Consider the following 72089-nt stretch of genomic DNA (forward strand, 5'->3'; position numbering starts at 1 on the left):
CTTAATAAAACCTGGGTGATTTAGCTGTTTCCCCAATTACCTTTCCATCCTTCTCTGCTCTCTTTTCTGAGGGGAAAAAAATTGAGATTGTAATAATGTTAGTTGGTTGGTTTAAAAAGTTTCCACTTGGCAAATTAAAAGGGAGATTTAAAAATCATAAGGCATTATTAACACCGCGGTCACTCATTCGCTGAGCTTTGGGGGAAAATCAAGAAACATAAAGTTGCCACAATGACTAAGTTCAAATAATAGGCTGCTAACTGTAAAGAGTCATCGACCAGGCCTTCAAGGGCTCATTCACTGACCAGTCCATTGTGCTAAATGAGAACTGGGTAAGAGATTTCCCGAGAGGAGAGATATCTGGCCAGGAGCAGAACCAGGGAGAATGAAAAGGCACTACAGCAGAATGGAGCCGCAAGGAGGCATCTCTGGCTGCGGGAATCAACCCTCCTTCAAGGCCACACTCTGCTGAAGAGGCCAGGTTCCACCAATCACCAGGCTTCCTATATTTCTGGGCCCCGTTTCTAATCTGTAAAATGGGTATCATTGTATATTGTGTTTATTTCACAGAATCTTTTAACTAGATACTATAAGGGGGAATAATTTTCCCTCTAGCCTTCTAGGTTCTTGGCTGAGACCTCCCCTGATAACAAAAAGACACATTAATAGGAGAAAAAAAATACTTACGTATGCACATAGGTACAGGAGCCCCAAAAAGATGTGAGACCCAAAGGCAGCCAGATGACTGAGGCAAAGGGCTAGGGACCCAGGCTTCAAAGGTGGAGGAGGGAGGAGGTGGCCATTCATGGGGAGAGAGAAGAGGGAATGTTTGGTACACAACAGCCACGAGAACAGGCTCTCGGGTGAAAAAGTGCTCCCTGGTCATCAGCACTCTCCCCCTGGTATGGGTCCTCTTTCCTAAGTACGTTTCCTTTACAAAATGGTAGCTTCTGTTTTTGTAGCTTCTCCTGTATCAGCAGTTTCTCAAAATAATCATCCCTGTACAATCCTTGAACCAAAAAGACATCTTTTGGGGTGGCAAATTCTGCTACCCTACAATACAAATGAGATAGTGACAGAAAAACACTTTGTATAACAGCATAAGGTCCTGTGCAGGGGCAAGATGGTGGTGGTGGTGATGACATGAAAGAAGCCTGGATGGACGGAGATGGTTGTATCGTCTCCAGAAACCGTAGTCATTATTACTCTGGAAATTGTTTTCACTTTTCTTGCCCTAGCACACCCCATAGCTCCATCACTTTTCAAAAGAAAGTGTTGTCAGCTTTTCACTCCCCCTCCACCTCTAGCCCTTGAACCACACATACAATGAATCAATAGATGGGTTTCTTTTTTCCTGTTGGCCAATGGGATATTTTTTTTCCCCTTTCCTGTTTTCAGAAATACTTCCTTCTGTGGATCTGTTCTTCAGATCCTCATCTTCCACACCATAGTGGTGAATGGTTTTGGACTCAGTGACTCCTATTATCTCTAGTTGCAAAGCAGAGAAATGACACCCTGGAAATTAGCAATAAGGCAGATCTATATACTGAACCATACCATTTTATCTCCTCTGTGTTCACTGTAGCAGGCTCTCAATATTGCCAGCATTCAAAAGAAAACCTAACCTAGGGAAGTCTGTTTCTACAGGCTGAATAGTTGTGTCCTCCCCAGATTTGTGTGTTGAAACCCAACCCCCAGTATGAAGGTATTTGTAGGCAGGAACTTCAGATGGTGATTAGGTTATATGGGTGTTGCCCTCATAAATAGAATTAGTGCCCTTATGAAAGAGACTGCAGAAAGTTCCCTAGCCTCTTCTGCCAAGTGAGGACACAGCAAAAATAGTTGTCTATAAACCAGGAAGAAGGTTTTCACTGGACACCAAATCTGCCAGTGCCTTGAACTGTGAGAAATGCATTTCTGTTGTTTATAAGCCACCCAGTCTATAATATTTTTTGTTATAGCAACCTGAAAGGACTAAGACACTAGTGAGTGCAGTCCTTTATCTGCACATGTTCCCAGATTCTTGCCCGTATGCCTGGCTGTGCTCTGGGTACTCAGGGGAAAGGAGGGAGGTGCAGACTGTTACTGGCCAGAATGCTGTTTTTTCCCAGGATTGTTTCTTGGAGGTGACAAAGAGTGAAACCAGCAGACAAGAGTACAGAGCAACCAGCTTTAATGGGAGAAAGAGAAAGCAAGAATGCCTTCTAGGCAGGAGGGGCTCCAAGAGAGGATGCCGTCAGAGCTGTGGTGTCTGGGCTTTATGTTGCCTCCTGAGAGGAGAAAGTCCCACCTCCTAATGACATCACGACTCACTCCTGATTGGCTGAAAGTACAATGCTGCATTTGCCTAGGGCACAACTAGTCAGAGCAGCTGAGGTCTATCTAAGTGGCTGAGTTGGCATGGAGATTTTTGAGACTTACAAGGGCTCTGTCCCACTATCACCTGCCTCAAGATTACAAGATCAGGTGACATAAGCTTTCATGGGGAAGTGGGATCTATATGATATAACTTCAGTTTGGGGCTCAAAATATGAGAAAGACAGGGACCCTGAGGAGGGAGAGAGATCTTTCTGCTGAGATTGGGGAAGTCCTCATGGGAAGTGTGAGTTGTTAGAACTACTCAAGGTGTGAGTTTGGGGAACATTTAGACTTGGTGAGGGTAGGTGAGGAAGTACACCTGGGGTGAGAAACGGACACAAACTTCAGGTCCTGCCTGGGATATAGGGAGCCAGAGGTCATAATAAACACATACTTCTGACTAGTGCCAATCACTACTCTAAATACTTAATGTACATTTACTGTAATCCTCATAAGAGCTCTACAAAATAGACATCATTATTATTTCAACTTAAGATTATGGAGAAATCAAGATCATATAGCTATTTAAGTATAAAAGAAGACTATTTGACTATTTCTGCCCTTTGGACTTATATGCAAACATAAACATACTGAGATGCAGTTCAATTAAAAGAGTGATGCGCACAATGGTACAGGAGCACCAGGGACACCCTCCCTATTCTACAGGAAGAGGACCTGCCCAGAAGGCAGGTGTTCACCAAAAAAAGAGTGAGGAAGTACAGACTGTAGAGAGGGAGAATTCTAGGTAGAAGGAACTGGCATGTGCAAGGGTTGTCATGAACATGAGATTTAAGGTGAAAAGTAGGACTTCAGAATAGCAAGTCTGAGGGTAGGTGGTGCATGGCAAAGTATGAGATGGGGCAGTAGAGCTATACCAGCTCTGCCACAAAGTGCTTCATATGCCAGGTTACAGAGTTCAGCCTTTAAAAGGCTTAAAATGAAGGAGGGCCTAGAGTGTTTTCCTGTCCCAAAGATCACAATAGCTACAGTGTAAAAACTGGATGACAGGTGAGACAGGTATCAGGAGACAATTAGGAGACCCACAGAAGTTCTGTGAGAGGTGCGCAGGGTCAGTGGAATGGAGATGAGGGAATAGATTCCAGAGACATTTAGAAAGATAAATGGCCAGGATTGAGGGAATGCTTAGATGGGCAGGGTAGAAGAAGGGATTAAGTTAAGGATGACTCATGACTCTAAGGCATCTCGCCCTGAAGACTAATGAGGTAAAGGTACCAATATCCATGTTAGGAAATTCCAAAGATAATGGTGATAATCAGAACCTCTTAATGAGTCTCATTGTCTCTAGTCTTTTTCTACTTCAGTTCATTCTTTATAATGTCTAGTTTAGCAGATTATTTTTGATGATGCTACAATTGTCACACAATCAACATCCACTGTTTTCTTTAAAATTTGTTCCTGGTGACACAGGCAGAGAAACAGACAGACACAGAGAGACAAAGAGAGGGAAAGAGGAAGGAGGGAAAAGAAAACAAAAAAGAAAGGAATGCTCAACTCCAATTTAAAGCAAAAGATTGAGGCTTCTTATTTCAACCTATTTTGCTGCTACTTGAAAGTAATAATAAAAATAATACCAGTGCATAGTTATTGCATCCTGACTAATAGCCAGGAATATTATTAGACACTTTCCTCAAATTATTTCATTTAACCCTCATAATAATCTTCTTGACAACCCATGCATTATGTAACCATCTCCATTTTTCAGATGAGGAAACTAAGGCTAAGAGAAGTTAAGTAATTTTATTAAAGACACATACCTAGTGAGTGATAATTCTAGAACCAGAACAAGACATTTTGACTCCCAAAACCATACTTCGTCCGCTGTGTCATGACAAGTGTGTTATATAAACACACTCAAAGGAGGAAAAGTTTATTTAAGTCTAAGTGTGGAACTGATTTACAGAGGAACTAGAGAGAAAATGTACCCTAGTATTCTCTTCATAATTCATGGCCCAACTCTGACAAGGTATGAGGAGTGATTGATTTTCACATGTTAACTGCGCACTCTCCAGCTGTGCAAATACAATTTCTGGAACCCTACGAGTGGCCCAAAATAGGCTCCATTTTTCATTTTGTAAAACAAGAACATGATGACAGCTGAATGGTTAATGTTGACAGTGGGGCAGCAGAGTCTTGGGGTGGCTGCCCAGGAAAGCAAATTGGTGTTCACAGAATGGCACTGGACCAAAGAGACCCTACCCAGTCCGAGGCAATTCTGGACAGTGAGGTCATTTTGAGGATAACTTTATAAAATGCCCATTCTCCTTACTTTGTTTCTTCTCCCTTGTCACTCACGTAAAACCCTATCCTCTAGCTTGGTCTTTATACTGTCCTTTCTCCACTTGGCTTACAGCAACTCCCCGGGGGACAGCCCTGAATACACCCTCCTCTTGAATCACTGATGCTGTCCACTACCCAGTTACTGCTTCTCTGTCACTGACATCTGGTGTGCATTTCTCATTCAATCCTGTGCAAATGGTGCAATAAAATATGACCTTTTTTCTCCCAGTGTATACTGGAAGAAAATGTGGTGGGGACTTTCCAAAAACTAGTCATTGAATTTGCATGCAAAGTTACATATATATTATAAAACATTCTATGTGTACATTTGTATGTATAAAACAGATAGATAAATAATGTCAATGAAATAGAGGTCCACATGAACTTATTTGTGATGCATTAGAAAAGTCCCAGCATTGAGCCATTAGAATCCTCAATTTCAGGCCTTCCTTTTCTTTCTTTAAAGTCCAATAGCGATACTGCCTTCTCCATGACAATGTACATGAGTGTCCTAATCCAGTATGAAGGTGCACAGGATAGAAACTCCACTTATTCAGTTACTAAAATATTTGTGGAATCTTGAGCCAAGCCTTGTGCTGTAATGCACGGTCACAGAAATAAAAAAGGCACATTTCTTTACTCCAAGGAAGTCTCAGTTAGTAGGAGATGGACAAACGAAAAAAAGTAGCCAAGGGTGTAGTTTGGGGTAAGGATGAATAGGCAGAACTCAGGATTTTTAAGACAGTGAGACTATTCTGTATGATACTATGATGATAGATACATGACATTATAAATTTTATACTATACCCATAAACTGTATGACACCAAGCGTGAGCCCTCACATAAACTGGATTTGGGAGGATTGTGATGTGTCAGTGTACGTTCATCAGTTGTAACAGATGAACCACTGTGGGGGGGGATGTTGCTGTTAGGTGAGGGTATGCATTTGTCAGGGGTGTTGGTAATAGGGATGCATAAGGAATTGGTACCTTCCACTCAGCTTTCCTATGAACCTGAAACTGTTCTAAAAATAAAGTCTAAAAGAAACATACTAACCAAGATAAATAAATACCCGAGACTCCATGGTTAGTTAGGATATAGGTAGAAACTGGATGCCCTCACCACTCAGACACAAGTTTAATGGCTTTGTAGCCCCTTTGCTACCCCTCCTCCAGACACTAAGCATGTTCTTCCCCATATAGTCAGGTGGAGAGTGCACAGGAACTGTGGGCAGGGACCGCAATATGAGTCAGCTTCCACAGCTGACCAGCTACAGGACTGTGGGAAAGTCGCTCAGCATTCCAAGGTTCAGTAAGTTGGGGTAGTAGCAGCAAACTCAGAGGATTATTGCGATCTATTTAGAAAAAGCTTGCCAAACAATTAGAAAAAGGAAAAGGACTTTGAGAACAATGGTACAGAGCTGGGCTCTGACATCAGACTGCTGCATGACAAGTGGTAGGATCCCAGATACCATACTTAAGCTCTTTCGTCTCAGTTTTTTCTCATCTTCAAAATTTAGATAACAATAGCCGCCTGAGACAATATGGGAAAAACACTTAGGATGGTGTCTGGTGCAAGATAGATATTCACAGATGTATGGTGTTATTATTGTTAGTGGAGTGGTTTGAATTACAATTATTTATTATTATTATTATTATTATTATTATTATTAGTGTTACTATTATTATGTTATTTGCTGAACACCACTGGATTTAGGCATCACTTTCTAATGTCTTCAGCCTTCGTGTTCTGCATCCTTCTGGCCTCTCTTCTCTTCTTGTTTTGGCTTTTTGATTTGTTTTTCCTTTTTTTTGTCTGTCTCCTCCTTCTTTCCATCCCCCTCTCTCTTCTTCCCTTCCTTTCTTCCTTCCTTCCATAAATATTCCCTGGTGTTATACTATATACACACCCACATTCTAAATATGATGAGAGAGAAATAGATGAGCCAAACCCCATCCTCAAGGAAAATACAGTTTTTATAGAAAGTAACAGAGAAGAAGAAATATATTATAAACCAGACAGAAAATGCTGAGTATCAGAAGGGAAGTCCAGCTATATTTCTTTAGAATGCCAGAGATGGGAGTGCTCACTTCTACTGAAAAAGATGAAAGAGTCTCCAAGGGGAGGTGGAACTGAAGCCAAAAATAATATTAATAATAATAACAACAACTACTATGACTATTTAAATAATGATAGCAATAACCACTACTGGTGACCTTTCTGAAGGCTGCAGTGTCCAGACACTTTACTACATTATCTTATTTAATCCTCCAGCTTCTCTCTGATTATCTGACCCAAGAGCCTGGTCTCTTACCTGTTCAAGATAGACTGCTTCCAGTATCCCTCTGGACTTGGGCAGGATGAAGCATAATGCACACATCTGGGGAGAAAGAAAAGGGCAGTTCAGTGTCGTGAACAATGAGGATTAAGGCCCAAAAGAGAAAAAGCTTGTAGCATATCAGGAAATCCTAACCTATTTCATTAGGATAACTTGAAAAATAAATCAGAGAGTGCAAGTATATAGCACACATGCCTAGGCTCTCTTCTGTGGTCTGTAATTTCTTCAGGTTTAATTAATCTGGTTTAAGTTTTGAATCTCCAGGTCAGATAGACCTCATTTTCATTCTCAACTTTGCCACTCCCTGGTTGAGGGTCTTCCTGCAGTTCTTCAAAGTCTCCAAACCTTAATTTTCTCAACTACACAAAGTGCATATTATGTCTTCTCCCAGAAATGCTGTGATGATTGAGGTGAAGTGTAAGACATCCCTGTTGGAGGCTTTGGCACGTAACAGAAACTCAACAAATGTAAAATGTCAGAAATGCTACGTACTGTAAAGTTTGCTGTGAAGCTTGTACATCAGGTAAGAGTGGGACTGACAGGTGTTGGGACTCAGTAAATGTGGACTCCCTTTCTCCCCTGGGGAGACAACGTCAAGGAGAGAGGTAAGGGCTCTTGGAATATATGAGTCTCCCTGAAGAATCAGATGCCACCAAACATGCTCTGGCGTCACCCAGGTGCCCTCTTGCCCGCAGACTGCAACAGAAGAAGATGAACAATGAGTGACACAAATTAAGCTGAATATTTGTGGGATGAGTGTGTCCATGATAGCTTATGTGGGGAAGTCTAATGGTCTCTGTTGTCTAGGTCAAATGTTAGGTAATGAAAGTGAAGGGGGAGAAGTAGGTTTGAAGAGGGCAAAAATGTAAAATATCCATCTGGAGAGCGGGAAGACAGATGCATGAAGGAAGGATATTTGGATAACCAGGAATTCTGAAATACCCATTAGGATCTATGGTCATACTCATAAAATGAGACCAGCAACAAAGCTTTGTATATCTTAGAATGCTTAGTTGTTCAGCTGTAGAGACAGAGTTGTTGGGTAATTAGATTTAACTAGAGTTACGGTTATGCCAGGACAGCAGGATAGAGGGAAAGGCAATAAATGTTGTTGCAATGAGTGGTTACAGCATTAAGAAGGGAAGTAAGAAAAAGAAGGAATGACATGAACAGAAAACAAAAGGGCAAAGATAGAAGATCTTAGTGAGGATGAAAGAGGCTGAAATGTGGTAAAAATGTAAGTGAATTGGACATGGAGGAAGTGGTGACAGAGTTGCAGGATATGGTCGAGTCACTGGTGGTAACAAGGTTAATGGTATGAGAGCCCAGGGTGTCTGAGGTGGGGTGGTGGAAAGATCATTACAGCTCATGTTAAAGGACAGAGAGGACTAAGTGTTAACTGGATCATCCAAATGGACCTTGAAATCATGAAGAATGATGGCCCAGGGATCGAGATGCAGAGAAACAGCAAACCAGGTGTTAAAATCATCAGTGAATGCAAGGGATTGATGAAGAGGCAGGTAATTGGCAGCAGAAGGGAAGAGGAATCGAGGATAGCGTTTAACAGTATGCATTTCAAAGGAGTTAGGTGTCTTGAAGAAGGAGGAAAAAGAAAATGTTTGGAAGAATGAAGAGAGAGGACAGCCAACATCCAGTTCTGACATGGGAGTAAGAGCAAATAGGCCCACGCTAAAGAAAGCTGCACGGAAAGCAGTTGTAGTTGCTGGATGGGTAGGACAAGAGGTGAACAGAATGGGAACTTAATGAAGAATCAGAAGAGCATGTTGCTGGCCAACTCTAGGTTTTCTAGAATGCACAACGAAAGAATTAAGTGATCATAGACCACCAGACGATGGAGTAGGGAAGGGGGTTTTGGAAAAAGCAGGTCTAAAGAAGGATGAAGGGTAGATAGATGCTACCAGTGGCCCTGACAGTATACTAGAAGGTAGACAGTTGTTTAATATGGAGGGTATGGGGCAAGTCTTCCTTCCAGCAGCTCTTGGAGGTGTGATGGCCCAGAGGATGAGAGAATAGCCTACCTTCTTAGGAAGTCGGAAGCATTAGACATTTGGGGGCTCTTCTCTCTTCTAGCCAACACAAAGGTGTGTTAGCTCTGTGGATGCGAGGACAGGATCTTGGGGTGGGGTGGAGGCTGTGTATAGGCAGGACATGGGAATGATCTGTTCTCTCCTGTGGTGAGTGGTGGTTTGAGGGAAAGAATCACATCCATCCTTACCAGGCTGTGACCTCAGATTGTGTACGGAATATTTAGCAAATTTAATTACATCTATAATTTAGACCCAGATACAGACTGACAAACATCCTTCTAGTTTTATGTAATCCTACCCTTTCCATAGACATATGATATTTTGCACTATAATAGAGTCACTGTACACTTTGGAGCCAGACAATCCTGGATTTGAATTCCTGTTCTAGTCTTTACGAGTGTCTCTATGTAACAGATGTTGTTGGTCCCTCCTTCCTGTATATTAGGCCCTAACACTTAAGTGGGTAGCCACTAACTCCAGATGCCTGTGTGTGGCTTTCTTTGAATAAGGGTTTTCTCTGAAGCAGAGTAAGGACCTCTCTGCCCAGCCTCTTGACAGACTACTACCATGGGCAGGAAACTACTGTGCCTGGGAGAGCAGCCGTTAAGCAGTAACTGACAGAAGTGTGAATGCCACCCCAGCTTCCTCCTCTCTCGGTTGGAGCAACCCAGTAAAATCCAAGTTTCATGTTTGGATTGAGTTCCAGCAGGTCCTAGTGGACCATGGTGTTACCTCTCCATTTCTACAAGTGGAGAAGGTCTTCCTGCTTCTTCGGAATGCAAGCTAAGACAGTGGCTTTTTAAGTCAACCAAAATCCTCTGAGCCTCAGTTTTCTCCTATGAAAGTCAGGTCTCGTGATACACATTTTCATGAGGTCATTTCAGATTTCAAGGGAAGTCTACGAATAAAGCACTGAGCGTCTTTGCTGGCACAGCGGCATACTAGGTCAGTATGAGATGGCCTTCCCCATCTTCCTCACCACCTGTGCACGCCCCATAGCAGAGGGGGGCAGGAGGAGAGGCAGGAAGGGTCACCTAATCAGCAGGCACCTCAAAGATAACCTCACTCGTCTCAGAAAAGCCGTGAGCTGCTCTGGATTTTAGTAATGGGGAATTCTTCAGGGGTAGACTTAAGATACAAGCCAAGCTTATGGTGACTTAAAGTTGTTTTATAATAATAAATAATGAAATAGTTTAACTTAATAATATTTTAATCAGTATTACTTTAATCATCATCATCATCGTATTTGGGGTGTTTGATGCTGCACCAGACACAAGAAGTAAAAGAAATGCTATCTGCCTACAGCAACCACAGGGACAACGGGAAAAGAAAATTTTCACACAGGGAGAGTAGCTCCTGGTACTTGTCATTGAAAACATGTAGTCTTAGGTGCTAGGCTGAGGAGTTTGGTTTCTGGAAGGCAGATTTTTTTTTTTTTAATGAGAGTGTTGCTTAAGGCCCATTCTGCCAATCAAAATATCAGAAATGAGCCATAAACACAGGCAAGAGAGTTGTGTTACTGATATGTTTATAGGGCCCGCAACCATGATATAATGAGCAGTTTTATCTAAATCTCTTCTAAATGTGGAGCTGGACATTTTCAAAGGTCAGTGTCACCTCTCAGGAATGCAGGAATGAGTCTCTACTCCCACATTTCTTTGTCACTGATGCAATTTGCATGAAAATGGGATTCCTATTACTTCTCTGCTTCTTGGGCTTATTTCTCTGGAGCTGAAAGTTATACTGTGGCAGGCCAGCCTCCGGCATTCATAATTAAAAATAAGCAGGGACTTAAAAGAACTCACTGCAATTAAAAGAGTAACCTCGGCATTCTGGGAACTGAGGCGTCAACCTGAGCTGTAATTACGTTATATAAAGTGTGACCAGGAGCTCAAAGGAGGAGACAAGAGCAGGGGAGCTTTGGAGGAAGAAAGACTGGGCCACTGAGATAGGTCATTAACTCGTGGAGCTGGGACACACATAGTGATGTGGAATGAACAAGCTTTGCCCTTTGGCTAGGCAGAGGGCAGGGGTGGGGACCCACGAGCCACAGAGCTCCTGGAGGAGGGTGCCCTTGGGGCAGTCTCTTTTCCTGAGCTCTATTATTTGTGTGAAGAGGCATGCTCTCTCCCTCTCTCCTGTCTCCCTCTCTCTTCCTCCCCTTCTGCCTGTCCGATTTTGCTTCATCCTCTCTCACCCAACTGTGGATCTTAAGGGTAAAGGCAACCAGACCAAGGACCTCTGGCCCTTCCTCACTGGCCCAATTGAGCTAATATTTACTGAGCATCTACTAAGTGCCAAGTACTGTGAACACAGAGATGAATAAACAGGACTGTCCATGAGGAGTTCATATTTCAGAATGCAGCAGAAGGGTAGAGCAGAATAAGCATAAAATATTGGGATAAATGCAACAACCGACTTATCTGTAGTGGTCATGGAGCCCGGCTTTGTGTCAGATCTTTCTGAGTGTCATCTCTATTCCTTGTAATATCCCCATTAAATTAAATGCAGCCATTCTGAAAACATTTATTTAATGATTAGTAGGTATTATGTACATGGTATTATTTTTAAATGCTATTGCTTAGCCATCTGAACTGCCTTGCCGAGGATATACAATTAAAATGTCAGGTCCAGTATCCTTCTGGTTGTAAGCCCATGCCAAGCCCAGAATCACATATAAAATGGGGTGTTTGTTTCTCATAAGGGTAAGCATGGGTTGGAAAGGAAAAGAAGGAAGGAAAGTCGGGTAAATCAAGGTCTCACAATGGAGGTGATAACAGAGCCTGGTTTTGAAGGGTTTTCCCGAAAGTCCAGAGCTGTATAAAGTGACATAAGGATTCTCTCTGTCATTCTATTTTATTCTACTCACTTATGCTCTAAGATGCTTCATCTGATCCAGGACAGAAGAAATGCTCCATTTATTTCTGTTAAATACCTATCCTCTGGATACTCTAGATGAAAAGGTTGATCATAGATATACCCAGAAAATTGTGAATTTAGATACTGCATTCATTTGTGAGCATACCATGTTTGTTACAGAAGATGAAGGTCTTATTTTCCAAAATACATTGTTTTTTTAACATTAATTCAGTCATTCATGCATCACAACTTTTAGGCATCCTCATTTGCCTCAGGCACTGAGCTTCCTAGAGTTCAAAACTATAATCTGCAACTGCCCACTGGACAGCTCTACTTGAATTTCAAGAACCTTTGTGGCCACACATCCAAATCTGGCTTCATCACAACCTTCCATGTTCCCTCTTCTCTCCTGTTTCCATCTTGGTTGGACACATTTCCATTTACAGTCTAACTGAGCTAGCATCCAAGGAATCATGTGTGTATCATCTGTATCCTCTGATGCCCACTCCAGATATCACAATGGGAACCAGCTGTCTTTCTCACATTATTTGAACTCAGACTATCTTTCATTTTGTTCCAATTTTCTCAAGAGACTTCTTACAAGTGTCCCTGATTCCAGGCTTTCCCTACTCTAATATTCCCTTCCTAGGACAGTGTACTATGGAATTTGTGTGAATGGCTGTTTCTGTAGATAGACTCCCAAGTCACATGAGGACCAGGATGTTGTCTTCCTGCTCATCACATACTCCAAGGCGTGGTTGCTAGTGTACAGTAGGTGCCCAGTAAGTGTGCATTGCTTGTTGGACCTAGGGTGGGGCAAATAGAAAAGAAGGTGGCAAAAAACTTCATGCAAACCATACAGCTTCTATGAAATTATCTGTAATTATGGGGGGAAAAGGTGGGGGCTCTGAGAAGGATGAAAACATGCCTTGATACCACAGGAGAAATGCATGTTTGTGTGTGTTTGTGTGTGTGTGTGTGTGTGTGTGTGTGTGTGTGTGTGTGTGTGTGTGTGTGTATCTCACAGGAATTTTCTGCATCAAACAACTGGGAAAGTTGTGAGGGAATGCATGAGAGAGAGATAGGGAGGGAAAGAGATTGAGAAAAGAATCAAGAGTGAAGATGTGTTTGAACACCTTATATTGTATCAAGCTTTCTGCTTAGAAATATATATATGCATATTCCTGATTTTAACCTACAACAATCATAGTGAGGTTGGCACTATTTTGAGGAAATTTGTCCCAGAGGGCTTCAGTAAGTCATCTAACCAGGACATGGTAGACCCAGGATCAGACCCCTGGTCCACCTGATTTGAAACCTAAGCTCTTATCCCCAAGAGAAGGTTTTATGATGCTGGGCTGGTGCAGTCAAACAGTTAGGGTTCGACAAAAAGAGTTCAGGTGTGACAGTCTTCCCTGAGTTGGTCATTTTATGTAAGAACATCATTCAGAGGCCTGGCTGGGAGAGAAAAGAAGACTGGCTTTTGTGATCTGAATGCATTTGACATCTCCATCCAAAATACCTGTTATGCTCTGAAAGTCACAGAGTTACTATTTGCCGTGGCAGGATTTCACAGAAATGGCAGGCACATCTCAGGATCGGAAGAGGAAATAGAAAAGAGAGTGCTCTGAAAATAAAAGTAGAAATGATAGAAAAAACAAACCCGACTAGCAGCTAGAGAAAACAGAATACAGGTTCCAGGCAAAGAGCTAAAGAAATGTAAACCCTAAAGTATGGAGTGCCTGCCCAGATGAAATGTGCTCGTATTAAATGAGTTAGAAACAGAAAAGTTTACATTTGTGCTGTAGTTTTAATACATATATATTATATCTGCCTTTCTCAGCACAGGATGGCTCAGAGGAGCCAAGCACAGGGCTGACGCCCAGGGTGGGGTGCAGATACGGTGGGCGTGGTCCCGGCTACATCCACAAATACGATGAGGACTGACATGGGAAGGGCAGGGGCTCTGGAGCCATGACTAACCCTTTCCAAAGGAAAAGGAGAAAGGGATGAGAAAGACGACTGTGGTGGCAGTGTGGGCTGGGGAGGGTACCACAGCTCTGAGGGGCCAGAGGTTTCTGTAGTTGAGCAGTGGAACTTGGGCAGTGGTGAGAACTGAGACTGGATAGGTGATTTCCATTTCACGAATGGAGGGAAAAGAAGTGCAGAACAGGTTAAGCTGAATTTTTGATCATTCATTGTCCAGCCATGCAAGGGTCCTGAAATCAGTATAACGTATTTCCTGTGACATTTTTACAGAAGAGCTGATTCCTTCTATGTAGCTACCACAAATGACCTTCAGAGTGCAGAGGGTAGAATAATCATTTCTGAGAAGAAAATGAAATACGAACAAGTGTATAGCCCATAGGCCATTTTGATGGAAACAGCGGAATTTGTTATCCGCTGCTCTGGACTCCAATCCTGGCCTTAACGTTGTCATTGAAAGTCGCTGAATTTTAGTTTTCTTATCTGTCAGATCTGACAATACAACACACACACACACACACACACACACACACACACACACACACACACACACATACACACACATTCACATAATGTTAACATTAGGAAAGAGGATAATGTGGAAAGTAGATGCTGATAGACAAGTAGTGTAAATAACTGTGCATTTCCATGAGCAAGAATATCTATGAGTTACCTATTCCTATTCATCTTATCCTTCTTGGGATATACACTCCCAAGCTCCAGACTGGAAGCAGTAATGTTCCCTAAGTGTCCACATCACCATACCCAAGCTTAGCATGTGCCATATTCTCTCTCCAGGTCATCCTGTATGACTGCATTCGTCTTCTTGAAGGAAAGCATTTTGTTTAGTTGGCCTGTGTAATCCCACAGCCCTAGTCCAGGGTGTAGATTTAGCATTTGGTCATTTGGTTATGGATTCTGTTGAACTCTACATTCATCAAGGAATTCTTTGAAAACTCAGACTGGAAGTGAGAAGGGGGTGAAATGCCAGTCCATCCAGTACTTTCCCTGGATAGACAGGGTATAATTGAAGCAATGGAGAATAAAGAGGTCAGCACATGGTGTCTGTTTGAGATGGTGAGTGGGAGAGCAGGGCCTGTGGGAATAACCAGGCACATTTCAGATCATTAATCACATGGGAGGGCTGGTTTTGTTTGTCATCTCTTTATCTACAGGGTTTTCAGTGTGTCAGAGATAACCTGCCATTATTCCAGATGGATGGTCATTGACTTTGGAGAGTTTTATGATGTTGATTTTTTTTTTTTTCACAAGAGTGGTTTGGGTGATTATCATATTCTCTCAAAAATAGTTTCATCTCTTCTCCTGTATTCAGTTTACTGAAGTAACTACTTCTCTTCTCAGGAAAGTGGCCTCTCTGCCAGCTTTTACTTGGCTTTCCAAAGACACTGAAATGTTACAAGCTATCAGTCACATATGGTTGGACAATTTGTGCTCCTCTCCGTTCTCACTTTGCGTTTCCATTTTTATTTCTCTAGTATAGTCTTTGCCATAATGGAGAAGCTGGTGATTGACGGGGCAGCGAGGCAGGAGTCTTGTACATCAGTTGAATCAGAGCTGCTTGGTGCTTGGCATGTACCAGGCAAGTCACACTAAGTATTCCTCGGGCCCTGCCATCCTAGAGACAAAGGGCTTAGTGGGAGCAGACAGGGACAGCAGGGCCTGAGGGATGAGCCTCTCCATAGCACATGGAATTCAGAGACATATTGCTTTCCAGGTGACTTTTAGTTTTTTTTACAGTATTTTTTTGTGTGTGTGCATATATAGCTGGGATTAGACTTAGTGAGGGGATACTTGAAATGCAGAATCTCAAGACTCAAAGGGAGATTTGGGGTTTAAAGGACAAAAGCCCAGGTTGTTTTGGCTCTCCTCAACAGCATCCCTTTCAAAAACTGTCCCAGTCTCTCCCTACATGTACCCAAACAGGGAACTCATCACGGAGCAATGTACCCAAGATCATCTCTGGGCATTTTCGACCAACAGAAAATTTTCCACCTCTTTCCCTTACTTCAACCTACCACATATATAGCTTTTCTGATAAATTAAGATAGAGATCTGATCCCCCCATGTATTTTTTTATAAGCTGAACAGTCCTTAAGTGACATTTTTTTGGTTTTCTTCAAGGCCCAGTTGATCCCCTCTGAGTATTTTCCAACTGGTCTTGAAGGTCACTTTCTCAACATTATGAAGTGTTTTGACATCTCATTGTCTTTATCTGTCTCACTAGGAGTCAGGTAATAACCCACTAGAACTGGTGTGGCTCATGCCAAGGAACCCTGTGTTTCAATCAATTATAGCATCTCTCTGTCCTCTGGGGCTGTTCTTAGTTTGTTCCTTCGGGATGCCTTTGACCTTGGACTGTAGGTCATGTGACAATGATGGTTTTATTGGTTTTAATTATAATAAGTTTCATCACAGGATTCTGTTCACTGTTATTGCTGTTCCACTACTACAGCTTTACAGAACAAACAGGGCTGAGAGCATGGTTAGATCTTGGGGGTGGGGTGAGAAGGAAGGCAACCATTCGGTCAGGCAGGTGGACCAGGCAGAGGAGGTCCATGGCATCATCTCTATCTCAGGGAACAGGAAGAAATTTGTATTGTTTATTTTTCATTTGCTTTTTTTAAAAAAAGTAGAAACCACTAAGGATGGAAATTTAGATTCCACCAAGCCATCTGAGACAAAATGATCCTCCTATAGATCCAAAGAGATAAGATCTAGACAGACCCCAGGAGGAAGATCAGCCGGATGAGTAATTCAAGTAGGACAAAGGTTATGCTACATAAACTGTGAAGTGCTGGACAAATTTAAGCTGATTGTTTTTGGGGGTTTTTTCCCTAAGGCTAAAGACCCAGAAAAGGTATCTGGGAAATCTAATGACCTAGAGTCACTAATTGCCATTGTCAGGATGTTATTTGTTATTCCCAACGCTTTGCCCATTTCCTGGTTTATAATAGTTTTTAATAAGCAATATGTACTGCATCCTTTAAAGAATTCCTAGTCTTTTTTTTTTTCAAGTTGGAGACATGGATATGCCCAGAATGAGTCAAAAAATAATCATGAGCTAGAAATGCTTCTGATTAAAAAAAACTAATATATAGTGAAACTAATATATCACTCTAGGGCTGCTGACACATAATAAAAATTACATATTTGCTCTTTGTCCCTGTCTCCTAGTACAAAGATACTAAAGCTTTTGGAATTCTCTGAGTGTTCTTGAATTTTATCCTTTATTATAGACCAGTAAACATAACTATGATGTTTTTTTAAGTTCGGTGAGTCATTCTTACAAATTATAACCTGAGTGAGCTTTGTGAGAACCCCCAAATTTGTAGCCAACTTGGACAGAACTGCTGATAGCTTGGGGGACTTCAAATCTGAACTGGACTCTGAAGTGAGGACAGTCTTGTGGAACTGAACCCTTGAACTTGTGGCATCTGATACTAACATCTAGTAGGACTGATTTGTTGGACACCTTGCTGGGGCCAGAGAATCAGAAAGCTGCAATAAAGTGCAAAAGAAAGAGAAATTCCTTAGGAGTCAGAGGTCAAGTTTGACCCCTAGCTTTGCCACTAACCTCAATTGTGACACTTGTCACCCACCCTAACAAAAGCTAAAACATAGTGAGTATTAGGAAGATAAGGCATTAACCGTAAAATGATTTTTTTCTGGAAAATGGAGACCTTATTCAATATTTAGCCACCAGTTACATAAGCTTAGTTATTTCACTCACTTGCTTAGAAATCTTTCATGACTTCCTCCAGAATTAATACCAAATACCTCAATTTGGCTTTCAAAACCCCCTACTTTTTCAGCAGAGTCCTATCAAGCATCTGTGATTTTGAAACTGCAGGATCTACTGATGCGATGGGAAGTACGACTTCAAACCCTAGTTCTCTCATGTACAAAAACAATGACCTATGTACAGCTAATACTTAGTGTGTGTCCCTCACACGTGTTGCATATTCGGAGTCTCAGCTTTCATGTATGTAAACAGTAAATGGGATACTCTTATGGGTTGCATTGTGCCCCCTTCCCCCCAAATTCATATATTGGAGTCCTAATCCCCAGTACCTCAGAATGGGGCCTTATTTGGAAACAGGGTCATTGTGAGTGTAACTAGTAACTAGTAAAGATGAGGCCACAATGGAATAGGATGGGCCCCAAATCCAGTATGATGACCTTATAAAAGGGAGAAATTTGGACACAGATGAAAGCAGAGAGAGAACACATTTGAAGATGAAAGTAGATATCAGGATGATACTTCAACAAGCCAAGGAACACCGAAGATTCCCAGCCAACCACCAAAAGCTAGGGGAGAGGCGTGGGACAGGTTCTCAGCTACAGCCTTCAAAAGCCAAAAACCCTGTTGACACCTTGATCTCAGACTTCCAACCTCCAGAACTGTGATACAACAAATTTCTGCATTTTAGACCACTCAGTTTGTGATACTTTTTACAGCAACCTCTAGGACACTAATACAGATACTAGCATTACATTCATAGGCTTGATTTTTAAATTAGGTCTAAAAGAGATAAGTATGAAAATAAAGAACTTGGAATAGAGCCTGATGCAAAGTATAAGTGCTCAGTATAAATATATTGAACACATAATAAATTTAAAAATGAATTAAAAAATGTTCCCATTGCATATCCACAATTGCTGGGGAGAGCAGAGGTGTTGACCTCGAGGAGAAACACAGCAATTATTGTAAAGGTCAGAGCCTATCCTTGGAGGCTCAGAGGGTTTGGTGTCTGCTTTTCTATGCTGTTCTGAACTGTCCACACTCCAAGATCAATTCCTGTGCTGCTGTCTTTTGTTGCTCTCGAATTTTGAGGATGTCATGCAAGAAAAGGCAGCTTTGATTTGGAAAGAGAGAGAGACTGAGTTCTATTATCTAACCTAATTGTGTTTATGATTTTCATCCAACTTGTCTGTTCTACCTGAGGAATCCTATATGAGACACTCATAGTTGGCAGGGGAATAAGGAATTTGCAAAAAGTGCTGGATCTCTGCAATGTGGCCCTTGTTAAATACATCTTCCTTGAGGGTCTGTACTGGTCATGTTATAAAAATCAAAGTGTTTGAAGCAAACCATGAATGCTGATACCTAAGAACAATCAAAGACCACATTTTGCACATAAAATTGACAATGACTGAAGAAGAGAATTGGTTGGTGAGAGTGTAGGAACATATACTTGTAGGGGTTAAAATGGATCAGATGTTAAGTAGAGCAAATAGGGAATATGTATCCACACCCTAGAAAAGTATATTTTCTATAAAACTGAGCAATTCCATTTTTAATAGTTGATCCTAAACACACAACATCGAATGTGAACATAAATACTGTATAAGGATGTTTATTGCAATGTTGTTTATAACAAGAAAAATTGAAATTAATTTAAATGGCTAAGAACTGAGTTTAGATTAAATTAAACAAACCAAACTAAAATTAAGCAATTTGGATTAGTTAAGCTAATTGTTAGATGAATTATAAAGAATAATGGTTTTATATGCAGACATGGAAAATGACCTGGTAAAAAAAGATAACTACTATATCCTGTATATCTCTAGGTAAAAGGAACCACACTACAACATCTACCTACACAACTGGTGCTACATCCATTCTCAGACATTAGTGTTGGCATCCATGGAATGCTATAGGAATCTTAGGTTTATGTACTGCTGTATAATCTGGGGGACACATTGGTTTCTTACACCATTTTAGAGATGCTTACAGTTCAAGCCAATTTCTTCTTTTCAAAGCTGGTGGCCCCACACACTAAACTTGAGGATATTTTGCTGCAGTTCTTTAAATCAAGTTCTTACTGTGAACTTCTTCCCATGTCCACACACCACTGTCTGCGATGTCTGAGCACCGCCCCAGGAAGCTTTCTAAGGACAGTATGCAAACCCTTGGCATTTAGGCTCCCCCTCAGCCTGAGGGCATCTCACTCCCCAGGGCTGGCATCTCGTGGCATGGTCTCCACTCCAACTACTAGCTCCATGCCCGCAGTTTTGAGACTGCACAATACAGTCTTCCTTTTTGAGTCTGAACATCCTAAAACCACAAAACAAAATCCCTATTCCTTGGGGGCCATGGGGTGGATAAAGTGGGAGAAGGTAGGAAGGAGAAGCTCAAACCTGAAGAGACACAATTCTGCTTTTCCTTTCTTGGGTAGACAGATTCCAAAATCAGTTCTTTTCCTAAGAACTGGCTCATGTTAATCAGCTTGTTACAGTAGGAATCTCAACAGTCAGATCACCTAGGAATCCTCTTCACCCCTCTTCATCAGGACCAAGGGCAACTGAAAGGAAAGGAGTGACACACAGCAGCAATTCACTGGAGAAATCCGCTTTACTGGGGAAAGGTGCTGGGTTATATAGGAAGGGCATGGGGTGATTGTGGTGTTACTTCTACGGGGCTGGTGGCTATTGGCTAGGTGCTGGGAGTGGGAGTGGGGAGAGAGGTGATTGGTCTTCAGGTGGCACCGTCGGGAACTGAGAACCCAGAAGAGAAGCTGGAAGTTCGCCATCTTACTGGTGGGGGGTCCTTCATTCCCCCCTTTCTCCTCTATGGGTTTGTGGACGTTGCTTTCTCTCTGGCTGCTTCCTGCTGAACGGGGGCGGAGAAGGGAGTGAGGGCTTGAGGATTGGGAGGAAAGGGTTGCTAGGACTCCCCACAGTAAGGACGAGTAGATGTGGACTTCTTCAGGTTGGAAATCAATGAAGGTTCCCTGTAACCATAGGTCGAGGACTTGTTGATTCCAATGGTGCCAAGAGGATACAGGTGCCAGGAGCCAGGCGTCTGCGGCCATTGTTTCCAGGAACAGTTTCCAGCGGAGAGAGGGGTCCATCTCAGCATGTGGTGAGGAGGTTACATGAGGGTGAGGGATCTTCTGTGGCCAGAAGCTGATAGTTCCTGAGTAAAAGCTGGTTGAAAGTTTGATAAGAGATTTTTCCGACTTGAGATTTGATGAACTTTATTATACAGGGTAAGAAGAGACAGGCAAGAAGAAAGATTATTATGGGGCCTGCAATGGGCCAGAGCCAGGTAAGGAGGGGGTTTGTTAGTATTGAAGAGAATGGGTTGGAATTGGAAGCAAAGTGGAGGCTGGAGGCAAGGTTGGTGAGTTTGGTAATGTCAGTTTCTACAATGCCGGATTCGTTGATATAATAGCAATACTCCTCTTGAAGGAAGATGCAGGTGCCGCCCTTTTTGGCTGTAAGCAGATCTAAGGCCCGCCGGTTTTGAAGGGTGATCTTAGCTAGCGAAATGACCTGTCTTTGGAGAGAGGCTAGGGAATCGGCAGTGGATGTCAGGGCTCCCTCAAGTTTGGCGTTGAGATCTCTAACTGCCCATAGAGAGTGATCCAAGGCTCCTCCCGAAAACCCTGCCCCAATGGCTGAGGTGGTCAAAGAGATACCGACCATGGTGGGAAGGAAAGCAGCCTTTTTTGTGCATGAGGGCAAGGGAGGTTGGAGCTCAAGAAATTCTGCCATGCTGTAAAGTGTAAGCTGTGGGATTAGGGTGACGAGAATGCAGGATATATTGAAGTTGGGAGGCAGTGAGTTGAAAAGACTGCCATTACACCAAAAGAAGTGTCCCGGTTGCGTGAAAGTCTTAGAGCCGGAGGTAGGGGTGTAGATAGAGAGGCAGTGAAGTGCGCTGGAGGGGGGTGGAGTGGGGCCTACACAGTGGTGGATGGTGAGATTATCTGCGTATTTGGTTCCCATAGGGGTATGTCTGCCAGGGGGCAGAGGGGTTGTCCTTCTGCATGGAAGGAGTAGTTGGAAATATTAAGGGGCACGGCGGCCAGCAGTGGGCGCTCTAGTGATGCGCACAAGAAACAATTGGCGGTGTTGAGGGTGTGGTTGAGAAAGATGGTGGTGTCTTGAATGAGCTGTAACCAAGAGTAGGAGGAATAAGAAGATGAAGAGGCGCCATCAAGAGTTTGGATAATGACTTTTTCGGAATGTCCGATATCTGATGCAACATGAGAGATCTGGGAGTGAGAGGGAACATACTCTTAAGAGATATGAAGGGTACCGTGCGGGGTCGAGGACCCCCCCATAGTAAACTGAAGCTGTGACTCCGGTGGCCCATCGAGAGTCCCAGGGATCTGGGATTGATAAGGAGAATGAGCCGTTGGGATATTTCATGAAGCGGTTGGAGGAGTAATACTGTGGGTACCGGGAGTTACCCATGTAGTGAATGGCGCAAGACCAGTAGGGACATCCCCCGTAGGTGTCTTGCCATCGCCTGCAATAGGCTTGTCTTTGGTCATAGAGGAAGCAGAGGTAGGGAGAATAAGGGTAGCTGTTAGTGAACACTTCGGTGGAAGGAGGCAAGTGGAGGTATAAAGGCTCAGAGCAGCCTTCCAGAGGGCAGTCTGATGTGGCAATGAGGGCAGTAACTTTTGTTTTATTCTGTGTGTAAGTTTGTCTGACTTTGAATCACCATACAAAGGAGGCTGGGGTGGTGGGGAAGACAATAGGAATGAGGACAAAAAGCGAGAGAGCAGTAAAGGAGGAAAAAGTCATGATTCAGATGTGGATGGCAAAGGGGGTGAACAGGAGATGTGGAGATTCAAGGGATCAGAGGGATGAGGCGTGGTAGAGTAGACAGTGTCTTGGGCTGTATCCGAAGGACTCTGGATTGTGACTGATGGGTCTTGGGTGTCCAGAGAAGGTGGGTCCTGGGTATTTGGTTTCAACCTGAAGATATGAATCCAAGGGGTGACAGAGTTATCAGGCAGTAAGAGCTTGGCGGCCGAGGGGGTGCAGAGAATAACTGGGTGTGGATCTTCCCATTTTGGGGTGAGAGAGGGCCAATCCTCTGGTGGCTTATAAAACACTAGTTGGCCGGGCTGTAAGACAGGAGGATTTTGGGAGACGGATGGATCAGGAAGGAGCCAATCCTGATATTTCCACAATTCAGTGCGGAGGAGAGAGAGTAGTGGAAGGGCCATATTGGGAGGAATTGGTCCTTTGTGGGAAGGGAGCCCTGGGGGTAGAATCAGGCGGCCGTACATGATCTCAAAGGGGGACAAGAAGGAAGGTTTCTTTGGGAGGGCCCGAATGCAGAGTAGAGCTAAGGGAAGTAAGTGAACCCAGTCAAGGTGTAGTTCTAGAGATAGTTTGGTCAGGATGTCCTTTAGAGTACTACTGGCTCTTTCTACTTTTCCCAAAGCCTGTGGTTGATAAGGACAATGTAAATACCAGGGGAGCGAGAGCGACTTGGAGAGGTTCTGGATAATTTGGGCAGTGAACTCAGGGCCGTTATCTGATTGGAGGGAAGTGGGCATCCTAAACCTAGGAAAGATCTGGGTGAGGAGGATAGAGGCAACTGTGGACACTCGTTTGTTAGTGGTGGGGAAAGCTTTGACCCATCCTGAAAATGTATCTACTAACACGAGTAGGTATCTGGTATGCCGTAGAGGGAGCATGTTAGTGAAGTCTATTTGCCAATCTGCGGCGGGGACATTACCCCTTGCTTGATGAGCCGGGAACCGTCAGGCCTTGAGGGGGGTATTAGGGTTAGTGCGTTGGCAGATGGTGTACTTGCTGGTGATTTGGTCAAGTAGGGTTTTATCTTCAGGAGAGAAAGAAAAAAAGGATTGTAAAAAATGGATCAAGGATTGGGGGCTGGGATGGAACAGATTGTGTAAGAAGTGGAAGAGAGACTCTTTGTCCTGGGAAAGGAGGGTGTCTTGTGATAAGGCTAAAACTGCAAGGGCAGACGGATTGTTGTCTGGTGTGTCTTCTGATAGGGCAACTGACTGGGCTACTCTGTCGGTTTTGTTGTTACCTCTTGCAATGGGGGAGTCATCCTTTTGATGTGATTTGCAGTGGACTATGCCTAGTCGGTGTGGGAGTTGTGACGCCTCTAGAAGTTTAGTAATTAAGGCTGAATTAGTTATGGAATTTCCTTTTGTGGTGAGGAGGCCTCATTCTTTCCATATTGCCGCATGAGACAAGAGAATGTGGAATACGTATTTGGAGTCAGTGTACAGTGTGAGAGACATGTCCCGGGCCAGAGTGCAAGCCCTGATGGCTGCAATGAGTTCGGCCTGTTGATTGGTTGTACCGGGGGGTAGGGCTCGTGCCTCAATGACGTCTTCGAGGGAGACTACTGCATATCCTGTGTAGTGGGTGCCCTCATGTTTAAAGGAGGACCCATCAGTAAACCAGATGAGGTCGGAGTGTGAGAGGGCTCCTTCGGAGATCGTGGAGTGGCACGGAAGGAAGTTGTGAAGGGCTTCCAGGCAATCATGCGAGGGAGTATGAGGAGAGTAGGGTAGAGGAAGAAGAGTGGCCGGATTCAGGGGCTGGCGGGGAGGAAAGAAATGTCTGGATTTTGGAGGAAAGAGGACAGTAAGGTCAGGAGTCTGGAGGGAGGGAGAGTCTGTAAACTTTTGTAGGTTAAGAGATCTTTCAGGTGATGTGGGGACAGAATGGTAAGGGGTGCCCCAAATGTTAGTTTATGAGCTTCTTTCTGCAAGAGCTGCCCAGCGGCTAATGCCCGTAGGCAGGGGGCCCATCCCCGAACTGTGGGGTCTAATTGCTTGGAAAGATAAGCTACTGGGGCAAAGGATGGGCCATAATATTGGCCTAGGACTCCTAGAGCTTGACTGGACCTCTCATGAATGTATGAGAAGGGCTTCGACAAATCAGGAAGATGGAGAGCTGGGGCTTCCACAAGGGCTTGACGGAGCTTAATGAAGGAGTGTTGGGGTGAGGATGATAATGGTTCTTCAGGGGAGCCCTTGCTGAGGTTGTATAGGGGTTTTGCCAACAGGGAGAAGTTAGGGATCCATGCTCTAAAATACCCAGCCAAGCCTAGAAAGGAAAGGATTTCTGTCTTGGTTTTGGGAATGGGCAGGTCACAGAGGAGTCGTTTTCTGTCTAAGGTAATGGACTTTCTTTGTTGAGACAGAAGGAATCCGAGGTAAGTGACAGAAGGGGAAGAGATTTGAGCTTTGACGGGGGATACTCAGTAACCTCTAGAAGCTAGAAGGTTAAGTAGGGAGGCAGTGTCAAGTTGAGACTGTTCCCACGAGGGACTGCAGAGTAGAAGATCGTCCACATATTGTAATAAGGTGGACTCAGAGTGATCATGATGAAACTGTTTGAGGTCTTGAGCTAGGACCTGTCCAAAAATATGGGGACTATCTCAGAAGCCTTGTGGCAAAACTGTCCAGGTGAGTTGTTCAGAATGTCTTGTGTATGGGTCTGTCCAGATGAAGGCGAAAAAATCTTGGGAGGAGGGGTCCAGAGGGATAGAAAAAAATGCGTCCTTGAGATCTAGGACTGAGAAGTGGGATGCCGAGGCAGGGATCTGTGATAAAAGGGTGTATGGATTTGGAACTAAGGGATGGATAGGGATAACAGCCATGTTGATGAGATGAAGGTCTTGGACAAGGCAGAAAGATCCGTTGGCTTTTTTAACAGCTAATATGGGAGTATTAAATGGGGAGTGAGTGGGTCTGAGGTAATGTTTGTTTAAGAGATCTTGAATGATGGGTTGGAGGCCTATGAGGGATGAAGTGGTTAGGGGGTATTGGGCCTGACAGATATACTGAGAGGGGTCACATGATTTGATAGAGGCAGGAGGACATAGAGCCACGGAGGGGCTTGAAATGTCCCAAACTTTGGGATTTACAGGGTGTATGAGGGCGGAACTGGAGCTTTCATTGGGTAGAGGGGGGTCGTCGGCTATGAGGGCCATCAGAAAGGGAGTACTGGGGGCTGTGGGAGTGGATATAGTTATGGAAATGTGGAGGAGAGAAAGGATGTTCCGTCCTAGTAAAGGGATGGGACTCTGGGGCATAACCAGGAAGGAGTGGGAGAAAGGTATGGGATTGTCTTGGATTGTGCATAAAGGGGGGGGGGCGGTTTAATGGGAAAATCTGTTTACCTCGTACTCCAACTATAGGAGTAATGGCAGGTGTGGTAGGGCCCCGGTATTCTTGCAAGACCGAGAAGGTGGCTCCTGTATCTAGGAGGAAGGAGGTGGGGTGACCGTCTACTATTAAAGTAACCCTGGGCTCCTGTTTGGTGATGGAAATGGTCAGGCGAGAAGCCCCTGGGCCCCATCAATCTTCCTCTACCATCCCCACTACGGCGGGCTTAGGATGGGGGTTGTTCGTCCAGCCTCCCCTTCGGGTAGTTGGGCAATCAGACCTCCAGTGGCCCTTTTTGTGGCATCTGGGGCATGGGTGGTAGGAAATCTGGGGAAGGGGCACGCCCTTGACCAATGTCCCTCTTTTCCGCACTTGTAACAAGCTCCTGGGGGGGGGCTTGTTTGTAGAGGGGCGCCCAGGTTGTGGTTTTTATCAGCTGGGCCAACATTTGGAAATTGGCCTGATCAGCCTTTTGTTTACAGCGCTCTTTCTCCTCCTCCCAGTTATGGAAGACTTTAAAGGCCACTGTTAGGATCTCAGTCTGTGGGATAGCGGGGCTCTGTTCTAACTTTTTGAGTTTAGCTTTAATATCGGGGTAGCTTTGAGCTAGGAAGTATGTCATAAGGACATGTCTTCCATCAGGCGTTTCTGGGTCTAGGCTGGTATACTGTAATAGGGCTTGAGTGAGTCTGTCTAAGACCTCGGAGGGGGTTTCGCCCCTCTTTTGAATTATGTCTTGAAGCTTTTGAAAATTGACTACTTTACGAGCTACCTTTTTCAGACCTGCTATTGAGCAGGAGGCAAAAATATCTCGAGCGGAGACCCATGGTGGTGTTATAATCCCAGAGTGGGTCTTGTTTGGGGACAGCAGTGGGGCCAGGGGGGTAGTGGGGTCAGTCCTGTGGCTTTCAGTAGCGTGCATTTGGGCAAAGTCCCAAACTCGTCTACGCTCTTCAGGGAGGAGAGTATTGGCCAGGAGCATGAAAATGTCATGATGTGTGAGGCTGTAAGACTGGAGGGTCCATTGAAACTCTTCGATGTATGTTGTGGGATCAGTGGAAAAGGAACCTAGGCGTTTCTCAAGTTGGGCTAAATCTCCTAAAGAGAAAGGGACGTGAATGCGCACAATGCCTTCGGATCCTGCTACTTTCCAGAGTGGGGCAATAATTTTGGGAGGCCCTCGGGACTGAGTCTGAGGGGGACTGAAGGGTTCTGGCTCAGTCTGTGGGGGAGAAACAGGTGATGGGGGCAAAGACGCGATAATTTTGGGAGGCCCTCGGGACCGAGTCTGAGGGGGCAAAGACGGAGGAGGCTCCTGGGACTTAGTTAGAGGTGTGCTGAAAGGCTCAGGCTTGATCTGCCAGAGGGGGAAAGGTGAGGGGGATGGAGGTGGAGGGGTGAGGTGGGGGAGGAGATGGTGGTGGAGGAAGGAGAGGAGGGAGAAGGGAGAGGATGGAAGGCTTCTGCGGGGGTGGAGGCAGCGGCGACGGCAGTGGTAGAGGAAGGGGGAGGGGCTGTTGTAGGAGAGAATGGGGAAGGGAGAGGACGGGAGGCAGCTGCGACGGTGGTGGAGGGTGGAGGGGTTGTAGGAGGGGGAGGAGCTGAAGGGGGACGCCTGTATGGCGGAAGCTCCTCGGCTGGGTCAAAGGTAATCGAAGAGGGACTGGGAGTGTGGGGAGGGGAGGGAGATGGCTTGCAGGCTAGGAGAACTTGGGGCGGGGAACAGGTGGTGCAGAGGCTGGGATTTTGACCTAGGAGGCTAAAAGCTTCGATATAGGGAATCTCCTTCCATTTTTTCAGGTGCTGGCAGTAGTTAAAAAGATCGCGAGTGATGTTAGGATCAAGAGTTTCCCCTGTGGGCCATTGGTTGTTATTGTCCAGGGGGTATGTTGGCCAATCTTGGGAGCAGTATTTACGGAGAAGTTTTGGTTTTATATCAGGCATCAGGGAGAGGGTAGTTAGATGCTTAAGCAGGCGTTCAAGAGGTGAACTTTCAGGGAGGGATGAGGAGGCTCCCATGGCTAAAGGACAGAGAATGAGACAAACAGGGGAAGATGAACGGAGATCCTCGGACTGGGAGCAGACCCCAAGGAGACAAAGGGTGTCCCCAATGATCCTTGGTGGTCTGCGGAAACTCGTATACGAGTCAGAATTTCTTAGAAGTGTGGGTCGTCACCCAGACTTCCCTAAGAAGGCAGAGTGCCGGAGTCACGAGGTACCTAGTACTAGGAATTTTCAGCAGACCGAACGGATTTCGGCAGATGGAACAGAAGGAGGAAGGGGGAAAAAAGGGAGCGTTCTCATCCGCAAAGGAGTCACCTCGTTTATGGCTGTTGGAGGGGGGGGCCTGAGGGTCCGCCGCAGCCGTGAAGGCCTGAGGCGGGAAGAGTTCCCTCCTCATCCCCGAGCGTCAGGGCCTTGCCGGACGATCACGGTCAATGGCACTGCGAAAGCTCGGGGAAGAGTGGCCCACTCCGGGGGGAAAACTTACCTAAAGGCCAGAGAGGAGTGGTGAGTGTGATGAGCCAGTGCTGGAAAAAGAGGACAAGGGCAAGCTGCTGCTGGTGTCAGGAGGGGAAGACGGGGCCCAGTTAGGGTGTCCTGTCTCCCGGGTTTTGGCACCAATGAAAGGAAAGGAGCGACACACAGCAGCAATTCACCAGAGAAATCCGCTTTATTGGGGAAAGGTGCTGGGTTATATAGGAAGGGCATGGGGTGATTGTGGTGTTACTTCTACAGGGCTGGTGGCTATTGGCTAGGTGCTGGGACTGGGAGTGGGGAGAGAGGTGATTGGTCTTCAGGTGGCGCCGTCAGGAACTGAGGACCCGGAAGAGAAGCCGGAAGTTCGCCATCTTACTGGTGGGGGTCCTTCAGCAACTGGCTCACATCATTCTGCTTCAGTTTCATTATCTGTCAAGTGGGAATTTGAAATATGATCTAATATATTACCTACCCTCAAGGAACCACTGCAGCTTGGAGCTCCCCACAGGAAGCCAACTGAGACAGATTAGCTTCTGAAACTTTACTGAGGAGTCTTCTCAGGACCAGCACTTGAGTAGGAAGGATGGCAGCTGAATTGAGCAGAAGTTACAAAAGAACCAACCCCAAGATGAGCCCCCAAACTGCCCTTTGGAGCCCCAAGTTCTAGTGAGATGGGATGGCCCTTTATCCCTCCCTGTGGATCAGCAGTGGATGCTGTCTGACCCTAGAAAGTACCCTGAGTTTGGGAGGCAGCTTTTTACAGTGGAGGTGATTCTTGGTCAGGGCAGACAGCTGGGCGCTGAAGCTCAGCAAGCCAACCTTCCCAGCAATGGCAAAGTCTGTACTTTAGTTCTGAAGGGGAGCTCTGGAAGGTGTTGCCCAGTATCTATGGCAGTAATTAAATAATATAACATTTGCAAAGAGAAATAATGCTAGTGCTCGGCACCTATTAAGAGACCCATACACATTAGTATGTATGTGCTTCTACTTTATTAATATTCCTGGAATTATACATACTAACATGTCAACAATGTTTAACTTGGTGGTAGGACCATGGCTGCTTGTTGTTTATTCTTTGTGAGGTTTTTTTTTGTGTGTGTGTACTTTCCATTTTATAGTTCTTTATTGCCTTAGGCTACCTTCCAACTACCTGATATCAATATGGACAGACGTGAGACTCACTAGGTAGCTGAGCTGTGTGCTGGGAGGTAGGAAGAGAGACACACCACCCTTACCAAATTTCTTTATACCAATTTTGTTATGCTTGATTCATGTGTCCAAACACAGTCTCCCAATACCTTACAGAGTTTGGTGATTGAGAAGTAACTTGTAAATTGGATGAATGAAAAAAAGATCACCTCATGCACTTCTTCACACATTCCTTTCTCCATACATTTGGTAATTCACGTGTTTATTCATTCACTTATTTGCACATTTATTCCACAATTGTATGCAAAATTCTAACCCTGAGCAGATCAAGTTTGAATGACCTAAAGCATAAAAAAGAAAGTTAATGCAGTAAGGATGGTAGAGTGGTCAGCAGCATTGCACAGGACAGGAAAAGGTGCCAGTTTTAGAAATTCAAAATCCTCACTTGGAGGATGCACAGTTGCAAATGATAATGTATGGGCAAGTGTGAGTCAGATCAAAGCTATAGAAAATTCACTTATGCCCCACCTATACCCCAAGATCAGCCTTGTGTAAGACTAGACCTGTTCTCTGCTGGGGTCACCTCCTATAGGCCAAGTGCACTTTATCAAATTTTGGGTTATGCAGTACACGGGATGACTAATGGCATACAATGCAGCACTGTACCCTCACCCTTAAAAATGGTTCTCATTCATCACCTCCAGTCTTCTCAGGCTGACAACACTGGTCTAAGTACAGCCCTAATCGGGAGAACTACAACAAAAGTAGCTCCCAAGAGTCTCCGGGGGTCATGATAATAGACCCTTGGCCATTGTAGGGCTTCTTTCAGACCATAACCAGTAAGACTTAAGATACCCAGAATATTCCTGATCCAGTAAAGGATTCAGAATATAGACAGAAATGATACAAGAAAAACTAAAAAGGTTAAGTGTTCAAAGTTGCATTAAGGTGTGGAGAGACCTCGATTTAAGGAAACCTTGCCATTTGTGACAATATGGATAGAACTTGAAAGCATGATGCTAAGTAAAATAAGTCAGACAGGGGAAGACAAATACTGTATTATCTCACTTTACATGTGGGGTCTAAAACAGACAAAGCAAAATGAACACATAGAAAGAGATCAGACTTGTGATTACTAGAGACTTGGGGGTGGGAGGAAGGGTGGAACCAGAGGAAGAGAGTCAAAAGGTACAAACTTGCAGTTGAAAGAAAGTACTACCATGTGACGTGCAGCACAATGACTGCAGCGAACCCTGCCGTGGAGTGTATAGGAAAATTGTTAAGAGAGCAAATCCTAGGAGTTCTCATTACAAGGAGAAAATTTTCATTTCCTTTCTTTCTAAATTTTCATTGTATCTATTCAAGAAGATGACTGTTAGCAGAACCTATGGGGTAATCATTGCACAACCGAGACATCATACTGTCTGCCTTAACCTTGTACAGTAACGTATGTCGATTATTTCTCAATAAAACTGGTCAAAATGTTGAAAAGAGAAGAAAACCAGAAATCAGAGGTCATAAGCTAAAGTAGAGGAGGGGGAAAGTACAAACTTAATGTAGAAGGTGGTGCACTGGTTGGCTCATCAGATGTGCAGATGGAGAGAAGAGAATATTCCAAACAAAGCTAATGACATGAACCAACAAAGAAAAACACACACTGCCTGTGAACATTTATAGGAGAGCCATGACATAATGCATGTCAGATGATCATACAACCATTAATGAGAGGCACCACATTCCTTATTAGTCATGATCGCTACCCACAGACCCCATCTTATTTGTGGAACAATATTTCAGTGTCTCTTTTCTTGGGAAGCACACAGAAAAACATGTTTTTCTCTGACACATGCACATACCAGTTGACTTCTTTCTGATACCGTGTCAACAGTCCTTCCTAAACACACTTGACCTCCTCAGATTATATTGCTGGCTTTCTTAAGCATTAAATAACTGGGTGAGTACCCACTGGTTGAGGTCAAATCGTTTATCAGGATCAATAGCTTTGATTGACTTTGGGTAGATGTGGTGCACTTTCCATACTGAAAGGGCAGAGTCTGTCAGCTAGCAGGAAATGTTCTAAGCTCAAATAATGCATGTCAGTGTAACATAAAATGTTGATCGCACTGTCCAGGGGCCATCTTGAAGCATCCTCATGCGTTTGTGTCCAAATGACCACTAGATGGCACTGCTATCTCAAAATGGATCATCCGGGAAAAGAATGGAAGCACCCTGACCGTCTGGAGTCCCCCTTCACCACCCTCATCTTGTTGGTGTGTGCATCATGCACATTATGCCTGTAGACTGAACTCAAGTATCTGATCCTCATCTCTTATCCTGTCAGCTTTTACATATAAAATATGGAGGTAATAATATGTGGTGTTCTTGTGAGGGTCACATTCAATAATGGATTATAACATATTCTGTATGGGTAGTAAGGTATTCTGTGGAAGCTAAAGCACTGGATGGATATTAACTTGTCTAATTACAGATAAATGTAAATCAAATGAATATAAAGCTGTAGGAATGGAGTGTAGCTGACAAACTTCCTAAGACATAAGATGAAAAGACCAATGACAAAGGATGAGGATATTGATTGAAAACCTCCCTTAATTGTCTATCTCAAAAGCCTAGTTGAGAAAAAAAAAAAAAGATTCTTAAGGGAACTTATCTAAGTACACATTATACACCTGTGTCTCTAAGCAGTCTCAATTCTAGGCATACTTTTTGTCTTTGGTAAACATCAGAAGAAAAATCCATACACATTTGTTGTAAAATATATTGACAACATTATTCATTGTTTTTCCTAGTGACTGCTTATGTAACATCTCAGGAGATAAGTTTATATTAGAATTTAGTATAATGAAAATGATAAAGAGCTGGTCTACTATATTTTATCAGACAGTAAGCGATTATGTCACATATTATCTATGTCCTTGGCTACCAAGAGACTCAGAGTAAATTTTAATGTTCATTCCCATATTAACCCTGTGGTTAACATATCCTGATGTTTCCTCTTCTTCATAGCTTGAAGGCTATTTCTTTTCCAGAAACCTTGAGGTGTGTTTGATTTTTATATGGTCTATCTCAAATCCTTTTTGGAATGGGTTAGAATATTGCTAAATAAAATACAAAAAGAATATAAAATGTATTTTGTAATGCTTTGATTTGTCAACCCAGCAAAAGTCACTATAAATTCATTCAGTGATTGTAATTAATTCAATAATACTATACTAAAATATACATCACTATAATTCATTCAGCAATTTTACACAACACCCTCTGGAAACTGGAAACAAAAGAAATACACAGTCTTTAACTAGAAACTAGTGTTGTCTGAGATACAAAATATACCATATATTGTTAAGTTGTTTTTGGTAATTTAGTGCTAAGGTGAATTTGAGGATATCACAAAGAACCCAGATTCCTGGGCCAGAGAAATCTGGAAAGTCTTCATGGGGAATTATGGTTTAAGTGTGTTCGAAGTGTTGGGGGGTGTTTAGATAAGCATAGGGCAAATAAAAGATGGGTGGGAGAAGAGGTGAGGACATAGGGAACCCTCAGCAGAAGGGTTTTTGGCATAGTCTGAGTATTAAAAACAAGAATCTGAACATGTGAGTGCAAGGCTTAGCAACTGATACTCCTTATAGACATGTGACTGCTGTGTAAAACACAGGCTAATGTGGGAAGCTCCTCATAATTCACGGCCCTTTGAGTAGAGCGCCTACCTAATGAAGCAGTTGCTGATTCTCAAATACCCCCAGGCTGCTCCTTGGGTTCAACACATAATTGAAGACCAAATATTCAGATGTGATCAGTATGTAGAAGACATCTATAGTAAAACTCCTGGAAACTGGTTTTGAATTTACTTTCTGATGAAGTCCACTTTAGTTGAATGTTAACCATTCAAAAATAGACCTGTTTATATGGGATGTGGATTAATGTTGTGCCTAGGTTGGTGTGCCTCAAAACTCAAGATGAAATTCATGCTCTTAATTGTTTAGAGGTTTTTGTTTATTTTCTTTCCCTTTGTACTGTTCCAAAAACTTGATCTAGGAAATTATGTTTGGATTTTTTTTCTTTTCATTTCTCTCTTTTCTTAAAGGAGGGGGAAAACGTTAGTTATCAGTAAACTTACTTAATGTACCAGGGCAGTTGATCATGTTGTATCTTCATAACCTCTGTTCCCAAGGCAAACAGCCTTGATTCATCAACTGTGCTTTATGTGACGTGACTTTAATAAGCTGCCACCCTGACAGCCATCCCTGGATAACTATTAATTTCCTCTGTACACTTACCCATCGCCATGTATATATACATTGCAATAATATACATAATTATATGTATATTATATATATATATTTATCACACACATCATATTACATGTTTATATAAACATACACATGCTTATAAATATATATATATAATTATATTGCCATAATATATGTATGTATTCTTCTTGTCACGTGTGTATATTCTTTTTATATATATAGAAGCCAGATCTGACCATAGAAAAGGGTCATCCTCTCTATTGTTCTAGTTATTATTCAGTCATTCACATTCAGTCATTCAATAAATACTTGTTAAGCACCTATTATATGGCAGGCATTTCACCTAACATGTAAGTGTGCCTGTGCCTTCTCTCATGGAGCTTACACCCTGAAGGAAAAAATGCTAACCAAATAGAAATGTGTCTGCCATGATAATTATGTGCAAGCTGCTTTGAGAGTCTGAAGGCATCAGGATGTGGTGGTCAGAGTTGTTTTCCTTCAGTAAGTGATCTTAAAGCTGAGACTGAAAGACTGCGTAAGAATTGGGAGGAGGAAGGAAGCAATGGAGGAAGAACAATCTAGTTGCATGGGATGGAGCAAGCTTTAAACTTTCTGTGCTTCCGTTTCCATATCTGTAGGAAGGGAGCAATAATAAAACCTGTCAACATTCATTGTGGGAAATGAATGCGGGAAAGGAGGGCATGATGATGACGATGGTGCTGGCGATAAGGGTAACTGTTATTTTAGGAGGAGCGAACAGCAGGTGGGGAGGCCCCAAAGGAGGTGTATGCTCGGCTTGATCAAGAAACTGGATAATGTGTCTGGAGTGCGATCAGTGACAGGGCACAGAGTGGAAGAGGGGAAAGAGGGGCCACTTGGGCTCACGTGTAAGAGAACAGAGGCCTTTTGGAAGCTACGTCTGCCTTTTGGCAGAATTGAGCATATCCCTGAAGAGAGAGCACACCGCACTCTCATTTTTCCCAGCCCATCATTGGCTGCTCATCCTTTTTTATACTGCTTGGTTGTCATGTGAATGCTGTTTAGTGATCTAGTAATTTTACTTCTTTCCCTGTTGACTTATTGTTTAACTGGGGTGATGCCTAAACCATAGAAAATCAAATTCTTACCCTCCCACCCATTGGAGCGACCACCTGCCTTCCTGAGTATGTGTGTTTGTGGGCGTTTGAGTGTTCCTTCCACCTTCACCAAGCTCAGCTCTACCCAGCTAACTCTTTTCATCTCATCTCACCCAGTTAGTACCGTTTGCTTAATCATTTTTGTTCCTCCTCTCACTATTCCCTTGAAAATTGCTTTATCTCATGGTCATTTTATCACATAGCCATTTAATTTTTACCAGTCATATAAACCCCTCGGTGGAAATAGCATGAGAAGCGTATTTGCCCTCACTGAAGCTCCTGCTTTCCTGAGTATATTGCCCGCTCGCGCCTTATAGATCAGTTTATATACACAGCTCAATAAGTTGAGGGCGATTAGCTGGATGTCTGAGTGCTAGTGGCACTGCCATCTTCACTGTTCAGTCTGAGATGGGGAGGGATTCAGGCAGAGAGTATATTGTAAAAAGAACCTGGACTGTCCCATTAGACAGAGCCATGTAATAGCTGTGTAACCCACTCAACCTCTCTGAACTGCAGGGTCTTCTCTATTAGGTGGTAATTAAGCAAATAGGTCCAAGATCAGATGAGCAGGGTATAAATTTCCACTCTGTCCCCTACTAGTTCTGTGACCTCAGCTACGGGACATAGCTGCTCTCTGCCTTCATTTCCTCATACATTAACGGAGGATAATGACCGTACTTTGTGATAGGGTTGTTGCGGAGATACACTGCAAAGGGCTTAGAAGAGAGCCTTGTAGGAATGGGGGCTTAGTACATGTTGGAATTATTTTCCAACATATGGGTACAACAAATGGGTACAGTAAAACCTACCTCACAAGGTCATTGTGGGTACCCAGCTATTATAAAATTCCATAGAAGTTCACTACCTACAATCTGTGTTCCACATATGTTTGCTTTCATGAATGTACCATGTAGAGAACAAAAAAGAAGACAAAATCATCAGACAAGTGGCGACAGATACAATTGTGTATTTACCATTTTCTTGGAGGAATAATGGCTTTCTAAAGTTTAAATCAATAGATGAAATCACATAGGGGAAAATTGACATATTCAATTATATATGATTTAAAATGTATACACATAAAATAGAAAGGAAAACAACAGATTGAGAAAAGGACTTCCCCAAGTATGCCAAGGGAAATTATTAAGAAGATTAAATGAGATGATTTATGTGCAGAGGCATATAGTCAACTGTAAAACATAATCAAAACGTTTATGTTGTTAAAAATTATGCTACAATTTATTGAGCAATTAACTCTTATGCACCAGGCATTTATATCCATATAATCCTGATGCTGACTGGGGCCCCCTTGCACTTTAAGATCTCCCTAATTCCACTGCTTCAGGATGACCAAAACCTTAATGGGAGGAATTCCATTAATTTGGTCTCATCCCTCCCCACATGCCTCCTTACTAAGTTCTAGTTCCTGAGTTTTCCTGGGGCTCCCTTTTTACTGTTCCATGTCAAATTCAGAATTTCCTCCTAAAATGAACTCACTCCACAGACATTTTGAGTCCTGGGACTTCAGGGAGAATTTGTGGCATCAGAAGAGGACACAGGATGTCATGGCAGAGCTTCTGTCATCTTTGTGCAACCCTTCCCCCGAGCCCCTCACTCTCCACTCTCCTTTTCAGGAACAAATTCCTTCCTTATCTCATGAATGGTAGTTTCCTTTTCTTCTTTAAAGCCTTGAAGCCCATCTCAAGTGGGCTTATTATGGCAATTTCTGAACAAAGAATCAGTCCTCTTCCCAAGGTAATTCTTATATTAGCCTCTAAGAGGATTAAATTTTCTCTAATTATGTATATTATTTCAAATCCTCACAAAAGTCTTGTAAGTATGTCCGTTCTTGTATTTGGTGCATGAAGAAATGGAAATAAAAAGAGATGAATACCTCCTCGAAATTAGACATCAATAGGTGGCTATGTGGCCTTGATAATAAAGCACTGGTATGCAAATACATAAATAGCATATATGTAAATAACTTAGAAAAAATATTTAATCCCAAATGACTTGAATATCAATTCTCATAACAAAAATAGATACCCACTCCTTTGGTTCTATTAAAATAGAATACCTTATTTGTCCTACTAGTAATAACAAAACAGTAACATGTAGCATAAGTTGAGTGATTATTTTGTACCAGGCACCATTCTAGGTGCTTCACATTTAATCCTCACAACAGTACTAGCTAAACACTATTATTATCCCTATGAATAATAAACAATAAAAAAGAATAGAGAATTCTATGAGTAATAAACAATAGAGAAATTAAACAATTTGCCCAAGCACACATGATACAGACACCTATAATCCAGTAAATTCTCATACCCTCTCCACTAAAACAGAACAAAAGATTCAATAGCACTTACAGTTGAGGATCTTAAAAATTGCACCATGGCAATTTCAGTTTTAAATTCTTTAATATTATGAAATGTTTTGTTTAAAAGCAATAATCCTAAGTGCTAGTGACATTGTGATAAAACTACACAGACACATATGGTGAGTAGTCATGGAAATTTGGCCCTTTTGGGAGAAAATGTGATTTGTAATCTTTGACTTACCTATCTCTGGGGAATTTATTTTAAATAATTTTTAAAAATACACATAAAAAGAAGATATAAACCATGTTATTCCATGCAGTTTAAATGCTTGACAACTGGGTAAATAAATTATGGTACATCAATGCAATAGAATATCACGTCATTAAAGTTTCAATTATTGACTATGTATTTACATGGGAAAATTGGTACCTGTAAGGTTAAGTAATAAAAATGAATTAACAGAGTATACATGTGTTATTATTACATTTTAAAAAGGTATATGCTTATGAATAAAGACTTAATCGTCAATACAGAGTATATGAAGTTAAATTAGTGGAAGGTGACTGTTTTAACATTTTCATTTTAAAATTACTTTTGTTTTATATTATTTGCATATTTGAATAAAATTGGTTCACAGTGTAGGAAATCGAAAAGGAGGATGTCTTATGCATTATTCATGGCCACTCTTGGAAAAGGATCTAGTCTTGGGGAGGAAACTGATGCCAAGGTTTCACTCAGCATAGGCGCTCTAAAGTTCCCCAAACCAAGTGCTTCTGCAGCCAAACTTGATTACTCAAGGCCCCTCAACATTCCCTTCCAGGGTGCCTTTCTGGGCCAGGAATCATCACCAGGAAACTGACACACCCAGCCCCCAATTACCTTCTGGATTACTACCCTTCTGTGCCACCATTATGATATAATGTATCCTATTATTCAGATGTGTTGAAGATGGAGAAATACTGAGAACCCCTGTAGAAAGAACTAAATATTCTTCCCCACAAAAGTTCATGTCCAAATTGAATTTCCCCTCTAAATGCCTACATTGTTTTGCTTTGAGTTGTGAATTGTCTTCTCATAGTGGTTGGGAGCTCATTGAGGGCAGATGGGACCCAGGTTTATTCATTTTGGTGTCACCAGGTCCCAGTGAGTTGCCTGACTTGTCCCTCCTATTTTGTGTATTTCTTCCTTTCTTTACATCCTGAGGAAAACTGCTCAACCTTCTAGCTCTAGTTGGAAGGTCACCTATTGTGGAGCTTCCCAAACCTGATAAGGCAGAGAGAGGAGTTCCTGCTTCTCAGTGGCAGTAACAGTCTGAACCCCTGTACTACAATATATCTGACAGTGAATGTTTCATTCTACAATGGCAAGATCTTGTAGTTATGGCTAATTATACAAACAGTATAGTCACTTGGTCAAACTGTGAATATAACTACATAAGGAAGAAAGGGAAAGCCTTTATATTTATCCCACCCCCTGACAAGCACCATGTATATAAAGCAACTTTATATATCCCAATTTTACCAGTTATTAAGCATTCACTACATAAGGAGTCTTGCCAAATGTATTGTTCAGACACATGCTTTATTTTTCCATATAAAAATATACTATGGATAATTACCCAGGTGCTTTCGTATAAATTTAGTTTATTCTTCTAAATAGACCTATAGTTTTCCGTAGTATGGATACACAATAACTTACCTAATTTTATTTCAATGGATATTGAATTCAATTATTCAACCATATTCAATTATTCAGTACTCAGTTACTCACTATTCTTAAATAATACTACAATGACCATCCTCATACACACTTTTCTTTACTTGTCTATTTTTTTCTGGGATAAATGTCTAAAAAAGAAATTACTATATAAATCTATATGCTAATTTTGAATTTTAATATACAACTACATTGACCAGCAGAAAGAATGAACCAGTTGAAACTCCATTTAATTGTATTAAAGTTCTTGGCTTCTTAGGCCCTTGCCAGAACGGATCATCTTCTTATTATTATGTTTTAGGTGCTTGTTCATTCCTCTTCCTTCCTACTAGATTGCTTTTACCATCTTTTGATATCCAGTTAGTAATTTTTTTTAATACATATGAACACTTGGCTAATGGAAGGCATTCTATTTCTAAAATAATTGTGAAAAACTTTAAGTGCTAGGTCATGAAGCAGATCACATGTACTCTACAATGTGTTTGAGGGAAGGTTTTAAAGGTCGTTGCACCCAGAGAGATGGTAGATTGAATTCTGGTTCTGTCTCCTGTTTGCTGTATCGTGAGGCAGGGCACAAAAATTCTTGTAGCCTCAATCTCTTCTTCAGTAAAATGAGCATAATAGTTCCTGGAATATTGTTGCAATGGCACTAATGTGAGGATTGAATAAGAAAATCCTGTAGAGTCTTGCTTCTGTCAGGAAGGTTTATACAGCCACAGCAGTACTATCAGCTGGGAGCTGATTATAAATGTAGATTCTCACCGTCTCCCCAGACCTGCTGAATCAGAATCTGCACTTTATCAAGAGCTCCAGGTGAATGTCACTCAGTTTAAAGTTTGAGAAGCATAGATAGACATGTAGTGCAGCACCAGACACAGAGTAGGTAATCAGTAATATGCTAGTGACAACAGTGAAGCTGGTGGTGCTGATTATGAGATGTACGTAAAGTACCCTGCCTTTAATAACCCATAGTCACTAACATTTGTATTAGCTATTCACATTTGGCTTTAAAAGAATTAAATTTGGGCTTATGTAAAATGCTGCATTTGTTTAATGTGTGCAAAAGTTTTGTTTGGGGTTGTGAAGTGATTCCCTGTGCAGTGGGATGAGTGTGATTTGCACTTGGCGATTCGTTTAGGAGGCCGTGGAGTATGGGCCTCGGGAACCAGAAAGGGCTGCATTAGAATCCTAGCTCTGTGTCTCAGGAACTGACAGTTCTAAAGCAAATCACTTAATACCCGTGAGGTCCACTATCTTCAGCTAGTTCTACTGAGACTTTTAATAGTTACCTGAACAGACCCAGGAACACTGCTGGGCACATTTCAGGGCTCAGGAGTAGTACCGACTGACCGTTGCTGTGTGGTAAGTGCTTGATGGTGTTCTCAACATCTTAGGTAGTATTTGCTCCTCATGAAATCTTACGAGGGAAATATTTGTTATCATCCCCACTTTACAGAAGAGTAAATAGTCTCAGAGTTAGGTGAGGTCACTTGCCTAAGGCCACACAGCTTATTCATACCAGAGCTGAGGATATAAACCCAGTCAGTCTGATGTCACAGCCTAACCTATATTCTACTCTTTTCTTTTTCCTTTACTTTACAATGATTCCTTCAGAGAGGCTGCCTGAGCTGGGTTTTAGAAGAAAAATAAGAGTCTGCCAGGTGCCAATTCTGATTTAACATTTTTCAGGGAACTTTTTCTTTTTCCTCTCACATTCTCCAGTTTTCTGTTTTTCTCCTCTCTTCCTCTCTCGGGAATTCACTCTGTGGTCATCTGGTGATACCCAGGAGCTCAGTGTGGTTTCCCTGGTGATGCTGGTATATATCAAACATCACTAATGTGAGGAATATTTGTTTCTCCTCTCTGCCTCATGTTTGACAGGCCTTTTAGTAAGTTTAAACTTCACTTCTTTCACATTTCTGCAGACAATTAATACTCATTTGTTTAATAAGTATCATACTCAAAGCAATTTACCTGTATTAACTCAGTCAATCCCTATAACAAATCAGTGATATAGATACTAGTTATCCCCAATTTACAGATGAAGAAACTGAGACCAGAGATTTTATGCCACTTGCTCAAGGCCACACAGTTGGCAGCCTTGCTATAGAATCCCTGCTTTTAACAATTATACCTTTTGCTTCCTTCTTGACCCTCAAAACTCTCAAAATATTGAGATATCAATAGGAAAGTACTAGCATCCCTACCGTACAGATGCATGCAAGTCTCAGAGTAGTATATGACTTGCCGGAGGTCACACAGATTGCTAGTTGCAGAGCTGGGATTAAATAAAATCCAGGTGTCCTGACTCCAGGCTAGCTCAATCAGAGAAGACAACTCAGGAAAAACAGCCACAGAAAAAGGCTTCAAGGTGTTTGAATGGAAACTGAAGTCTACAACATAACCGAAAGGGAGGAAGGTGTCTATGGGTTTCCTGTTGGGTCTGGTTTGTCAGTGGTGATGGAAGCAATTGTTTTTTCTCCTTCTCAGCAAGTCCATTTGCCACCATCAGTTGTTTCTGCATCTGGAGTCCTGTTTGACTCTGAATTTGCAATGCAAAATAATGTGATTTTGTTATTGTTTGTGCTTTTACTAAACAGTGGCTCTGTTGCCTTTCCTAACAGCCGGTCCCTTCCCCCATTACATCGGATCATTGAGGCTATGTTAAAAGAAAATAATTAATCCTACTGCATTTACCAGTGTCCCTGTTTTCCATGATGTGCTGTTAACATGTCATTTCTGTTTTCTAATTATTTAGTCAATTGTTTCTTTCCCTCATCTTGAAAAACAACTCTCTCTTCCCATTTTCCAGATCATGTAGCTTGTAAATGCTTTCCATTTATCTTCGATTCTGGGGTCTAATTTATTCCCAAAGTGCCAGTATAAGCATTTTGAGACTCAAGGCTTGATTTAAAGTATGAAATCCTGCCTTTCTCTTCTAGTAAAAATATAAATTGATGTTCATTTATCAATATTAGAAGAAAAGTTACACTTTAAATATACAAAGCATCATTTCCATTTACACTAACTTCATTTTTAGTGTAAAGTAAACCAAGACGATAGTATCCTTTTTTTAATAGAAAAGTAATTGGAGGTTCAGAAAAATTAAATCAGAGAAATTAAATGAGTGGCTAAAAGAAGGAGGCTTCCACTAGACGTTCTTCTTTTTTTGTCTGCATGATACAGGGAGAGAAAAAAAGGCTATAACTTGGAATTTAATTCACACTATAGTTTGCTTTTGTGTAAACTGGGGAATACCATGTACCTTTCCCAAGTAGGTATGCCTATCAATTAGAATAGGGGTGATTAAAGATTATATTACCCACACATGAAGACACATTCAATATTAGAGTACGTGAAATATCTAGAGTGCTTTTGGTTGGCCAAGTAGATCATGCTGCTTCTATTAGGTAAAGAGTGAAGGTGAGACTGCCCAGCTGGCATTCGGTCTTGTGAATCCAAGGCTCAGCGTCCAGGTGGGGTGAGAATCTGTATGCTCCATGGTGTCTCTGTCTGCTGCCTTCTCTTGGGTCACCAGACATATTCATTAGTCTAAGGACATATCATTGGGCTCTTCAGTATGGTTTCTTTAAATTATTCCATTACAATAACATTATTCCAGCAAGTCCCAAAGGTACATTTGTGATCAAAAGGAAACTACATAAAGCAGCTATATTAGTGCCTAGTATCCCCTACGTGTTCAGTATAAGTAACAAGAAAAGAGTGGAATGGGCACGATAAGGACCCTGATCACTGTAGACACAGCGCTTGCCGAGAGCAGCTGTGTTGAGCCCTGGAGTTTCAGAGAAAATGGACTGGGCGATGGGAAGCAGAAGTCAGGGGACCCCGACCAAGTCGTTCCCCTTTCCTGATCTCAGGTTCTATCTGCTGAACATGAGGCGCTGGACTAGAGCAGTCCTAGGGTTCTAACGGTCCCGTCACAGAACTTGTGTAGGCTGTAGTGTGTCTGCTGCCTCAGTGGCGTGGGACAATGTCTCTATCTTCTTTTCCCTTTAATACAAAGGACAGAAACAGTAATGGTTCTGTGAAAACAAGTTTCCCTGACTCTCCAGAGGGAACGTGAAATATTAAAAGGCTTTATTATTTCAAAGAAGGAGATAACAAGACAATTAGGACCATTAGAAAACTGACAAAGCACCAAGGCCGGATGAATGCATGGCTTCATTCTGAAGGCCGTGGCCAGGAAGTGCACCCACTGGCGGGACCCTCTGAAAGACCAAGAGGCCCCCCAGCACACACACAGATAGCAAAACTCTCTGATCAGAAACCAGAAAAAGACCCATGCATAAAGGCACTGTGGTGCTAAAGGGTGCCTCGGATTATGTCTCCGACTGTATCTTCTCTGTGCCCTGGAAGACCCTATCTATCCCATCATACCACCATTAATAACACAGTTTCTTATCAGTCTGACTTTGTCTGCCCCTAGAATGTGAGCCTCTCTAAAGCATGCCTTTATTTATTTTTTTCATTCTGACCTGGTGCCTGGCACAGGCGGACCCTCAGCTAGTTTGTAGAATGACTGAATGAATAAAAGAAAGACGCAAGGATGCAAGCTTTGGCCTCAGTTCCACGTACGCTCCCTCAGAGACTTAGATGTTGGGGGAAGAATATTTGTAACACCTCGCTCGAATTAAATATCTTGAATCTTTGTTTCTGCAAGAAACTGTCCAACTCCTAAGGGGTCCTACGAATAGTATGACCTTTGCAAAAGAAATCTGAGAAGAGAAAGGACATCACCAAAGAAAAATTAGTGACTATGAGCATGGGTCAATTCTTAAAGGCTTTATCTTCAAATGCATTCAAACTGAATACACAGACAGTAAATATTGTGACTAGCTTTTGTGTACATCTTGATTTATAGAAGAGGTAAAATTCAGACAGTTTAAGTAGGTCAAAAATCACAGAATGCATCAGACTTTACACAAAGTATGTCTAAGTCCAAAGCCCTTTCTCTATTCCTTATGCCCTAAGACTCCCAATGTTCAGAGATACTGGTATTTTTAAGTCCCTGATATAGAAAGCAACTAGAATCATGTCAAACAAAGTCCATAATCACTATCCAACTTCATTTATGTACACAGCAAGTGATAGTACGTAAAAGAGAGCTGTCATTTGGACGTGGCTTTCCAGTTCAGAATCAGGGCCCTTGCCTGGCACTCTGTCAGACCAGGTCCCTTCCTCAGTGGACCTGCATAGATGGAACTCTGACAGTGTGGAAGGGAGATGCATTCCCATTCCAACAGAATAACAGGAGAACTGAGATTTAGAAAATATGTAACAGTCCACGGTTATACCATCCTAAAAACAGAGAGGCCTGGACTTGATGCCCAGGCTCTTGTCTCCTTGTCCAACAGCATTTCCACTAGTCCTCAAACCAAAGCAGCCCGGAGACATTGCAGATCTTCAGAAGGGTTGGGGAGCACCTGCTTTGGAGATAGATTGTCTTGGATCTGAATCCTGATGCTGACATTTACCAGTAGTGTGACCTTGGACAAATTGCTTAATATCTCTGAGGCTCAGTTTCTTCTCTCATGTAATGAGGGAACTAATACCTACCTCACTGAGTTGCTCTGAGAATTAAGTGAGTCTGTGAATTAATTAACATATTCTCTGCCTTCTACCAGAAAGGATTCAAGGTGGCTTACAAGGACACAACAATGAGACTGAAGAATGGGGAAGAAAAGAAGTAAGATCAAGAGAGGTAGATAGAGGGTCCATCCAACACAATAGCTAAGAATAGGTACCACATTTTGCTCAAACTGTCCAATAGTCAACCTCAAAAGGGAAGCTTTGACCGCTATAGTGTTTGTTGCATTCATGAGGTTGTAACAGACCCATGGCTTAAGGGGATCATGGCTATATTTAAGATATAAGATATATTTCATATTCCTGTATTTAAGACATAAGGTATATTTACATATATTACAGGCTCCAGGCACTATATTAGGTGATGGGCATCAGTGCTGACAAAGGTGGACATGACCTGTGCCCTCATGGAGGTGACAGTCTTCATGGCTTCATGACATCAATAGGATGTGTAACTTCCAAGATATCATCTTCACCTAAAAATGCAAAGAATAAATGAATTACATAAAATTCCACATGATAAGCTCTGAGCACAGTGTCTGGCATGCAGAAGGTGTTTAATATTCATTTGTTCACTTATTTAACAAAGATTTATTCATCTATGATAGCTATATCTATGCTTCTTCTAGGCATTAGGGATTTGCAGGTGACAGACAAACATCCTACCTATTTACTATTTGAGGAAAGGGATGATCAACAAGATAATAAAGTAAAATATGTAGTATAGTAGAAATTGATAAGCGAAGTATGGTGAACAGCAATAAGCATAGTTCAGAGAAAATGCCAGGGGAGGCCTCACTGAGAAAGTAATGTTTGAGTCCAGACCTGAAGGAAGGCAGGGAGGGAGCTGCGAAACTTCTGAGAGGATATTCAGACCAGCAAGAGTGACACCATAGGCTGGCACAGGCCTGGCAGGATCCGTGTCATACTAGGAAGGACTCTTCCCATTCAAAGTGGCAGAAGCTCCACTCCAAACAGGCTAAGCCAAAGAGATTAACAGGAAGGAGACTTCGGTGGATCATGGAATCTGAAGGTGGGGTGCAGGCCAGCCACCAGCCCTGACTCAGGGAGCTTTGGGGCAGAGCCAGGCCTAGCCCCCTGGCATGCTTGCTCTATCCTGTCCTCTGGGCATGGCTCTGACCTCTCAGAGATCTTCCTCGTCCACCATGGAACATGACATGTGGCCGGTAGCTTCAGTCACATTCTTACAGCCTTAGACGCAAGCAATAGATAAATGTTTTCCACCTACTTTTGCTTAAAAGAATGCCCAGGCCCACAGGTCACTGCGGCTGTGGGATGAGACATTATATGACTGATTCAGACCAGGTTATGTGTCTATCTCTGTGGTTTTGTTAACAAAATCTGTCCATGAAAAGAAGTAGAGAAAAAGGAGCTGCAGTCACTAAGACCATAGCCACTAAAAGTCTCATGCAAAGTAAATGATTTGTCCTAAGAAAAATAGTTCATAACATTCATAGTGGAGACTACATCCTCCTATCCCATCAGAAATCATTAGTATCCTAGTTAATTTGACATGAGAATGGGACCTTGTATTATTCATATTCTTGCTGATTCCCAAGAGGTGTTTTGTTGTTTCTCTCATCTATAAAGAAGACATTCTGCTCATGCCATATGCATATAATGATTCCATAATCTGAAATGCTTCATGCTCATGGGGCTGAGTGGAGGGCTATAATTACCTCCCCTTTGTTGTCCTTAGGAAATGCTGTGAGATTTCACACAACTGGAAAGGAGGCTACGAGTACACACCCAGCAGCCAATAATGCACAAGTTTATTTTAAGCATGGTCATTTTTGGTGAAAATCATTCTGATGGAATGTACATTAAAGAGCAAAAAATAAAAATGTGTGACATATAATGAGGGAAATTTTGTGAGCTATTCTGGAAGAAACAGGCATGGACTTACAATAAAATGGTAAGAATTAAGGGCATGTTCCCACACTGTGGTCATTTTAGGCAACAGCCTAAGGTCGGGCTCTATAGATATGCACACATGTCCTCTGGCTTCAGCCAAAGGGAAGCACCAGCAGGAGACTGGTGTTGGGGGGCAGGGGCAGGGAGGACCTGCCAGGACAGGATGAAGCTGGGGCATTTATTTCCACACATCAGCTCCTAGAAGGAAACCTTAGTTCTCCTTCTCTCGCTCCCTCTCCCTGTACCTCTTTCTCTGGCTCTCTCATGCCCTTTCAAGTCCACGGAGTGAAGAGGGCAGAGGGCTGAGGGCAGGGGAGCCTCAGATGTTCTGGGCCCCTGTGTACTGCCTCTCCCCTGGCCATACCTTTGTAAATTACTTCTTTATTAAATTCCCCTCAGATTTCCCAATTTGAGCATCCACCTATTTTGTGTCATTACACTAACACAGTCCCTCCAGCCAAATTTTTCTTCACCTTCTAGTAGTTTTAATTCTGCTCATCTCAAGTCAGGTGTATCTGTCGTTAGATATGCCTTCCTGTTTCTCTATGTGTTACTTGTGTGTTTTAGCTAATTCTCCTTGATCATCCTCTAATGTCCTCTGAACCTCCATCTCTGCCCAAATTCCTCATCTTCAAATGCCTCCTCCAATGCTGCCTCTCACAGGAAGCTTTCCCTGATCCACCAGTCAGATACAATCTTGTCTTCCTCTAGACGTTCACAGCTCTTTATCCAACTTCTATCACAGCACTTATTTCTACTCTATAGGTTTTTGTTTGGCAGACAGCTTATCTTCTTTAATTAGCTCCTGGATCCCTGCCTTAAGAATTCACAAGAGGCCAATAGACAACTTTGTACACGTAAGGCATTCAGGAACGATTTGTTGACTGAAAGATGGAGAGGTTGCTAAATTTCAGTGATATCACTTAGACAGCTAATCTCAAAGACAACTGCTCCCACATATTTATGTCATACTCACTAGTTTAGCTGACATTTCTGGAGGACTTTCCACATGCCAGGAATTGTGCTAGGTGCGAATTATTTCATGACTTTAAAAAAATCTACAGATAGAAAGTACATATTCATCGATCCTACAAATTCGTAAAAATATCTCTCATTGATTTCAAATTTTTTTAATTACCTGTGCAGAAATATGTAGGGTCCTTAGAACACATCTTCAATAGCCTCTTCACATTCATTTCTGCAAGCACTACAGTTAATTCTGCATTCTCAATAGTATTGATAGTATCCCCACTTAGATAAAATTTGTATCCATTTAGAGCTGTGACGTTCACATTTCCCTGGCTGTAAGGAAATCACATAAAGAGCTTTAAATATAGATAAATTCTTGTCACATTAGTCTTCACCTCCACTTCAGATCTGCTGGATTGACATTTGGGTTGAGAGTGATGGCTAATTTGAATCTTACTATCTTCTCCTGTCTCACCTGCCCTCAATTCAGACTCTACTAACTAGGCACTTGTTCAAGGATTGGTGTTCAGGAACCATTGTTTTAAAGTAAATTTCAGTCACATATAGAATCCGTGTGAGGAAAACAAAAAGTTGGTTTCTGCATTTAATAGATGAAAAAATGGAGGTCCTAATATATTAAGTGAATTAAAAAAAATAAACAAGCATTTTGATGAAGTAGGAACATTAAGACTGAATAAACATATTTTAAAAAGGCTCAATCCTGGACATCAGAAAGATGGCAGAATACAAAGCCCCAGATTCTGTTTCCTGTAACAGAGACACCAATTCAACATCGATGTATGGACGAGTTCCCTTTGTGAGAAACCCAGAAACCAGGTACAAGGCACCAGCATTCCAGGCAAGCATGAAATCGGCCAGATTGAAGTCTTTAGGAAAATCTATGGCATTCCCTTGCCACCATCCTTCCCCTAAGCTCAGCATGGAATAAGGGGCAGAAAACCCCAACTCTCATCATCTCCCTGGGGAAGGCAAATGTTGAAGCATTTATCCAATGTTACAGATTTGGGAGAACTGCCTGCAGGCTTGGTGCTGCCTCACCTGTCTGAAAGCACTGTGGGACCTGGCATACTCCAGATGCCTGGGGTCCCATGAGAACAAAAGTGAGCTGGGCAGCTTGCTGCTGCTCAAAGGACCCATAGTGCAGCAGGCAGACGCTGATGGAGCCTGGTAACCTCTGCCTCAGAGAAGAAAGAAAAGAGTAGAATGTACATCCAATGATACACCTTTTCAGGGGGCTTACCTGGTTTCTGTCTCATCTGAATCAGAGTGCTGGCCAGACCCAACATACCTTGCAAGTCTGGGGGCCTCTTAGAATAAGAGCTAGGTGGCTTGGAGAACCCGCAGTGCTATAGACAGGCACCAGAAAGAGCAAGAGGCTAACACGCTCCTGAAAAAGGAAATTAAATTAGCATATCCCTATGACGGGGAATTCAGCAGACATCTAAAGAAAAACATCCCCAGAAAAGGTTTGAGAGGCCCCCAGCGTATGTAGCTGGGCTGACTGATGAGGAAGTCTTCCCTGTAGGAAGCCAATCTGTAAAGCCTAGGGGAAGTGGCTGCTCTTCAAATGCAGGAACAGCAACACACACAAGGCACATGAAGAAGCGGGGGGGGGGGCTGAGATCCAATCGAGGGAACAAAATAAATCTCCAGAAACCACCCCTCAAGAACCAGATGTATATGAATTACTGGACAAAAAAGTCCAAAATAGTCATCATTAAGATGACCAGTCAGTTAAAAGAAAAAATGATTCATAAACAAAAAGAGAGAATATCTGCATAAAGATAGAATATGTGAAAAAGACATGGAAATTGTGGAGCTGAAGAAAACAATAAATGAACTGAAAAATTCACTAAAAGGTTCAACTACTCTTGATCAAGCAGAGGAAACAACCAACAAACTCAAAGAGAGGTCATTTGAAATTATCCAGTGAGAGGACAAAAAGAAAAAAAAAAAAAAGAAAGAAATGAGAGTGAAGAAAGCCAAAAGATTTAAAGGAGCCTAGGAAATCAACTAACATACACATTATAGGAGTTATAGAAGGAGGAGAGACACAAAGGAGAGCAAACTTATTTGAAAGAATAATGGTGAAAACCTCCCAAATTGGGAGAAGGAAATAGACATCCAGACTCAAGAGGCATAAAGGACTCTAAGGTGAAACCAGACAGGTCCGCCCTGAGACACTTATAATCACATGGTCAAATGCCAAAGACAGAGATTTTTCTTTTTCTTTCTTGGTGTCATTAGTATACAATTATCTGAGCAACATTGTGGTTACCAGATTCCCCCCATCATCAAGTCCCCCCCACATACCCCATTACAGTCACTGTCCATCAGCCTAGTAAGATGCTATAGAGTCACTACTTGTCTTCTCTGTGCTGTACTGCCTTCCCTGTGCACCCCCCCTGCTACCTTATGTGTGCTAATCATAATGCCCCTTATTCCCCTTATCCCTCCCTTCCCACCCACCCCCACCCCCAATCTCTTTCCCTTTGACAAGTGTTAATCCATTCTTGGGTTCTGTGAGTGTGCTGCTGTTTTGTTCCTTCGGTTTTTGTTTTGTTCTTATACTCCACAGATGAGTGAAATCATTTGGTACTTATCTTTCTCTGCCTGGTTTATTTCACTGAGCATAATACCCTCAAGCTCCATCCATGTTGTTGCAAATGGTAGGATTTGTTTTCTTCTTATGGCTGAGTAGTATTCCATTGTGTATATGTACCACATCTTCTTTATCCATTCATCTACTGATGAACACTTAGGTTGCTTCCATATCTTGGCTACTGTGAATAGTGCTGTGATAAACATAGGGGTGCATATGTCTTTTTGAGACTGGGAAACTGCATTCTTAGGGAAAATTCCTAGGAGTGGAATTCCTGGGTCAAATGGTATTTCTATTTTGAGTTTTCTGAAGAACCTCCATACTGCTTTCCACAATGGTTGAACTAGTTTACATTCCCACCATCAGTGTAGGAGGGTTCCCCTTTCTCCACATCCTCACCAGCATTTGTTGTTCCTATTCTTTTCTATGGTGGCCATCGTAACTGATGTGAGGTGATATCTCATTATGGTTTTTTAACTTGCATTTCCCTGATAATTAGTGATGTGGAGCATCTTTTCATGTGCCTGTTGGCCATCTGAATTTCTTCTTTGGAGAATTGTCTGTTCATATACTCCGGCCATTTTTTAATAGGGTTATTTACTTTTTGGGTGTTGAGGTATATGAGTTATTTGTATATTTTGGATATGTCATTTACAAATATATTCTCCCATACTGTAGGATGCCTTTTTGTTCTGCTGATACTGTCCTTTGCTGTACAGAAGCTTTTTAGCATGATGTAGTCCCATTTGTTCATTTTTTATTTTGTTTCCCTTGCCCGAGGAGATGTGTTCAGGAAAAAGTTGCTCATGTTTATATTCAAGATATTTTTGCCTATATTTTCTTCTAAGAGTTTTATGGTTTCATGACTTACATTCAGGTCTTTGATCCATTTTGAGTTTATTTTTGTGTATGGGGTTAGAGAATAATCCAGATTCATTCTCTTGCATGTAGCTGTCCAGTTTTGCCAACACCAGCTGTTGAAGAGGCAGTCATTTCCCCATTATATATCCATGGCTCCTTTATCATAAATTAATTGACCATATGTGTTTGGGTTAATATTTAGACTCTCTATTCTGTTCCACTGGTCTATGGGTCTGTTCTTGTGTCAGTACCAAACTGTCTTGATTACTGTGGCTTTGTAGTAGAGCTTGAAGTTGGGAAGCAAGATCCCCCCTGTTTTATTCTTCCTTCTCAAGATTGCTTTGGCTATTCAGGGTCTTTTGTGGTTCCATATGAATTTTAGAACTATTTGCTCTAGTTCATTGAAGAATGCTGTTATTTTGATAGGGATTGCATTGAATCTGTAGATTGCTTTAGGCAGGATGGCCATTTTGACAATATTAATTCTTCCTATCTATGAGCATGGGATGTGTTTCCATTGATTGATAGATTTTTTTAAAAAGCACAGAGAGATGGGATTCATCACATACAGTGAGACTTCCCTAAGACTGGCAGATTTCTCAGCAGGAACCCTGTAGATCAGAAAGGAATGGAATGATATATTCAAAGAGCTGGAAGAAAAAAACCTGCCAGGCAAGAATCCTAAGCTGGAAAAACTGCCCTTCCAAAAAAGGCTAGATAAAGCCTTTTCCAGAAAAACAAAAGCTAAAGGGGTTCATCAACACTAGACTCCCCCTCCCATACAAGAAATGCCCTCTTCTGTAGTCCTCTTCAGGAGTCCTTCAAGTTGAAATAAAAGGACACTAACAGAAACACAAAAGCATTTGGAAAAGTAAAGTGTGATGGCAAAGGTAAATACACAGACAGATACAGAATACTGCAATACTGTAATATCAGTACATAAATCACTTTTAATTCAGGCATAGAATTTAAGAGACTAAAGTATAAACAATAACTATAGAAATATGTTAGTGGATACACACTATAAAAGATGTAATTTGTGACATCAATAACTTAAAGAGTGGGGGGAAGAGCAATAAAAGAGTATAGTTTTTTGTATGAAATTTATGCTGTTATTAACTTAAAATAGATTGTTACAAGAAGTTTTATGTCAGCCCCATGGTAACCACATAGGGACTATAGAAGACCCATGAAAGGAAGTGAGAGAAGAATAAAAGTATGTCACTACAAAAAATCAACTCCCATATTCATTACAGCAATATTTATAATAGTCAAGATGTAGAAACAACTTACATCCATCAATGGATGAATTGATAGGGAAAATGTGGTTTATACATACAGTGGAATGTGATTATGCTTTAAAAATGAAGGAAATCTGCAAAATGTGACAACAGGGATGAATCTTGATGATGTTATGCAAAATGAGATAAGTCCTAAAAGGACAAATACTACATGTTTGTGTGTTTATGAGGTACCTAATTTAGTCAGTTTCATAGGAGCAGAGAGGAGAATGACAGGTGCCAGGAGCGGGCTGGATACCAAAATGGGAAGTGACTGTTCAATGAATATAGATTTTTCAGGAATGAAAGGTAAAAAATTATAGAGATCTTCTGTATAACAATTATGTATAATTAATAATACTGTACCTCAAAATTTTGTTAAGAGGGTAAATTTTATGTTGTGTTTTTTGCCACAATAAAAAAGAGATGTCCAATCCTATTATGAATCAGGGAAATGTAAATTACGACCACACTGAGATACAAATTTGCACCTAATAAATTGGCAAAAATTAAGAGTTCTATCTTACCAAGTAGATGGGGTTCAAAGGGAACTCCTACATTACTATGAGGGTACACATTGGTACAACCATTTGGAAAACAGTTTGGCTCCATTTTATAAGGAATATTTGCATTCTTTATAATCCAGCAATTTCAATTCTAGGCACAAGTCCTCTCCTATATGTACCATGAGATATGTACAGAAAAAGTTTATAGCAGCACTGTTCATAATAACAAAGTAGAAACAATCCAAATGTCCATCAATAAGAAAATGAGTTGTTGTATACTCGCATAATGGAAATATTATCTGGCAAAGGACATGAGTGATTTATAGTGACTTCAACAAATTGGATATAGTTTAGGTACATGAAGTTTCAGGTAAAAAGTCAATTGATGAAGATTACATACTATATGATAACATTTTTTATAAAATTTAAAATCAGGCAAACAGTAGTTATATAATATACATATATGTATATATATGTGTGTGTGTACATATATATATATATATATATGTGATAAAAAACTTTTTCTAGCAATGAAATTATAAACAAAAATTTTAAAAAGTGTTACTCCTGAAAGTGGTGGTGGTATGGAAATGAACAATGTGGATGTGGATACCCATAGAGGGAAGGTTCTATTTCTTATATAGTATGGTAGGTTCATTTGTATTATTACTTTACAACATGTACATTTGTCATGTATATACTTCTGTACCTATCTATCATACTTAAAAATAACAGTGAAAAATCATGTTTTAAGACAAACAAAAAGAGAAATAAAAGCCGAATGATGGGAATGTGGTGAGCAACAGTACAATAGGGGTGCAGCAAGCAGTTGGTGAGGAGGCGGACACTGGCGACCGCAGGAAAGAATGTGGATTGAGTTCTAATTTCAGTGGGAAGCTTGTGAAGTTCATTAAGGCGAGGAACGTCACCCAGCACACTTACATAAAACAGCTCTGGCTGCTTCATGGACAGGAAGCAGCATGGACCCCATTTAGTAGGCTCCTCGCAGTGCTTTAGGGGCGATATGGTGGTAGCAAGCCCGTGGTGATTGAAGGATGAATAATAGTTATGAGTGAAAGGAAGTTGTTTGGGTTGGTCAATTAAGAGGAGAGTAGGATTAGTGAGATGGGGAAATCTAGGCATGGAAGTGGGGAAGATGATCAAGAATTTGAATTTTTCAAATTATTTTTTGAGATGTGTGAAATATTTAAGAGTAACCAATTGAATTAAGTACAGCGGTTGACCACATGAATCTTGAGTCTCCATAAGGAGAGTAGGTTAGTGATTGAACATATGGAAGGAAGTCTTCATTCAATTGGTGGAGTATAAACAAAAAATAAATAAATGGTAGGGAAGTAAATAAAATAAAATATTTTCATATTAGCTACTTACGTTCAGCCTATGTGTGTTTATTGAAGGATCATGGGAAAAAATCATTGAATTTATAGCCAGAAAATTGGGATCTTACTTCAGTGCCTAATTCCTACTCCTCTCAGTTAACACATAAATCACACTTAAAATTCATTGAATTTTCCTTTTGGATATCCCACTTTAAAATGGAGGGAGTTTAAAGTAGTATTTTATATGCAAGAAATAATAAGTGTTTTCAAGGATGTGGAGAAAAGGGAACTCTTGTGCCCTTTTGCTGGTAATGTAAATTGGTGTAGCCACTATGGCAAACAGTATGGAGATTCCCCAAAAAATAAAAAAATATATAACTACCGTATGATATAGTAGTTCCACCTCTGCGTATTTATCTGAAGAAAACAAAATGCTAATTCAAAAAGATATATGCACCCACATATCATCGCAGCGTTATTTTCAATAACCAAGATATGGAAACAACCTCAATGTCCACTGAGGGGTGGATGGATAAAGAAAATGTGAGATACACACACACACACACACACACACACACACACACACACACTTATATAATGGAATACTATTCAGCCATAGAAAGGAGTGAAATCTTAGCATTTGCAATACGTGGGTGGACCTTGAGGGCATTTTGGTAAGTGAAATAAGTCAGATAGATAAAGACAAATACCATAGGGTCTCACTTATTTGAGGAATTCAAAAACAACAACGCCTCAGGCTCGCAGATACAAAGAACATTGATACTTGCCAGAGGTGGGGAGTGGGGGCAGGAGAAATGGGTTAAAGGGGTCAAAAGGTACAAAGTTCTAGTTATAAAATAAATAAGTCATGGGGATTTGATGTACAGTGTGGTGACTATACTTAATAATATTGGACTGCGTATTGGAAAGTTCTCAAGAGATTTAACTTAAAAGTCCTTATCACAAGAAAAAAAAACTTTGTACCGATGTATGGTGACAGATGCTTACTCAACGTACTCTGGTGATCAGTTCTCAATATATATACAAATAACCAGTCATTATGTTGTACACCTGAAACTAGAAAAAGTCATTTTTGTATTGATTATGTGTTGAAAGGATGATATTTGGATATATTAAGTTAAGTCATATATAGCATTAAAATTTATTGCACTAGTTTCTTTTTAGTTTTTATCTAAGACAGCAAACAGAGTTTTTCAGAAAATGAACGTCGCTCCTGTTATATTTTGCTGGGCAGCATGGTGCTGGACTCCGTGGGCTCAGTGGCAAAAAAGGTACATACTTGCCTTTTAAGGAGCACCTGTCCTCCCCATGTGACAGACAAGTCAGCAGGTGCTCAGAACAGCATCTGTGGGTATTCACAAGAGGAGTACTCATCGCCATCTTGGGTCAGGCAGTACTCCCCAAGTATGAGAGCAGAATAATCCCCTCCCCCAAACCCCAAGGCTCTCCACCTTCTAACCCTCAGAACCCTGTGAACATATTACCTTGGCAAAAAGGAATTTGGAGATGTGATTAAGTTAGAGATCTTGAGATGGGGAGGTTATTGTGCGTTATCCAAGGTGGGTCCAATGTAGTCACAAGGGTCCTTAAACGTATCAGAGGGAGGTAGAGAGAGATTGGACTACAGAAGAGGAAGAGCAAGTTGGGGTGATATGCTGTGAGGACAACTCAACCCCTGTTTTTGGCTTCGGAGTTAAAAATAAAAATAAAAAGGATCATGAGCCAAGAATGTGGGTGACTGCTAGGGAAAAAAGTTTGCAGAAGTAATGATTGAATTTTCCTCTTGGATTTCCCACTTTACTTTTATTTTTTAACTTTTTAAAATTTATTTTTATGTACTTATATATATTTTTTATTTTTATTTTCTTAATCTTTTATTATTTTCTTAGACTTTTATTAGCTCTCTATATTTTATTATCCGCAGTTTAAGGTATTTGGGTCCTTCTTTTTAAAAGCACGTATTGGCAGGTACATATTTTTTTTAGTCCCCTTAAAGTGGAGTTTAATATTTTATAATCCTCGAGTCTACAAAGTGATTCCACAATGCATTAATTCGTTTAATCATTGCATCCATCTCCAGAAGAAGTTACTGTTGATATTCCTCTTTTACCAATAAATCGAGTCAATGAGTTTAATACCTCACCTATGGTTACATAATTAGAATTGTTCTAGGAATCAAACCCAGATCCCTTGAATTCTATATGTCGGTGGTTCTCAAAGTGAGGTTACAGGACCAGGTGTCACCATCACCTGGAGCCTTGTTAGAAGTGTAAGTTCTCCGCCTCACCCCAGACCTGCCGAGGCAGGATCCCTGGAGCTGGGCAGAGAGGCCTGTGTTTCAGTCTCTCTCCCAGGGATTCATGCTCCTCATGTTTTAGGCATGTTATGAGAAACAAATTAGATGAGATCTGAAAGGAACATGCCAAGAGATAGAAAACCTGTAATAACATTGTTTCTTTACTCTCTTTTCTATTATTTGCCCTCTAAGGGAGTGGAAATATTGAAGACTCAAATGTCAGCAGAATTGACAGGTGGTAGGACAAAGCAAAATCACACAGTGGCCACCTTAATAACTAGTTACTAAAAGTACTATGAATTAATGACTTAGCAGTAATAGAATTACTTTGTGTTTTCCCTAAGTGGTTCTTTTTTTGGTATGTGCAGGTTGATTTATTTATTTATTTGTTTGTTTGTTTGTTTGTTTATTCCCTAAGTAGTTCTTGATTTTTTTTTCCATGTAAACAGTAATTGTGAAATTGAAATCCCATAAGTGTGATCAAAAAAACCTGTTTTGTGTAAAAAAAAAAACCTATGTACTATAAACATTGCTCTGTAGGGTGTGATTCTGAGGGACTGTTATCACCCCTCTGGAAGTTCCCTCCTAAGGAGACCATTAAGTGAAGGCTGCTTTTTTCTTCCACCTACCAATCCAGTCCTTGTCACAGAGTGAGTCACAAAAGCCGTGAAACAAATGAACTAACGTCCACGAACCACAGGCCTGGGGATAAAGAGGTTCAAATTTTTCTGGTTCCCCAAAGCTTCTCCTAAATCATTACTTCTCCACCCTGTTAGAAAACTAATTCTACTCTACCATCTTAGATGTCTTCCAAGATCATATACTGTCTTGCTGTCATTTTCCCACATTCCTCAGAGATACCTGGTACTCTATCCTTAATCTTACTCTATACACCAAGTTTCACTATGAGATAGGGTGTTTTTTATGAAGACTTATGTCTGTGTAGGTGGCTAACACAGTATCTTGTTAACTCACCTCCTAAATACTCCAAATTTTAATTTGGCCCCACCCAACTTCAGCTACATATCACCAGGCTCCCCTCTAGATCTGGACCTGGCCATCACGGGACTTCTCTGCTCTGTTGTATCAAATCCAGACATTGTACTCTGTCTCTTAACTTTTTTAGTTCTTATGCTGAATGATTACCACTATCCCAACCTCACTGGCAACCAACCTCAAGATATTCTATTGGTTCTTAATCAACCCCTTCTGACTTTACTTATTCCTTATGAATCCTGTAGACCCATCTGATGTTTCACTGTGGATTCTTGATAGAAAAGTGACAAGATTTAATGGGATTTTAAGATGAAGAATTTGGTGGTGAGTGGTGACATGACAAGTGGACTGGGTGGTGAAGAGGCCAGGGTTAAAGAGAACATCAGCTGGCTGTGTACAAGATGAGGTATGGGTTTTTAAGGCCCTGCTTAGCCTTGATGAGAAAATAGAACAGGGAAGTAAAAAAGGATGCTTAGGAGAGATGGTATAGAGGGAATCAACCATGAGCTCTCTGAGAATAGCAGTCTTACTTGTTTTGTTCCTCATTGTATGCATAGTTTCTAGAATATTGTATATTTCATGTTTAATTCAAAAACCCATAGGGAGATGTTAAAGATTGAATGAATACTGTATGAAACTTCATAATACCAAGCATTCCAAGAGATCCAGGCAGAAGCTGAAAAGCTTCTTACAACCCTAGCCTTGGAAGTCACAAAATATTACTCCTCCTGGGTCCACTTGGTCAAGGACAAGTCATGGGGCCAGCCTAGATTTAAGAGAACTGTATAAAAACATGAGTTCACTGAGAGTCATCGCTCATTGATTAGAGGGACATTCTTACCAAACTAGCTCCAATTTCAAATAAATAAGAACCTTAGAAGTGTCTTTTTCTTGATATTCTATGAAAAAAGGAAACATCTGCCTCAGTGCTAGAGCATCAAAACATGTAAATAAGCCAATCCTGAACAGAAATTCCAATATTTACTTAACTCATAAATATTTAGAGAAATCATAAAATATAGCTCATGGCAACCTTTTTAAAAATGGTCCCCAACCATTCTCAAGCACCCTGAGACTCCCAAGAGAGCTCCCCATTCCTTTGCCAAAATTTTCTCTCTCACCAGTGCCATCCTGCCCCATCCTAGTGCTCTGTCACTCCCCCTCACCACTGCAGCCACTCACGGGTACTGTATTTGTGTCCCCCTGACCCATGCAGCACTTTGGGTTGTATCTCTGGAAAGAAATATCTGTCATAAAGATCATTTGAATTCTATCCAACAGGGCCTGGGACTCTGCATTGCTAAGCAGCTCCACTCCATGCTGGTGCTGCAGGTTCATAAACCCCACTTGGAGGAGTAGCTCTAGATCACTGATCTCTCATTTGGGAATGAAGGTACCAATGAGGATTCATCCTACTTCTGAATAAACCTTTACAGTCATTCATTGTCTATAAAACTTAAATCCAGAGTCCCTGCTATGTCCCTTAGCATACCTTAAAGAAACTCTTTGAATCAGGGAGCAACCTCATCTCCAACTACTCTCTTTTCCCCTCAAACCTGAATTATTCACCATTTGTCTACCTGCCATTTTCCTGCACACCTTGATGACTATTCCTTTCCTTCTGAAACATATTACGTGATCAGCTACGAGGCTGTGAGCTCCTTTCATAGTTCAAATAGTGCCATATTAATGTTCATAGCTCAACACTCGTCATATTGGCAGTATAATGATCACAGTAAATGTTTATTAAATAAAACAGGTTCTGCTCCTACTCATTCTCCAAAGTGTGACATAAATGTCACCTCTTCTATGAAACCTTTCCTGGAATGACCAGATGGCGCTCTAGTCAGCACCTTATATAGTCTTCTTATATAACACTTAAGTGATTTTTAATGTATGTTCGCCTTTTCTGCTAGATTCTGAATTTCTTGAGAGCTGAGACAGTGTCTTGTCCATCTCTGATTCTTCACCTAAGCCTATAGTGTACCACAGTAAATATTTGCCGAGTAAGTTATTCCATGTGATGAACAAAAGAATGAAGGTGTGCTTGAAGAGCCAGGCTTTGTTTTGTTTAAAAGAAATTCAGAACCACACACCTTCCAATTTCCATTCCATGAGTGAACCTCTACTTCCTTCTGTAACTCTTATGTAAAGGACATAGGTGTGATGTGCTACCCCTTAGCAGGCTGTTAATCTGTCAGGGCAATGATGTTGTGGATGGAGTCCAATGGGTGGGGTTCCCCTGGATCACTTTCTGATCACTTTGTGGCATTTTGACCTGCCCAGAGTTGGAAAGATTGTCTTGTCCCACTCTCTGATAAGGATTCAGACTGTCAAGTAGTTAATGATAATGTGGGAGTCTGAGATGACAGCAGGATTGAACTGCTCTATATGGAAACCTGTGGAAGATAGAAAATCATAAGGAGGCTATGGAAGTCTTCAGGTATTCCCTCTGGAGGCCCTAATTCAGAATCTACGCTGACCAGGTAAGTTACTAGAAGAGGAAAGTGAGAGTCTAGTAAGTACTGAACTCCTATCGTGTGCTAGATGCTTTCGTCCATTATTCCATTCATTTCTCACAGTGGCACTGCAAGGTCAGGAGTACCATAAGAGTTCTAAAAAAGTTGCTATGTAATAAGCACTTTATCCAATTATCTTCCTAGATGCTGAAAACAACATTGTGTGACACTATTACCCGCTATTTTTCAAGTAAAAAAAGTGAACATGAAAGCAGTTGGGAAACTTAACTAGGTCATCGAGCCCTCATGTGATAGAATACACATGTGATTCTGCTTCTGAGATCTGCATTTCAACACCATATCATACGTTCGGATGGTTCTTAAGTTTGGTTTCCTTCCGTAGGCATGTAAGCTTCTGGAGACCCATATTTTATTCATATTCACACTCCCTGTTCCATCGACTTTAACTGAATTGAGTTGAATTTTCTACACCAAATTGCCTCAGTACTTCTCTCACGTTTGAGAAGGTGTGTTATTTGCTTTTATATCATCAGTGTCTGGGACACTGCCTCTTGCACAGGTGAATAAGTGATTATTGGATGATGGGAAGGATGGATGGATGGATGAATGAATGGGAAGGACCAGAAAAGAAATTAGCAAAATTCTTCCACTGGCTTTGGAGGTGAAGGAGGGGATATGAGGTGAAAAACAACAAAGACGCTGTAATGGGAGAGGATCTTGAAAATCAGTGACTAAGTGAAACATCTGAAGAAGGTTGCTTTTGTCAGGTACAGTTTAGATCAGAAGAAGGTTGGGAAGCACTGATGCGAGGTGCTGCAGTGTATCTCTACATTTTCAGGACTACCTGTGGTCACTTAATTGCTATGGCAGGACTCATAGCCTCTTCCATGCAGCCTGTATCTTATGAACCAAATCAATTTGATCTGCAGCAGTGACTTGAGTGAGGACCATATGACTTGAGTTGTTCCCTCAGCTTGCAGACTAACAGGAAAAAAAAGGTATGTTATCTTCATAAACAGTTGTAACCCAAGATAAAAAGAGAAATGCACTGAGATGGGGCTATGAGTACTTGCCAAAGGGAGAAGTGGAGACAGTTGTACAATGGAGGTAGTTTCTGTCTAGAGGCTTCCTGAGTGAGTTCAGAGAATGAGGGCATGTGGATCAGGGGAAAGGATAGCTTGAACAAACTGGAAGAACATCCATACACAAGAGAAACAAATGTCTTCCATTTAAAAATAATGCTACTAAAATCCACAAAGGGAGAGTGAATAGCTGGAGATCACACAGTGCGTGAGTGGTGCAGGCAGAATTCAAACCTAACGTTGCTTATGCCAAAACCCCAGTCTTTCTGCATTTGCCAGGGGCCTTCCTCAGTTAAGGTGGTGAATGGATAGGAGAAAACAACTGGGAAGAAATTGGGTAACAATAATAATATCAATAGCAGATACTTACAGAATCATACACTCTTCAGATAATAACTCATTCAGTCTTCACAAACAGCCCTGTTTCATTGACGAAGAAACCAAGCCCAGACAGGTTAAGTCATTTGCCCAAGGCCACCGCACTGGTAACATTCTGAGCCCAGGTAGCCTGGCTCCAGCATGTGTTTTGAAATAAAAACTAGAGAAAGTGGGGATTAGAGATGATGAAGGATTAGTATCTTCTAGATGTACCAGTCTTCCAGGAATGGTTACCTCAGAACTAAAGCCAAAGGTTCTAACCTCCTTTCTCCTGAGGGTCCATCTTGGGTCAGAAATATGATCCTTCCTTATTTCTCTCACTTTAAAACCAGGGAGTGGGGTGGGGGGAAAAAACTAACTAAAAAACAAATTGTAATTAGGATCCTTATCATTTGAATTCAAAACAAAAATTAAAAAGCAGCTGAAAGGACTTTGAAATGAAAAGGAAACTATTTTAGATTACAAAAAGTATGCTAATTAAAAATGATTGATATGTTATTTTGTTAGTGACTCATGTTACCTTGTTACAGTTTCATTCATTTCTTGTTGACTAATGAGCTCACTGAAATAAAGAGAGGAATTTAGATTGCATTTTAATTTTCTTTAGGATTTCATATATGTTTACATTTCATTTTGGTTGTTAAGCAACCCCTAAAGTTTACTTCTATTTTCTATTTAATTTGAAACTAAGGAGACAAAGAGAAGAAGAACTTGCAGTCTGACTGAGACACACGCCTGCCTTGTTTATTGGTGTGTGTTGACTGTTTAAAATAATGGAAACTTCTTTCCCTTAATAATAAACAAATTATAATCAAAGAAATAGAATCTTTCTTGGCCAAGTATGATCACTAAGAGATGGTGGGGAAAAATTCTCAGTACTAATTACTTTTCTGACTTTTTTTTTTCCAATATGAAAATAGGAATGGATTGAAAATGTTAATCCTCCTGCCAACATCCATTTTTAGCCATGAGACGTGGCATCTCTGAGCCTTTACTCACTTTGTTGTTATGTAGAAATCTGCTCTTTCCTTATTTATATGGGTGATGTGAGGTCCACAAGGTATGGTGTAGAAGAGTACTCTAAGATGTATCTTGGCAGAGAAATACATGGACTTATTAGTATTATTTCTAATTTTGGCACTTTTAGTCCAGGGGAAAATGTCTTGGAAAGTCGCAAGCTGTTAACAAAGGTCCCGCCTCCAGATCCCCATCTACATTAATGAGACAGATAATGTAGAAGAAAGAGCAGGGAGTATAAAACTAGCTTACTGACTGCTTTAAAAAAAAAAAAACTTTTATCTTGATCAGTCTTTATCTCAATTTTATTAATCTTTGCAAGGAGTTGAATTTTTCTATTATTATATTTTTTTGAATTTCATTGATTTCAGCTCTTTATCTTTTCTTGCCTCTACATTTTGATTCTCAAGAGGTGGGTGCCTGAGGTGCTCAGCAATGTCCATAATGGTTGGGGTAAAACTTTAACCTCCCCTGCCCTTTGCAATCACTAGTATTTCTCTTTAGCTCTCAGCCCCACAGCAGCCACTCTCTGTGAGGCTTATTATATGTTGTTCTGATCATGGGAAGCCTAACACATGATAACAGTTCCATAGTGAACTCTCACTCATACTTCTGTGATTTATCTCCTGCACAGTTCAGTCAGTCTCTCAAATTCCGTGAGCCTCTCAAATACCTGCTCAAATATATCAGCGGACCCAAATCTGGCCTTTTTCTCCTCAGACTTCATTTGGTTTCCACTTTGCTGTGTTATAGCCCAGAAAATGCACCTAGGCAGGAAGTCGGAGCAAATGTTTGACTCAGTTCATCTCTCAAAGACCTCAGTCTTCTACTGACTATTATCCAGGGTCTGAAATCAGTGTCCTCATATATCCCATCCAGCTGTACAGGTTTTATTTTTCAATAGGAGGACAAATTTAGCACCAGTTAGTCTGTCATGGCTACAAGCAGAAGAAACACCATGTTTCTAAGAACTGGGAGACCAAAGGTCTAGTTATGGACTGCATCCAAATCTGTACCCTGTACCTAGTTTGCTTACATGCCCAATTGGTATTAGCATCATCGTTTAATTTACTCACAGGATCTTGGTGAAGACCAGTTTAAATGATGGTTGTGGAAGTGTTTTGTACCCTAAAAAATGTGTGTGTTATATAAAAATCATGTAACATTAAGTATGAATATTACTCATTAAGCACAGATGCTTAAAAGGACTAGTCAATGCACATGATGAAATAAGTGTTTTCTGGCATCTTAGAAAAGGAGATAAGACAAAGGAATAACATTTATAATTAATTACTATGTGCCACATGCTACACTTGTGGCTTTATTTGAGCAACTCTTTAATACACATGTTAATTTTATTCCCATTTTACAGATGAAGAACAGAGGCTCAGAGAGGTTAAATCACTTGCACAACAGCAATAAATGATAGATTCAAAGCTCCATCTGTGGATTGCAAAGCCTATACTCTGGATGTGTTTTCCAGACTGAGTGATCTCATATAACAATCTAGACCAGATTGTTGAACCTCTGAGATTTGCCAACTGCTAAACGAGACACAGCCTATTACAGTATCCTGTTTTATTCCCACGGCTGTATTTTTTTGAAGGGGGGTACTTTTTAAAAGTTTATTGTGTATATGGTTCTAAGAACAGGAACATCATTAACAATAGCCACATCCCTAAATAACAGAGTCACTCATTTGTGTTCATGTACACATAAGATGTGCATGTGTGTATGTGTGTTTCTGGAATTACTTCTAAGTAAACACTCTCCTGCATTCTTACACCAGAAGTCTGGCTTGAAATAAAATTATTAAATGTAGTGTAAACATTTTAAATTGGGATGTTAACATTTAAAAATTGTTCCATGCCTTTTAAATGTGTTTTGCTGTTTTCCATGCCTAATTATCATTCTTTTCAATATTTATAAGTTAACATGACCTTTTCCTGATTGAATAACTTCAACTGGCTCTGAAGTGCTCACAACATCTTACTTTTAAAATTAAATTATGTTCCAAAATGATGAGTGAATCATATCACAAAAAGAAACAGGGTGGTGGAAAGGTCATAACATCTGTCAAATCCTCAGAGCCATTGCTTTTACACATAAGAATCGGGGACCCTAAGAATAAAGTCGGGGCACAGACTGCCTGAATTGTCACCATGTAGGCTGTGTTACGAGCAATTTCATATACATCACCTCACTGAACATCCACAAAAATCCAACAAGGAGGAAATTGTTATCGCTCTTGACAGTAATTGACTCAGAGGAGAAACAAGCTTGCATAGCTCAGCGTGGAGGTGGAGCTGGGATGTGCCTCTAGATCTTTCTGATACACAGCTTGAATCTTTTTTTTCCCCTATAAAAATGGCCATTAAGTGTGTTCTTAAAAGTAGAAACTTTTTTTTATTTTATGACGAACTCTAAATATGTCAAATCAGGTTCTTTGGTGATGGAGCAGCTCATGTCCCTTCTGCCTGAGGTTGTCCTTCCCCGCCTCTCCCATCCACGCTGAGTCATTCACTTTAATTGCCAAAATGGCCATTTCAAACTTGCAAGCTTCCTTCCAAAGAATAAAAGTTTACTCTGATGTAAGTAATGATGGCCTGTGTTTCACACTGCAATTATGATTCACCAGGGAGAGTTTAGAAATTACTTGAACGGAAGGGCATCCTAAGGAATGCCTTCCATTCACACAGTATGTGTGCCAAACCATCCTTATGTCACTTTAAAGTTAACTGTAGGTGATATGTAACACTAGATGGACAGTTCTTTATCATTTTGGCCTTCGATTGAACCAACATTTATTGAATGCCAGATATGCACTAGGCACAGCACCACCTGCTTTCATATCTACTATCTTATACAATTTTCTAAGGGGGTTAGTGTCACATAGTAAAAATAACCGAAGTTTTAGGGTCAGACAATCTGGGCAGCCACCTGGGCCCTGCTACCTGCTAACTGTGGGATGTTGCAAGTTGCCTAAGTGTCTAAGCCTCAGTTTCCTCATATGAAATACAGAGGTAGTGATAGCTATCTCAGAAATGTGTTGTGGAGAATTCAGGGACATCACATCTAAAAAAATACCTAAACCGTCACCGCAAGTGGCAAGTAAAGGGTACCTTATAAATTATCCCCATTTAATAAGAGAAGTAAACTGGGGTTCAAGATGGTTAGAAGGTCATAGAATTCTGAAGATAGAGAATTGGGTGTCAAGAGGCATGTAGGATCTTAAAATATCCTAATGAGTCCCATTCCCTAATGGGTCACAGTTGCATTTCAGGGATACCTTATTGAATTATGTTAGTGTGTAATCCCTTAAATCACTCAGAATGCCTTCCTTTGCCCTGCCTCCTTTCCTGTGACCACAGTTCACTGACTCAGTTGTCTTTACTTCTGTCCACTGTAGAGAACTGCATTCTGAATTCGGGATTCCTCTTGAAAAAATGGCCCATTTATTTAATGATTGCAAACAAATCCCTAATACCACTCCTCTAGACTTAAAGCTTCTCACTTCTTGGGCCTCTCCATCCCCTGAATTCTATTTATTAACTCTGGTCTTTATGAGGCTCTTTCATGATCATTCTGAAAATGAACTGCCCGTCATCTCATCTGTCAGCCATATTCTTCAAATAGAAAAGCTATCTTTGGACTCCTCATTTGCACAGCAGAGCAGGTATTCCCAGGAAAATCATTTATATACACATTCTATTTGGAATCATCATGTGCTAAACCTTTCTAGAGGCGAAGGAAGAGCTAGTTCACGGCCCTCTTGTGACTGAAAACCTTTGAAGGCAGTAACTAAGAACTAGCTGCCATAACCAGACATGCAACAGCATTTGTATGTTTGCGCCTTACAGCAAAGTTGGGAACTAGGTGGTGTTCCTCCCATTTCATTGCTGAATATGAAAAGCTCTGAAAGCGGCTCATTTGTGTTCCTTCTCTCCCCAAGTGAAGTAAAGGCAAGGGAAGAGTCATGAGGAGGCTGACACCTGCACCCCAGATGACCCAGGTCTGGGGCCAAGAGTAAACACTGGAGATACTCCGAGCTGAAGTTGCTTTGCCAGATGCTTTTGATTACCTCAGGCAAAAATGATGTCATTTGTAATCAAAACCATTGCAGGCCTTACAGAGCTATTTGCTTTGGATGGAACTTTTTTTCCCCCTGCAACTTTTCAAGAGGAGAAGAAAGAAAATACTAATATTTAGTGAGTACCTACTTTGTGCCATGCACTCAACGAGGACTGTCATATGCATTAGCTATTGATATTTTTTTTATTAATGTATCATTGATATATAATCTTATAAAGGTTACACATGAGCAACATTGTGGTTACTACATTCCACCCTACTATCTAGTCCCTACCACACACCCCATTATAGTCACTGTCCATCAGCATAGTAAGATGCTATAGAGTCACTACTTGTCTTCTCTGTGCTATACTGCCTTCCCTGTGCCCCCCACTACATTATGTGTACTGATCATAATACCCCTTAACCCTCTTCTCCCTCCCTTCCCACCCACCCTCCCCAGCTCCTTTCCCTTTGGTAACTGCTACTTCATTCTTGGGTTCTGTAAGTCTGATGCTGTTTTGTTCCTCCAGTTTTTGCTTTCTTCTTATACTCCACAAATGAGTGAAATCATTTGGTACTTGTCTTTCTCCACTTGGCTTCTTTCACTGAGCATAATACCCTCTAGCTCCATCCATGTTGTTGCGAATGGTAGGATTTGTTTTTTTCTTATGGCTGAGTAATATTCTATTGTGTATATGTACCACATCTTCTTTATCCATTCATCTACTGATGGACACTTAGGTTGCTTCCATTTCTTGGCTATTGTAAATAGTGCTGCAGTAAATGTAGGGGTTCATATGGCTTTTTGAATCTGTGATTCTGTTTTCTTAGTATGAATTCCTAGGAGTGGAATTTCTGGGTCAAATGGTATTTCTATTTTTATTTTTTTGAGGAACCTCCATACTGCTTTCCACAATGGTTGAACTAGTTTACATTCCCACCAGCAGTGTACGAGGGTTCCCCTTTCTCTGTATCCTCGCCAGCATTTGTTGTTCCTTGTCTTTTGGATGTCAGCCATCCTAACTGGTGTGAGGTGATATCTCATTGTGATTGTAATTTGCATTTCCCTGATGATTAGTGGTGTGGAGCATTTTTCATGTGCCTGTCGGCCATCTGAATTTCTTCTTTGGAGAAATGTCTGTTCATATCCTCTGCCCATATTTTAATTGGGTAATTGCTTTTTGGGTATTGAGGCATGTGAGCTCTTTATATGTTTTGGAGGTTAACCCCTTATCAGGTATGTCATTTATGAATATATTCTCCCATACTGTAGGATGCCTTTTTGTTCTACTGATGTTGTCCTTTGCTGTACAGAAGTTTTTTAGTTTGATGTAGTCCCATTTGTTCATTTTTGCTTTTGTTTCCCTTGCCCAGGGAGATGTGTTTAGGAAAAAGTTGCTTATGTTTATATTCAAGAGATTTTTGCCTATGTTTTCTTCTAAGAGTTTTAGGGTTTCATGACTTACATTCAGGTCTTTGATCCATTTTGAGTTTACTCTTCTGTGTGGAGTTAGACAGTGATCCAGTTTCATTCTCTTACATCTAGCTATCCAGTTTTGCCAACACCAGTTGTTAAAGAGTCTGTCAGTACTAAATTGTTTTGATTACCATGGCTTTGTAGTAGATCTTGAAGTTGGGGAGCATAATACCCCCAGCTTTATTCTTCCTTCTCAGGATTGCTCTGGCTATTCAGGATCTTTTGTGGTTCCATATGAATTTTAGTACTATTTGTTTTAGTTTGTTGAAGAATGCTATTGGTATTTTGATAGGGATTGCATTGAATCTGTAGATTGCTTTAGGCAGGATGGCCGTTTTGACAATATTAATTCTTCCTACCCGTGAGCATGGGATGTATTTCCATTTATTGGTATCTTCTTTAATTTCTCTCGAGTGTCTTATAGTTTTCAGAGTATAGGCCTTTCACCACCTTGGTTAGGTTTATTCTGAAGTATTTTATTCTTTTAGATGCAATTATAAATGGAATTGTTTCCCTGATTTCCTGGTTTCTCTTTCTGCTAGTTCATTGTTAGTATATAGGAATGAAACAGATTTCTGTGTATTAATTTTGCATCCTGCAACTTTGATGAATTCAGTTATTAGATCTAGTAGTTTTGCTATTGATCTTTCTTATGTGTTATCTCTTGTTTATAAATTGGGGTAATTATGTCTTTAAGAGGTTATGTAATTGATTTGAAGTCACCGAAGTCTCATGTACACACATAGTGCAGTGGTCAAGTGCGCAACTCTAGAGATGTGCAGGACAGAATTTGAAACTATACACAACTCTTTTCAACTGTGTGGCTGAGGCCAAGTTCTGAAACATCTTGAACCTATGACCTACATCTTCAGCTACAAAATGGGATACTAACAGGGTGGTTTGTGAGGATTAAGTGAGATAATGCCTGTGGGGGCACTTAACACTTTCCCTGGCACATCGTAAATATTTAGGAAACATTAACTAGCTATTTAGTGGGGAGTGGTGATCGGATTAATGCCAAAACCATTGTTTGTTTTAGTTTGATTCCCAAGTCCAAGTCTTTTATCATATCATACAATCTTCTAGAATAACCGTTTCTCTTTCTAGGAATTCTTTATTTTCATATGCTAATTAACTTGATAGAGGCAGCTTAAGCCATCCATAACCTGAAATTGATGTAGAAAGATGATATACAGTCTCACATTAAGCCTATTAAATCCTTGGTCACTAAGATGGTTGCTTTATTTAATTTCCCCCTCTCTTGGTAAGTCTTCCCATGGGTTGCATTGTTTAAGTCCCACAGATGTGATCAGTGTCATTCTCTCTGGGAAGAAATTCAGCACAGTAACCATCAATTACAACTGGGGTGGAAGACTGGTTCTTGGACTACCTGGGGACACAGTGCCCACCAGGATGGCAGATCAAGGTATACAAAGAAAGCTTGTTAGCTCCAATTAGCAGAGGCCACTCTTTCCCCTTTGGGGCATATGAGGAGGATTGGTGGCACAGAAAGCCCCACAGTGGACTTCTACAAAGGAAAGGCCCGGTTACTGTGGTGTACTAGGGCATCTTTTTATTTCCTCATTCTCTGTGTGCACTCAGTTCTCAGTATGAGATCTCAGCTGTGTACTAGCCCAAGTGTGAAGCCAGAAGACTGAAGCCTTATAGGCCAAAAAGCTGATATGCTTGGAGTTGTAAGACTTCAATTGGAGATTTGAATCCAGCACTTATTAGCAGAATCACCTTCAGCAAATCATTTTCCCCACATGAACTTCAGTTTCCTATAATACAGAGGAAGATGGTAATAAATTTGTAAAACCTAATGCCTGTCCTTTCTATCTCCCAGAAGTATTGGAAGTACCCCTGAGATAATGGGCACAAAAATGTTTTATGTTGGCTTAGTCAGCAAATATTTATTGAGTTCCTATGTGTCAGATACAGTTAAGCTCTAAAACAGTATACAGAATAGTTGTCTTTATTGTGGCCATGGTATTAGCCACTAATTGTTTCCCTTTCACCAGAGAAAAGCAGTTGAATATTTATCCTGTGCTATTCACCTAAGTCCTATTTCTAACCTGTCTTCACACTTTGGGCAGAACCTCAGGCCACGCATTAGGCCACTTGCTGGCCCTCGAACATACCAAGTCTAGCCAGTCCTCTGTGCTTGCATCCAAGCTGCTTTTTCTCACTGAATGCTCCCCTCTTTCTTTCTTCACTGTCCAAATAATGCTCATGGCTCAGATATTTGCATCGAGAGTAAACCCAGGTCAGTTTAGTCCCAAAGCCCATCTTCTTTTTACAGCACATGCCCTTTCTTCTCAGAGCTCCCCAAACTTTGGTGTGTACATTGATCACCTGGGGATCTTGCTGAAATGCCAATTCTGGGAGTCTGCGTTTCTAACCAGCTCCCTGGTGATGCTGGAGCTTCCAATCTGTGGACTGGATGTTAAGCAGCCAGGTCCTAGAATACTAATTCTGGGCCTACACTATTCATTGCCAATAATACACAACCACACTTTTTAAAATTAAAATTTACTGGAAAATTCCTCTCTGCTAATACACAGGAAAAAGAAGAGCCTTGTGGTTTTAATCATAAGAGACATGCAAGCTTAGGCAACTCCCATAGCCCCTTCATACCCCATCTTCTCATCTGCGCCACCAGCATGAGGCCAGTCCCCACCTGGCTCCCCTCTCAGCATTCCTGTAAGTGGCTTCAGCATACCCCATATCTAACTCTGCCATGCGGGCCTTTTTAAAAATAATTATTTTCCTCTCACTGATTTTTCCTTCTCTTTTATGTTTAAGTCTCTTTGAAAGTTTTTTCTATGGGGATTGTCAAGGAATGAAAAACAATGTTAAGAAGCAATTGGTGTTTTATAATTGTCAGAGTCTCTGCTAAACTAAAGGTGAAATGTTCTAAAATCAAGGCCTCCCAAAGGAAACTGATCCCCAAGTATCCCCAATTGTTGTCCCTTCTTCAAGTGCAGTGCTTGCAGTGTCTTTCTTTGTGTCTGTGTTTCATAAATTTGCATTTTCTCTCTCCCTCTCATGGCATAGTAACAAGAGCACGGAGGTTGAAGTCAGCCACTTGGTGGAATGTGGGCACGTGCTTGCCTCCCTGAGACAAAAATTTCCTCATCTAATAATCTGTCAAGTGGAATTAGTAGCAATAAAAAGAATAATAATAGGAGGAAAGAAGGAGGAGGAGACGAAGACAAAGATGGGGAAGGAAAAGGAGAAATAAAAAAGGAAAGATAAAACTGCTTTACGAAGTTTTTTGAAGGTCAAATTAGATCAGATAAGGTGTCTGGTTTGTACTAGGGACTTTATGAATGTTAACTCCTCCCCCAACCTCTCCTTAGCTATCTTTTTTCTCTCTGTTCCTTATCTTCTCTCTTTTCCAAACTTTGTGTTCTTCATTGGGCTTCTTTTATCCCACATCATCCAAAAATATATATGTGAATAGATGAATGAATAGATGAAAGAATGAACTAGCCATGTGAGTTATACGGATAATACTTGCATTCTTATTTTGGCATGCGACTTCTACTTATTCAAATCTCTGAAGCATTTTCTTATTTTGGCCTTATAACACCCTCATAAGATATTATTTTTAACTTTCTTTTGGACCTATTTGCTTTACCTGTGGTTCTTGTGTTCTTATGGCTTATCAGCATATCTGAGAACTTCCTGAGGTCAAGAACTAGTTCCTCCTTTCTGCATCAGTCATGTCAAGCACAGTGCTTGGCACCCAAGATTCTCTCAGTAATGTTTGTTGAATGAATGGATGAGGATAGGGAAGGAGGAGGGAAGGATTAATAAAAAAAGAACAAATAAATGGAAATGAGTTTACTTTTCTGGATTGAGAGTGGCTTATCTTGCACAGTACCTGGCACAGAATAGGTGCTCAATACATATTTATCAATGATGTGCAGTTGTCATTTTAAGCCTTGGGTAGATTCCCAAATGCCAAGCAGCTCACAAGAAATGTTTGATTTGGGGGCTTGTGACGACAAACACAAAAAGTAACTGGGGAAAGTGAAACAAGCAAAGCCATCTTTTTTCAGGGCAAAGATGCCCAGCTTTCCTGTCAGTGTCCTCTGTACTTCTGGAGTCTGATGGTTGCCAGGGCAACCGTGGTGCCAAGACTTTGCATTCACATACTTTTCCATTGATAATTGCTAATGTGAACAAGTGCTGGCTTGTGCTTTACACCTGCCTGGCTTGTACGTCTACCTTAATTGGATGTGCCAAGATTGAGG

The 72089-nt window shown here is 41.3% G+C and overlaps 1 long non-coding RNA gene across 1 annotated transcript; it reads left to right on the forward strand.

Annotated features, from left to right (window-relative positions):
• Nucleotides 1–2136: 2136 nt before the first annotated feature.
• On the forward strand, nt 2137–32000 carry LOC140844179 (uncharacterized). Its single transcript, XR_012122386.1, has 3 exons — nt 2137–2466; nt 7386–7517; nt 31573–32000. It is a non-coding gene; the product is annotated as an uncharacterized lncRNA (long non-coding RNA).
• Nucleotides 32001–72089: the final 40089 nt, after the last annotated feature.

The sequence above is a fragment of the Manis javanica genome, chromosome 11 (assembly GCF_040802235.1).
Source record: "Manis javanica isolate MJ-LG chromosome 11, MJ_LKY, whole genome shotgun sequence".
In the NCBI taxonomy this organism is placed as follows: Eukaryota; Metazoa; Chordata; class Mammalia; order Pholidota; family Manidae; genus Manis; species Manis javanica.